Source organism: Nycticebus coucang, chromosome 18 (genome assembly GCF_027406575.1).
Source record: "Nycticebus coucang isolate mNycCou1 chromosome 18, mNycCou1.pri, whole genome shotgun sequence".
NCBI classification, from domain to species: domain Eukaryota; kingdom Metazoa; phylum Chordata; class Mammalia; order Primates; family Lorisidae; genus Nycticebus; species Nycticebus coucang.
Genome location: NC_069797.1, coordinates 24,992,438 through 25,062,740, shown reverse-complemented (window position 1 = coordinate 25,062,740; position 70,303 = coordinate 24,992,438). Strand labels below are relative to the sequence as shown.

The 70,303-nt window shown below is 46.8% G+C and overlaps 2 protein-coding genes across 10 annotated transcripts in view; one reads left to right on the top strand and one right to left on the bottom strand.

The window, feature by feature from the left end:
* The window catches only part of XAF1 (XIAP associated factor 1), a 12,142-nt gene extending 1,166 nt beyond the window's left edge, over window positions 1-10,976 (bottom strand). For 2 of the 8 annotated variants that reach the window (XM_053570207.1, XM_053570209.1), the window contains exons 1-6: window positions 10,818-10,959; window positions 9,168-9,336; window positions 8,615-8,740; window positions 8,054-8,249; window positions 6,488-6,573; window positions 1,204-1,548 (exon numbers count right to left, since the gene is read on the bottom strand). In XM_053570207.1, the coding sequence (XP_053426182.1) occupies window positions 1,204-1,548; window positions 6,488-6,573; window positions 8,054-8,249; window positions 8,615-8,740; window positions 9,168-9,336; window positions 10,818-10,885 (990 nt within the window). In that variant the 5' untranslated portion in view covers window positions 10,886-10,959. Of the gene's footprint in view, window positions 1-804; window positions 1,549-6,487; window positions 6,574-8,053; window positions 8,250-8,614; window positions 8,821-9,167; window positions 9,337-10,768 lie in introns of those variants that run through there. The other 6 variants (XR_008375634.1, XM_053570208.1, XM_053570212.1 and 3 more) reach the window with 6 other exon arrangements.
* A 16,525-nt stretch (window positions 10,977-27,501) lies between these two features.
* On the top strand, window positions 27,502-59,860 carry SLC13A5 (solute carrier family 13 member 5). Of its 2 annotated transcripts, none has more exons than XM_053569026.1 (12): window positions 27,502-27,816; window positions 34,361-34,489; window positions 34,783-34,919; window positions 37,476-37,663; window positions 38,565-38,733; window positions 40,216-40,338; window positions 44,333-44,545; window positions 45,440-45,540; window positions 46,960-47,078; window positions 49,407-49,568; window positions 52,288-52,425; window positions 54,140-59,859. In XM_053569026.1, the coding sequence occupies exons 1-12, from the start codon at window positions 27,715-27,717 to the stop codon at window positions 54,269-54,271; spliced, it is 1,713 nt and encodes a 570-aa protein (XP_053425001.1). In that variant the 5' UTR covers window positions 27,502-27,714; the 3' UTR covers window positions 54,272-59,859. The 2 variants fall into 2 exon arrangements, with proteins under 2 accessions (XP_053425001.1, XP_053425002.1); XM_053569027.1 differs by having other exon boundaries at window positions 27,799-27,816; window positions 34,369-34,489; window positions 54,140-59,860.
* The last annotated feature ends 10,443 nt before the right edge of the window (window positions 59,861-70,303 follow it).

The window sequence follows — 70,303 nt, the reverse complement described above, 5'->3', positions numbered from 1 at the left end:
AATTGTGGGAGGCAAGGGAAAATGGCACTAATGGCACCCTCAGCAAATATGAAATTAGCCCATTTTTGTAAAACTGTCTGCTTATGGGAATATACAAATGCATAAAGAAGTTAGAGAAAAGGAGTGTGCATCATATCGGTATATTACATGGAATAGGTAAATGGCAGAGTATAGGCAGATAATATGTGGGGGAAGAAATGATTCAAACCCTGTATATACTCATTCAGCTTTGAGGTCACAAAGACAAAGTTTTAAAAAGATGTCCCCCCCCCAAAAAAAAAAAAAGATGTCCCCAAGGCTGTGGAAATTGGTATCTCATAAAAAGGAAACAGGGCATGGTTAGCTTTGCCTTTGTACTTCCTTTTGTGGTATTATGTCTACTAGTTACAACAAAATCCTAGTACTTTTGTATTTTGGAAAATATCATACAGTTAATTTTTTTTTTTTTTTTTTAAGTTAGGGATCCAGTCTGGAGGTCAACATCATAAACTTCGCAGCAATACACACATGGATTCCAGGCTAGAGCCTGCTCTTGTTTAATTATATAGCTCTTGGGAAGCTATTCCTTCTGTGCAGTTAAGTGGAGATAAAATCCGTGCCTGTGGTTTGCAACGAAGATTAACCATTTGTAAAGAGCTTTGCATTGTAACTGGCACACAATGGTTTAACTACCTCTAATGCTATTTTTTATTATTACTAGAAAATAATCTAGGATGTAAAAACCAGGATATTCAGGGAGATGGCAAAAAACCCTGAGCTGTTTGATGTAAAACTTGGCCTACTGGAGGCAAGCCACCGACTAACCTGGGATCTTGACCAAGACACTTCTGATCTCTGGGCCCAGGTGCCATATCTACAGAGAGAGAGAGAAACAGAGAGAGAGAGAGAGAGAGAGAAAGAGAGACACAGACTGGGTACCCCCTGCTTCATTCATTTACTCAACGGTTTTGAAGCACTTGCTGTGTGTCAATCCCTGGGTTAGAAGGTGGAGATTCAGAGATGAGACATCTAGTTCTATCTATCTTCAAAGGTAACCCTATCTCTGGGAGGTAATACAGATAACTCGGTGCTAAGTACTAAGAGGGAGTGCATTTGGGCACACAGAGAAGAGGGGACATTTGCAAATATCCTGCAGGTACTAAATTTCTCTGCCACTGTTCAAGTGGTTCACAGGACAGACAGGACAGAAGAGAGGCCGGGTACCTGATGTTGATTGAGGGTGGGCAGGGGAAGTAGAATACCACACTGAGAGCATCTCCTCAGAATGTCATAGTCTGTCTCATCTTCTACAGAGGAGGTGGTCCTGGTCTTGAACTCAGACTTTGGAGGCAGACCCCCAGTTTTGTTTTTGCCACTTGATGCTTGCTTTGATGAACTTCCAGAAAGAAGAGGAAATCCGTTTATATTTTTTATCTTTGGACGGACAACTTCCTCTGCTGTGGAGGTTTGATTTTTAGCGGCCTGACTTGGGAGAGATGGAGGAGGAATTGTGAGCTCTCCAACTGGAAAATGTTTCTCAAACTCTGAGTTTGGAAAAATGGAATTTTCCTGCAAATAAAAAAATGACTTCAGCTTTAATGGTTGGAGAATACAGTAGACTAGGTAACACCAAAACCTCCCACTATAAACACTTAGAGATTCTGGATAAAATATGACAAACATTCCATTTAGGTTTCTAGCTGACTTTGCAGGAAAGAAAGAACACTTTTCATTCCAGGAATGAAGGCCTGAAATTGGTTGCTATGGTTTGAATGTGTTCCCTCCAAAATTCAGGTGTTGCCAATGCGATAGTATGAGAGGTAGGGCCTTTAGGAGGTGATTAGGCCATGAGGACTCTTGTTAGTGGAATTAAGGCCATTATAAAAGCTTGCCCTTCTGCCAAGCTAAAATATTATCAGGAAGGCCCTTATCAGACAACATGCTGGCAACATGCTTGGACTTCTCAGCTTCTAGAACTGTAAGAAATAAATGTCTATTCTTTATAATTATCCTGTTGGTGGCATTCTGTTATAGCAACACAAATGGGCTAAGATGCTATTTAAGCACATGAGCTAATACTTTGGTTATGGGAGCTGTGGGGTCAATCTTGTGACTAGGGGCTTGGATGAGAGAAATGGCCCATACACAGAGGTGGGAAATTGGAAGTAAGACTCCACTTTTCCTGCATAAAGCTGGGAACTTTAAGGCTAAATTACAATGGCTGAGAGAAAAGAACCAGCTAATTAGAACAGGCAAGTGACATGGAACCTTTTTCACTTGGGGCCGCAGTCAAAAATTAAAACCACAAGTCCATACCATTCTTGTGTTTGGGGTGTACATTTACATTAGCCTCACAGTTTAGGAAACCCCCAAGCAAAAGAATTAATATAAACATAGAGATATTTGGCAGAAAAAATGTACTACAAAATTCCTCTGGAGGTTACATAGCCTCAAAACAGGTCATAGGGGATTTTTTCAGCAAATAGAAATTCACATTCCAAAACTAAAAACACAAGGAAACAATCCACCTTGGGTTAGAGTTACAGACATAATCTGCAGCCTTCAAGAAGTTCAGATAGCAGAACTATAATATAGGAACTATAAAGTAAGTTAATTAAAGGTGGTTAAAGGAGAGAATAAACTCCCATGAAAAAATAATAGGCATATTTGAAAGAAATATAAGTTGAACTTCTAGAAATGAAAAATGCAGCTAAAATGAACCTCACTAGATAGGTTAAAAACAATAGATTTGAGGAAATTACTCAGAACACAGAAAAGTAAAGAGAGAAAATGTGAAAGGTTAAGGAGATACAAAACTGGAGTGAGAAGGCCTGATATATACCCATTATATTCCAGAGCAAAAGTTGGGAGAACATGAGACAGTTGGGGAATGCTGGGGATTCAAAGCTATAACAGATCCAAATTTCGAGAACTGATTAATGACATAAATCTTTGTATTCAGAAAGGATGAATCCTGAGCAGGAGAAAAAAAAAAAAAAAAACAACTACATGAGCATGTTGTTCTGAGCAGAATGAATACAAATAAATCTACTCATAGACACATTACAGATAAAAAGCAAATTCTTATTGGGCATCCAGCAGGAGGGCCTGGGACTCTGCATTCTGAATGGCTGCCAGGTGTCACTCATGCTGCTGAAACACAGACTACATTCAAGACAGCAAGAAGCTGTGTGGAGAAAACAATCCCTTTATCAACAGGTTGATCAAAAACCAAAATGTGGTTTGACCATAAAGGCCATAAAGAGAATAAAGTGCCTCGATGTGAGTGAACCTTGGAAACATCATGCTAAGTGAAAGAAGCCAGGTACAAAAGGCCACTTACTCTATGATCCCATTTATATGAAATGTGCAGAAGAGGAAAAGCCATAGGGATAGAAAGCAAATGAGTGGTTTCCAGGGCTAGGAAGAGGGAGGATTGGGTAGTGGTGTAGAGACCGGGCTGTAAGACTGGCAGGGCTTTCACAGCCTAAGGAACATTCAGAGAACGAACCTCTGTTTCTTCTTTGTTCCTAAAACAGCCATATTATTTTTTTCTTTATGCTTTCTTTGGTAAAAGTCATGTAGACTTTTGTCTAGTTAACTATGCAGAGATCTTTAAAATCTCTCTGTTTTTTCTCTTTGTCATATGCTAACAAAGTTAAGTAGTAACTACTAAGTTACATAGTTTTTGTTTTGTTAACTATACTGGGATCATCGTGATCTTTCCCTTCTTGCTTCTTGTCATATGTTAACGAAGTTGAGTAAAAACCATTAACAAGATGATTTGCCTTAGTTAAAGTCATTTATATTTTCCTATTGTACTGTAAGGCCAAAACTATGTCTTTTGTTTATGCTTCTTCTTCATTTTGTCTATGTGACTTTCCCCTGGACAACCCTGTAGAGATACTATAAAATAAAGCTGATTTTGTGCTTTGGTGCTGGCTTTATCCATCAGCTCAGTCAGTCCTCCTGGTCCCATCCTTTGTTTCCATGTCTTCTTTCATACTATATTTTCCTCATTCCCCACCAATACCACTCTGGTTCGCTCCCCTTCCCACTCTGGTTTGCAACGGGTGGCGCCCAAACAGGGACCAGAGTATGGAATGGTAGGTACACGCAAGTGAGGAAAGCCCCCTGAGGATGAAGAAGTGAAACTGTGCAGTTGGTAAGTAATTTTTGTGTGTATGGGGGTAGTTATCATCAGGAGTAACAAATTATGGGCAGTCAGGCTCTAAAGAGCGAGAACTCTTTACTCAAATACTCAAATCTATGCTAAAAACTAGGGGCTGTCAAGTTCATATTAATCAATTAGAATGCTTTCTCCAATTTGTTCAAGAAACTTGTCCTCGGTTTCCTGAGGAGGGCATAGTCAATGCAGCAACTTGGAATAAAGTAGGAAAAAAATTACATTCTCATTATACTACCCATGGTCTCTCTCAATTTCCCACTGATGCCTTTCCTCTTTGGGAACTAATTAAAAACAGTTTAGACCCCAATCCCTGTGAACAGGGACACCCCCGTTTCCAATCTGTGTCTCCTTCTGCTCTGGCAGAAATATTTCTATAACTAAAATTGAACATAGACTCTCTTCAAATTGTTTTAATTATAATTTATCTAATTATGTTAACCATATTAATCCATTCAATACTATTACTGTAATTAAACAGCCATCTTTTTTTATGTTACTCAGCCATGATATAACAAATCAGGCATGCAAACTTTAATTAAACTTAATAAGTATTTACACCATGACACTACTCATAATAATAGTAACCTTTATAAAGCAAACCCATCAAAAATTCAAACTCATCTGAATGTTTATGGTTCAACTTGCTAAAGCTATTTTTAATAAATTATAGTCTTTTAATCTTTTAAAAAATTTTGAGCATTTTATAATAACATTATATTAAAAACTTTAATATTGTTTTTATTATATCTTCCCAGTCTTCTACAGAGTCAGAGCCAAAAGATTCCTTCAATTAAAGGCAATCCATTCATAAGTCAAAGGAAAGGAGGAGATGTAGAGAGTGGGCTGTAAGACAGGCGGGGCCCTCACAGCCTGGGGAACATTCAGAGAATGAACCCCCAACTGCTTCTCCTCTGTTCTTAAAACAGCCATATCCCTTTCTTCATGCTCCCTTTGCCAAAAGTCACTAGCCCTTTCTTTGTCTAGTTAACTATGCCAAGATCCTTAACATCTCTTTGTTCTTTCTCCTTGTCATATGCTAACAAAGTTAAGTACTAACCACTAAGTCACATAGTTTTTCCTTTGTTTTGTTAACTATACTGGGATCATCATTATCTTTCCCTTCTTGCTTCTCGCCATATGTTAATGAAGTTGAGTAAAAACCATTAACAAGATGATTTGCCTTAGTTAAAGTCATTACATTTTCCTATTGTACTGTAAGACCAAAACTATACCCCCATTTTGTCTGTTACTTCCCCCTGGACAACCCTGTAGAGATACTATAAAATAAAGCTGATTTTGTGCTTTGGTGCTGGCTAGCCTTCAGCTCAGTCAGACTTCCTGGTCCTATCCTTTGCTTCTATGTCTTCTCTTGTGCTGTATTTTCCTCATTCCCCACAAATTCCACTCTGGTTTGCTCCTTTTCCTGCACTGGTTCGTGACATAGTGGCTACTCATGTGCATGGGATTTCATTTTGGAATGATGAAAATGTTCTGGGCCTAAATTGCTCAATGTTGTGAATGTACTAAATGTCACTCTAGTAATGATAAATTTTATCTCACATGTATCTTGCCACAGTAATAATAAAAAAAAAAAACCACAAAGAGCTGGATCATTGCTACAATCTCTTTAGTTTGATATTCTTTTTTTTTTTTGGTTGCAGTTTGGCAGGGGCTGGGTTTGAACCCGCCACCTTCGGTATATGGGGCCAGCGCCCTGCTTTTTTAGTTTGATATTCTTTAGTTCTAGGAATCAAACAGTTAAGAAGGTAAATAGCTCTCTGCACAAGGAAACGGAGATGAGTTCCTTGGAGAGAAGCCTTGGTAAGTTTCCCAGAGGGCTCGCAAATGAGTGCATTGGCACAACAATGCATTCTATGGAGGGAAGAGTCTGTGAATGTTCTCAAGCAAAATTGATCAATCCATCACATCACTGTATCTCTACAGAGTCCCCTTTTTGTGGCAAGCCCTGTATCAGAAAGATGGAACAAGTTGTTCAGTTTTGCCAGGGAACTCACAGCCTGGAGAAGAAGATGGAAAGACAGGCACTATGTTCAGATCTTGAAGGTTGTAGATGGTCCAAGGTGATCGGGGTTGTCAGGGAGGCCACTTGACAGGGTGGGTACAAATGAAGATCAATTATGCTAAATTAGTCTAATGCAAGTCACTAAAATCCCTTTTTGAGCAAAGCAAAAAATAAATATGGGAACCTCTAATATCCGTGCTATGTTAACATTGGGCCCAGCATCTGCCTTTCTTATTACATGTTTGAAATGTGGTCCAGCTATTGACACCATTAGAAAATTACTAATTGCTACTTACCATATGGTGGGAATGATTATTTTCTGGAATCGTTTGGTTGCAACAGTGATAGTAGATTTCCCTTTCAGAAGCTGAAATTCTTTCCCCTGAATAAGCATAAAAAGACCACTACAAATGATTGTCCTTGACAGTGGCTAGCTCCCCTCTCCCATAGCTGCTCATGAGCATGAACTGCCCCCAGGCCTGCCTGCCCTTGAATGTCCTGCACTGCCAGCATCCTTGACCACACAGACAACCTTTGGCTGAGTTGCCTACATCATGTCTTTCATGGCCACAGATGTGCACTCTGGGCTGCAGCGACCCTGATGGAGAGACACATTCTAAAAACAGGCCTGGTTTCTAAGAAGATGTAGGGGGCTATAACCACAGATGCCCATTCTAGCCAATCTGATTTCCCTTTCATTCCACCAGTTGCCAAGGTCTGTGGTTAGACCAGGTGTTGCTTGTATACATCTTTGTTGATGGTTTTGACATTGTGCTATGTTATGTTGACAAAGTTGTTGAAGAATGAATTGGTTGTGTTGAAGCCCAGGTATGCTAGAAAGAAGGAAGTGTTTAAGAATCTCATACTTCTGGGCAGCACCTGTGGCTCAGTGAGTAGGGCACCAGCCCCATATGCTGAGGGTGGCGGATTCAAACCCAGCCCTGGCCAAACTGCAACAAAAAAATAGCTGGGCATTGTGGTGGGCGCCTGTAGTCCCAGCTGCTTGGGAGGCTGAGGCAAGAGAATCGAGTAAGCCCAAGAGTTAGAGGTTGCTGTGAGCCGTGTGACGTCATGGCACTCTACCCGAGGGCGGTACAGTGAGACTCTGTCTCTACAAAAAAAAAAAAAAAACAGAATCTCATACTTCCCAGTTTTTCACTGGCTACTTTGACCTTGAGGACATTGTTTACCAAGAGAGAGTTACCATCCAAGGGGTTTTAGGCTCTCTCCCATGTTACCGCATTACCAAAACAACCAGTGAAGTCAAATAAAAGATTTGTCACATTGATGGCTGTGTCCTCAGTAAATACAGTCTCGTAAAGAGATAAATGGGCCAAGAGAACAGGTAATGGTACCACGGAGCCAACACATATATGGGCTAAAGGTTAGGAACCACAGCTAGCTCCCTTGCTGTCTCTTCCTGATGGTGGGAAAAGATTTTGATTTGGAAACTTGGGTGTCCTTTCTTATTTCTGCCTATAGGGAGCCCCTGTGTCATTCTGTGAGTCAGTTTTTCATCTGTAGAAGGATGCAGGTAGGTCTGCCAGGCTGGGCTTATGCTGGAAGAGCTCAAAGAAAGCCTCCCCTTTTCTAGTCTGCCCATGGCCTTCTCATCTGTGCAGCTGCCAGGCTCTATCCCCAGCCTCTTGGTCTTACTGTACCAGTCATTTGAAGACCACAGCAGACACACAAGCAGGCCACTTTAATGAATGACTTAGAACTAGATCAGCCAGGTGAATTGAGGCCTTCCTGACACATAACCTTGTCATCCGTCCTGCTGAGAGTTTCCATTCCTTGCACCCCATCCAGGAGAGGCTGTGGTCCCTGAAGCATCCCTCTTCTGCCCCAGCCTGTGTGCTCACCTTTCTTGAGCTGGGCCTGTTCATGCCAACAGACATCTTTGTGCTGGGCCAGCACTTGGAGTGTGATGAACTGGCCACAGTTGGGGCAGAGCTCTGTTCGATTGCCACACTGGAACTCGTGGACCTCCAGCTTGCTGAGCTGCATGGCCAGTTTGCAGAACTTACACTTAGAGGAGTGCTCCTGGCATTCCTTGGCCTGGGGGAGGCAGCAAGATGGATATGATCACCAGCTTCTTTGACTGCAGACAGATCAGGAACAAGCACCCATCTCCGTGGGGAACTGAAGCCAGTAGGAGAAAGTAGAAGGGAAGGGCCAGAGCAGGGGACTGCCATCAGGGAATCTGGGCTCTTTTGGACTCGTGGCCAAGCGAAAAAGCCCTTCCAACCAGCATCTGGGGGACAGGAGGACCTGTGTCCCTGTGGTGGGCTAGTTGTCTACCACTCTCCCAGCCTACTGGGGTGAGAAGAGAGTGGGCAGGTGGAAATCCCTCCTCCCCTGTCCCTCTTCCCCCACCCAGCTTGGCTAGCTTGGCTGTAAAGGAGAAAATATGTGATGTTCACCTCGTGAAATTCCATTGAGGGCTTCTGCACGCTCTGCTGATGCATATCACGCCCAAATATCTGGGGGTCATATGGGATCCTCATCCATCTTGGCTCACTTTGTCCCATGTCTGCGTCTGTGAAGTCCTAGAGGATAGGGACCAGGTGTGGCTGCCTAGGTCCCCCTCTGGTACCCATCCCAGCACTGGAAATGTTCTCCAGACCAGCTGGGGTCGAAATGGATGCCAAGTTTGAGGATGTCCACAAAGACAGAAGGGACCCAGGAGGGATGGTCATGAAAAATTTGACAAAAAAGTCAGCACAAACTGACTGCCTCCTAGAACCCTCCTTTCCACTTCTTTTCTTCACAAATCCCCAAAGAACATCCAACCTTTTCAGAAACAGGGACCTCTTGCCTTGACCAGACCCATAAGCTCATAGGGAAAGTATCGGAGATAGAAAAACTGGGGAGGGAGGTGACTCGGTTGAGTATGAGAATGACCAGGCTGTGCAGGGCTAAGTGACTTCCCCATGGCAGCCTCATGAGTCACTGCGGGGAGGACCAGACCCTCACCTGACTCCCAAACCTTATCCCTCCTGCCACCTCCTGCTGGTGGCAGGCCTTGCGATGCTCTTCCATCTTTGCCCTTGGGATGGCCTCCTCACACTCCGGGCAGAAGACGAGGAACCGCAGGCAGTGAGCCTCATGGAGGGCGAAGTGGAAAGAGGCCACATTTTTTTTGCTGCAGGATGGATGGGAGAAGAGAAATAGATTTGTTTTTTATGGTAGAAAACATGGAGCCACCTTTTACACCCAGGGCTAGGTTGTCAGAGGCCTTAAGCATTGAAAATGGGATGACAGTGACGCCACCCGCCCCATGTGCCCTCCCTGTGCTGATCCAAAATCAGAATAATGCAACCTCGTGCAGTCAGTATAAAGAGTCTTGGCAAAGGTTGTACACTGCCTGGGGATGAGTGGGAAGGAGCAGGAGGGAGGGATTCCAAAAAACACACAGAAACTTTTGGGGGTGGTGGATAGCTTCATTATCTTGATCATATGGCTGGTTTCAATTGTTCAACAGATGTCAAAATCACAAACTTTAAAATGGTGCAGTTTATTCTATGCCAAATATACCTCGGTCAAACCATTTAAAAAATGAAATAACAAGTATGAGATTCTTTCAAATCTTTTTTCTTGTTGTCTGATACCCCTGCTTGGCCTAGAACTGGTTAGTAATGCAGCTCCATCCTGCCCACACTTCCTGCAAGGGCAATGCCAACTTCTAGAATCTCTTCCTCCAAGGGCAAGGGGCCACCCACTTCTCCCCTGCCCCCAGGTTTACCTGTGTGAACCCACAGAGAGGCCCTAAATCTCTTCTTGGAGATCCTAGTGAACCAAGGCTTCCGAGCCTCCCACTTCCTGAGCAGGGGAACAATCCTCTTCACCAAGAAATTTGCCCTTTCATTCCCATTAGCTCTTGCTAGTGGAAGCTCAGCACAGAGGCCACTCAGGGCTACAGCAGTAAAAAGCTCAATGGACCTTTAGGAGAGTCAAATGCCCAAGTCCCTGGCCCATGAGACATGGCCAGACAGGGACAGTCAAAGCCTTACTATCCTTGGTCTGAGCAGGATCTTTGCGTCTGCCCCCGTCAGGTGGATGGTGGCTTCTCCCTCCCTCCCTCTGTTCTTTGCCCTCTGCCGGCCTGCCCTTTTCCTTCCTCTGCCCTTCTTCTTAGGCTGGTGAGGGACACGGGAGCAAGAAGAGTCTGGGTGGTGCAGAGTTCTCTGGGGAGGGCCCCTCCTTGCTACTGTGACAGGTAGGGGCTTTGAGAGGGAGGCTCTTCACCAGGCCAGGTCTCCTCAGGTAGTGTCACAGGCCCTTGCTCTGTTCCACAGCTCCCTGTCCAGATGGGGGTGGGGACAGTCCTGGAGAATTTTTGTGGGCCCCTTTCTTGTCAGAACCCCAAGTTAGAACCCAAGATCTGACATGTATGAGTAGCCCAGTAGGGACAACTGGGCTATTTGTCTTCAAGACTGCCCAGAAAGTCTAAAATTTGGCGGGGCTGGGTGGGGGGAGGGGCAAGGGAGTGCAGGGAAGTGAAGGTAATGCTGACCATGAACCCTAGGCCACCAGCTGTGTGAACCATTCTCTCTTCCCTTCAGAAACAGCCTTACCCTGTCCACCCCTCTAAGACTGGCCACTCGGGAGAAAGCGCCTTCCTACCAGTTTGGGCACACCTGGAGGGTGTCTTCCATCTCCTGGTCTCCTGCAGTCTTTCTGTTGAGTTTCATTTCCGTAAGGCAAGAAAACAAAACTGAAAGTATTTCAGTGGGCTGGCCCACAGCTTCCAGGAGGGAGGAGATTTTCAGATTTCTCAGCTAAAAATTGCTGCAAGCTTCCCCCGTTGGACACTCCTAGGCAGCCCCTCTGTAGCACTGCCAGGCCCTGCCATCTCCCTCAGCCTGTGCTGTCACCCTGTCCCTCACAACTTCCCAGAACCTGAGGGCTCTCAAAGCAACAGCAATGGCTATTTTCTTTTGATTTTCCAAGATAACTTATAATTACATAACTAATACATGAAAATGCTTTTTTTTTTAAAAAACAAATATACACTATTACAGATAAAGCAAGATTTCTTTTTGACTGCCATGCCTGTTCATTCTGGTCAGCACAAAAGCCCATCCTTGTTCCCACCACAACATGAACCAGGACTTGCATGAACCATTCTGCCACTCTTCTTTGGCTGGTTGCCAACCCTTCCCCAACCACAATCCCATTAAAAACAACAACAACAACAACAACAACAAAAAAAAAAAAACAGAAAAACAAAACTAGATTGAGAAACCCTCTGTTGTGGGCTTAGAATTCCTTTCCAGGACACTGTGGCTACCGGCTTGGCAGCTGTCAGGAGTTTCCGCCAGTCTCTTTGTGTCCGGCCTGTGGGTCAGGGCGGAGGGGAGCGAAGGTTGTCCCTGGGAGCCAATCCCTCAGACGTGATTTGGCTGGGCTGCCCCTGTCACCTTCACTGGGGCGAGGCGAGAGACCAGGAACTTTGGGTTGGATCAGGAAGCAGGAATAATAATATATCCCTTCATGCATTGTTTTAGAGAAACTGTGAGTGAAAACTGCATAAAATGAAAAAAAAGGAGAGACTATTAAAAGAAGATTGTTTTAATAGTTGACTTTGAGAAGAGATTTTGTGTAGGCTTTATTCTTTCAGGGGATCACTATGCTAAGGAGAATGATGTAACAATAGAAATATTTCATTGCCCAGACAGAAATTATATGGTGGAATAGCACACACTTCTCTGGTAGTGGTGCCTTTAGAAGGATGCTGTGGTCAGAGTGGGCCTGAGCTCTGGGAGATGTGATCACACTGATTGCAGTCTTCCCAAGTACAACGTGTTTGGGTGGGAGTTTGCTTTTCAGACCACATGCAATTGTATCAAATAACTAGTCTCTGGATGGACTTCAAGCCTGGGAATCTCTATGATTGTTCCGGGCTGACTCCAGGCCTGGTTGGGCAGCAAAGTCAGGGAATGGCCTGCTGGTTCCTGCTTCAGTGGCATGTGAAGGTAAGGAGCCTTGCCATTAAACTCATAGGCCAGAAACACCGACTCCATGGTATTCTGTCTGCATCTGTGGTGGCCGGTATCTTTACCCTCCTTTTCTTCTTCCAGGGGTCTGTTTTCATACATTCACAGTCTTTTTTCCAGTTAAAGGAGTTCCTCTCTCCCTTCCCTTGGTCCATGAGCATCTGATCAGCAATCACACCCCAAATGTCAAGGGTACTTCAGGGTCAATGTTAGGGGCCTTCACCTTCCCCCTAGTGATTTTTTAAAATCTCAATCATGGTATGTTCCCCTTGATTGCTGCCAAATCTCATGGGACATGGGATAAATGACCATGTGCATCAAATTTTTGTTACTTTTTGGGGAGAGGTTGGTAAAAGAGAAAAAATTCAGATCCTCAGGGTCTTTTCACGATCAGAAATTAGAGTGAATATAATGTGCAGTGTTAAATTGTGGTTATGAGCAGCTGTTCACTCTCATTTTAGAGAATAGTGTTTTAATGTTTTTAAATGAAAGGTTATATTCATGTTTTGAATGATAACATTCTCTTCCACTCCTTGTCTCTGTGAATGCTACCCTGTCCTTGACATCACATGGTCTTTCTTACAATGACTCAGAGCTCTGAGATCTTACTATGCCCGTCTCTTCCCAACTGTCCATTCATGGGGTCGTGTAGGTAGCTTGAAATTGGCTGTGATGGAAGTATTTGCACCATGGAAATTGGCAAATACTACAAATCAGGCCACCCGCACCTGATTCTCATCTCCAGAAAGTTGGTTGCTAAACATTTAGCAGCACACCATTGCTTTTCTGTCTCAGTAACATGGGCTATGTGCAGAAGCCCAGGGGTAGGTTACTGGACAAAGAGAGAGAGAGAGAAAGTTAAAGAAAAGTTTATTGTTTCTTAATTTTATCATGAAAAATGTGTAAAAAATTGAGAGGTTGAGGTGAGAGGATTGCTTGGGGCTAGGAGTTTGAGACCAGCCTGCTCAAATATAGTAAGACCCTGTCTCTAAAAAATAATTAAAAATTTAGCTGGGTGGAGTGGCCCATGCTTATCATCTTAGCTACTTGGGAGGCTGAGTCAGGAGGATCACTTGAGCCTGGGAGTTGGAGTGAGCTGTGATTGTGTCACTGTACTCCAGCCTGCCTGAGCAACAGAGTGAGACCTTGTCACAAAAACAACAACAAAGTAAAATAATAAACATTTATTTGGTGGAGAGGGAGGTTATGAGGGTTGGCTTTTGCATTGACATGTGAACTTATTTTCTCCAAAAAAGTATATCAAGGATGGAATATTAATTTGTTTGAGCAAATACATTAATATTGGTAAGAAAAACAATACAGTGCCATGCCAACTTGGCAGGATATTATTTTACAAAGCAGAGGGCATGGTCTGGGTTGGATTATTTCCCCTATCCAATTTTTTTTTTTTTTTGCAGTTTTTGGTTGGGGCTGGGTTTGAACCCACCACCTCTGGCATATGGGGCTGGCGCCCTACTCCTTTGAGCCACAGGCGCTGCCCTCCAATTATTTTTTATTACAAATGGTAGTAGGTAGGGTATAGTCTACCCTAGTCACTACTTAATTGTGTTTAAGTCCTTGAACTTGATTGCTAGACCTTGCAACAGGTACATACATAGGAATAACAATGAGAATTTTTACATAAATTTTTAATGGTACAGAGATGTGCTATGAAAGATTAAATACCCAAGAATTGCAAAGAAGTATATGGAAAAGAACAGGGATGGATAATTTGATTTACCATGTAGAAGAATGCACAATATAGATAACACTGTAAACAAATCAGAATAGTATTTGTTTAGAAATAGAATAGGTTAGAGGCACCAACTTGAGAGTGCAGAAATAAATCTCCATAAATGAGGATTTAATATATGATAAAGCCGAACTAAAAAATGAACAAGTGGGCTTGGTGCCTGTGACACAGTGGTTACAGCGCCAGCCACATACACTGAGGCTGGCAGGTTCAAACCTGGCCTGGGCCAGCTAAACAACAATGACAACCACAACAAAAAATAGCTGGGCGTTGTGGTGGGCACCTGTAGTCCCAGCTACTGGGAGACTGAGGCAAAAGAATCACTTAAGCCCAGGAGTTTGAAGTTGCTGTGAGCTGTGTGCCATAGCACTCTACTGAGGATGACATAGTGAGACTATGTCTCAAAAAAAAGCAAGAAAAGAAAAGAAAAAAAAAATGAACAAGTGATCTGAATACACGTTTCTCCAGAGAAGATAAAGAAATGGCCGATAAGCACATGAAAAGATGCTTCACATCCTTAGCTATCAGGGAAACGCAAACCCAAACAACAGTGAGATACCACTTCACCCTGCTAGGTACCTGAACTCAAAAGGACAGATCATAACAAGGGTGGGTGAGGATGTGGGGAAACCAAAACCCTTGTGTACAGCTTGGTGGGAACATGAAATTAAGCAGCTACTTTGGAAAACAATCTGGCAGGCTCGGTGCCTGTGGCTCAAGCGGCTAAGGCGCCAGCCACATACACCTGAGCCGGCGGGTCCGAATCCAGCCCTGGGCCCACCAAACAACAATGACGGCTGCAACCGAAAAATAGCCGGGCGTTGTGGCGGGCGCCTGTAGTCCCAGCTACTCGGGAGGCTGAGGCAAGAGAATCGCTTAAGCCCAGGAGTTGGAGGTTGCTGTGAGCTGTGTGATGCCACGGCACTCTACCCAGGGTGACAGGTTGAGGCTCTGTCTAAAAAAAATAAAAATAAAAATAAATAAATAAATAAAATAAAGGAAAACAATCTGGCAGCACCTCAAAGGGTTAAACATAGAGCTACCACGTGTCCCAGGAATTTCACACATAGGTACATACCCAAGAAAGATGAAGCCACCACTCAAAAACTAGTGCTTGAATGTTCACAGAGCGTTATTCATAATAGCCAAAAGTGCAAACAGCCCTAATGTCCATCAGCTATGAATGGATACATAAAAATGCAGATCTCTATAGTATAATGAAGTATTTGGCAATGAAAAGAAATTAAGTACTGATAGATTCTACAACATGGATGAACTGAGAAAACAGTATGCTTAGTGGAAGAAGCTGGCCATAAAACACCACACGTTCTGTGTTGCCATTTATAGGAAAAGTCCAGAAGAGGCAAATCCTTAGAGACAGAAAGTAGATTAGTGGTTGCTAGGGTGAGTGGGGAGAGGAGACTCTCTAATGGGCACAGTGTTTCTTTTGGGGTGATAAAAATGTTCTGAAATTGATTACGGAGATGCTTGCACAATTCAGTGATAAAACTAAAACCTACTAATTGTACATTTTGGGCGAATTGTACGAGATGTGAATTATATCTCAAAAAAGCTGATATATAAGGCAGCGCCTGTAGCTCAATGGAGTAGGGCACTGACCCCATATACCAGATGTGGCAGGTTCAAACCCAGCCCTGGGCAAAAACTGCAAAAAAAAAAAAAGAGCTGATATATAAAAAAATATGATATTTGCATATAAGATACATAAATATAAACTCAAGACGATACATATTCCATAAAGTGTGTATATAATTATTATATAGAAGTATGTAATTATATATACATACTCATACATTTATATTTTAAATTTTACACTGTATTTTGATATTTACCTATTTTATATGTTGTTTGATAATTTTTTAGTTTATGTACAATATAATTATATAAATATGTACAGAGGGTGTCAAAAAATATACACATTTTAAGAAAGGAAAAAACTGGGGTGGCACCTGTGGCTCAAAGGAGTAGGGCGCTGACCCCATATACCGGAGGTGGCAGGTTCAAACCCAGCCCTGGCTAAAAACTGCAAAAAAAAAGGAAAAACGAAAACACCGTATTAAAAGTGTAATACTCAGCTAGGTATGGTGGCTCACACCTATAATCCTAGCACTCTGGGAGGCTGAGGTGGGAGGATCACTTGAGTTTAGGAATTTGAGACTAGCCTGAGCAAAAGTGAGACCCAGTCTCTACTAAAAACAGAAAAACTAGCTGGGTGTTCTGGTGGGTACCTGTAGTCCCAGTTACTTGGGAGGCTGAGGCAAGAGGATTGCCTGAGCTCAGGAGCTTGAGGTTGCTGTGATGACTCCATGGCACTCTACCCAGGGTGACAGAGTGAGACTTTATTTATAAAATAAATAAAATTAAAAAAAATAAAATCATAATACTCAAATCACATTTGACTTCTGCAATTATAAGAGATACAAGATACAGGATAATGTTATTGGTATATATTGAGTATTACTATTTTAATATAGTTTTCTTTCTTTCTTAAAATGAATATACTTTTTTGCACCCTCTGTATATAAATAAAACAGAGGTGGTTAGATATTGAAAATTGGAACTCAACATCCATTCCACCCTCCTCCTGGTGTGGTTCCCCTTGTGGCTGGGTTTTCAGATGCAATTCTCATTTGATAATCAGATATATTGCAAAAAGTGTAAGAAAGATGGGGTTGAGCTCATACCTGTAATCCTAGCACTCTGGGAGGCTGAGGTAGGAGGGTCATATGAGCCCAGGAGATTGAGACTGCAGTGAGCTATGATGATGTCCAGCCTGGGTGACAGACCAGGACCCAGTCTTGAAAGGGAAAAAGGGTGATTCCAGATTCTATCCAACCCTTCATGGCTTCCATACCCTTCCTATTTCTATTTCTTATTTCTTTTTATTTTTTACTTACCATTGCCTCTTCCCTCCTCCACCTCCTCCCCACACATAAAAATGTGCATGCCTCTCTGGTTATAGAAGCAAATAAATAGAAATTCTTCTTTGATGCTCTGACTTTTCAAGTACATCTCACTCCCCCCCCCTTATGATCAAACTTCTGAAAAGTGCAGTCTAACTTGTTGTTTCTGCTTCACTCCGCTTCTCCCCATATCCTGCTGCAGTCTGGCTCTCTTCTTCACCAGTGCCCTGAACTCCACTTCCTCTAAATGATCTTGTTCCCCAGGGCTGGGCACACCTGTGATCCCAGAACTCTGGGAGGCGTAGGTGGATGGATTGCCTGAGCTCACAGATTCGAGGCCAGCCTGAGCCAGAGGGAGACCTCGTCTCTAAAAAAAAAAAGGAAAAAATAGCAGGGGCGTTATGGCGGGTGCCTGTAGTCCCAACTACTTGGGAGGCTGAGGCTGAGGCAAGAGAATCACTTAAGCCCAAGAGTTTGCTGTGAGCTGTAACGCCACGGCACTCTACCCTACCAAGGACGACAAAAGTGAGACTGTGTCTCAAAAAAAAAAAAGACCTTGTTCCCCAGCCCTCATGCACTTGACAGAACTACAGACCCCTCCCTCCTGAATCCCTTCCGATTCTTGATTGTCATTGGTTGCTTTTGATTTTGCTTTCTTCCTTCTTCCGGGGGGTGCACCTTTTTTGACCTTGCTGTCAGCATCCTTTCCTCTTTCCACCTGCTGAATGTTGCTGTTTCCCAGGGCTCTGCCAGGCAGCCCCTCCTCTTTTCATGGTGTGTCTTTGGGGTGTCATCACTAGATGACTTTCAACCCTCCATTTCCAGCAGGGCCACTGTCCTGAACTCTAGATTAAATTAACTATCTGACTTCTGGACAGCAGGCAGACTCCAGCCCCACTAGTTAAACGTGAAACTTTACCAGCTTGCCCTCTACACCCCCACCTACCCCAGCCCCCTCATATATCTCCATCTTAGTAAATGACACCACCAGCCACTAGCACCCCCAATTCAGAAACCTGAAAGTCACATTGGCTTGTCTCTCTCCTCCACCTTCATTTATTCAATAGGTGTTTGCTGAATGTGTACTATGTGTGAGGCACAATTCCAGATGATGGGTGCCATGACATTGAACAAAACAATTTCTGCTCTAATACAGCTTATGCTGTATTAGGGGAGAGAAGTCTCTAACAAAAATAAAGTTATGCTCTATCAGGTGGTGCTAAGAGTTATAAAAATAGAGCCTGGAAAGTGGTTGTGAATTATTCTTGGGGATGCTGTTTGTGTAGTGTGGGCAGAAAAGCTTTTCTCATAGCTGGAATTATTCTGAGATCTGTAAGAAGTCAGGGAGCCAACCACATGCGTATCTGTGGGAAAAGCATTCCTGAAGGAAGGAACAGTGTTTGCAAAGCACCTGAGGGAGCAGCAGGTGTGGTGTGCTCTGGGAGGAGCAGCTGGAGTGGAGCATGGAGGTGTGCAGAGGGCCCTGATGGTGTACCCCTGACTTTATGGTGAGTCAGGTGAAAAATTAGCAGATGGTTGTGAACAGAGAAGTGGCACAATCCAATTTATGTTTTTAAAGGTTATTTCTGGGCACTGTGCTGAGTATACACTGAAGAGAAATAAGTGTAGACGCAGGGAGAAATCCAGGGACCAGGGGCTGGATCAGGGTGGTCCCCGTGGAGGTGACGAGAATACTTGTGTTTTGGATATATTTAGAAGCTAGAGCCCAGAAGATTGCTGATGGGTGGAAGTCTGGGTGTAAAAGAAAGTCAAGAATAACTCCAAGCTTTGGGGCCTGAGCAATTGGAAAAACAGACTTGCTATTTACTAAGGTGGGAAAGACCGCAGAGGAGTGGTTTGTGTTGGGAAGGGGATTCTGGAATTATTTTGGACATTTTATTTTTAAATTTTATTTTTTATTACAGGTTAATATGAGGGTACAAACGATTAGGTTACATTTTTTTGTGTTGCTAAGGTAAAGTTCAAGTTGTAGTTGAGCCCTTCATGCAGGGCTGTGCTATATACCCTTACATTGTGCACATTAGGTAAGATTTAGCCAATCCCTCTCCTTCTATTGGTTTTTCTATTGGTTTCATATTAGTGTTGAGTACATTGGATACATGCTTTTCTATTGTGATACATCACTAAAGAAGAATTTGCTTCATTGAACTCTATCCAGGTAAATACAAAAGATGTAAAGTCTCCATCTTTTATATGTCTGAATAGTACTCCATGGTATATATATCCACAGTTCGTTAATCCATTCATGGACTAATGGGCAGTTGGGTTGATGCCACATCTTGGCCACTGTGAATTGAGGTGCAATCAACATTCTAGTGCAAATGTGCTATGGTAAATGGTTTTTTCCTTCTGTGTAGATACCTACTCTGTTTCCCCGAAAATAAGACATCCTCCGAAAAGACCTACTTACAGGAAAGATAAGACGTCCCCTGAAAATAAGACCTAGCGCATCCTTGGGAGCACACCTTAAAATAAGACCTTGTCTTATTTTCGGGGAAACAGGGTAGTAATAGGATTACAAGATCAAATGGAAGGTCTACTTTTAGCTATTTGAGGATGTTTTGGACATTTTAAGTGTGAGGTGTCCATTAGAAATTCAAGTAGATGGCAGTATCCATCGAGGCTGGCAGGTTCAAACCCGGCCTGGGCCTGCTAAACAACAATGACAACTGCAACAACAAAAAATAGCCAGTCATCATGATGAGCACCTGTAGTCCAGCTACTCAGGAGGCTGAGGCAAGAGAATCACTTGAGCCCAAGAGTTTGAGGTTACTGTGAGCTGTGATGATACAGCACTCTACTGAGGGCAACAGAGTGAGATTCTGTCTCAAAAAAAAAAAAAGAAAAGAAAAGAAAAAGAAATTCAAGTAGAGCTATCCGGTCGGCTGTTGGATATGCAAATGTGGGGTTCAGGAGAGAGGCTGGGACTGGCCTGGAGACATACATCTGGGAGCTTTCTACAGGTGATGGTATATAAAGCCAGCAACTAGACAAAATCAGGGAGGTATTGTTTGTATAACAATGATATGCAAAATGTGCCATAAAAATAGACACATTTTATGGATATAAAGGTATCCCCCACACAAATATTTTCATCTTTTCTATCAATGGATGTATCTAGAGAAAAATGGACTTAAGGACTACATGACATTCAGCAAGGAGGGAACTGAGTAATCAGAGCAAAGGGGAAAATGCGAGACCTCACTCAGCCCAGAGGAATCCGGTTTCAGGTTTGCTGGTCAAGGCTGCTAATACTATTTAGTAACACAAAACTTTGGACCCAGCATCAGTTTGGAAAAGAGATCAAAGTTTAACGTTTTAATTCAGATGTCATTTATATACAGTGATAAAAAAAAACAAAACTTGCCTGATTTCAAAAAACAATGTACAGTCTTTTTATCCTTGGGCTACTTACTCTCTCACTTAATCACTCTTCCACCCCACCCCCCAAAATAGATTGTTTTAGAGGGGACAAATTTGCAGTAAGTGGGACATTTGCTCTTCTTATTTTGTCTGAAATATTTTTCCTTTGTCTTATGCCTTGACCCTCATTAATACTTTTCTGGTGTTAAATGTATGTGGGCCTCTTTTAAAATGTTACCAACATTTATTGTTCAATATTTAAAATGTTTTAAAGAAATAAAGCATAACAGGATAAACATCACTGAATCATACCCAGTTAAAAATAATAAAACATTTCTGGCTGAGTGAGGTATATAAACGTAGCACTGGGGGAGGCTAAGGCAGGAGGAGTGAGGGCCCATCTCTACTAAAAATAGAAAAACTCACCAGGCATTGTGGCCATCACCGATAGTCCCAGCTACTTGGGAGGCCGAGGCAGGAGGATCGCTTGAGCCCAGGAGTTTGAGGTTGCTGTGAACTAGGCTGAGGCAGCAGCACTCTAGTCTGGGCAACAGAGTGAGACCCTGTTTAAAAATGATAATAATAATAATAATAATAACCCTTTTCAGATATAGTCCAAACACCTCTCTCTAATCACACGCCTCTTCCATAGGTTAAAATTAAATCTGGGAGGGCCGGGAGTGGTGGTTTATGCTTGTAATCCTAGCACTCTGGGAGGCAGAGGCGGGCAGATTGCCTGAGCTCAGGAGTTTGAGACCAGCCTGAGCAAGAGTGAGACCCTGCCTCTAAAAATAGTTGGGCGTTGTAGTGGGTGCCTATTGTTCCAGCCAGTGGGGAGGCTGAAGCAAGAGGATCACTTGAGCTCAGCAGTTTGAGGTTGCTGTGAGCTGTGACACTACAGCACTTTACAAAGACAAAGTGAGACTCTGTCTCAAAAAAAAAAAAAATCAAATCTGGTGTTTATTTATCCCTATGTTCTTTGGATATTTATACCTTCTGCATATTTTTATTATATTGCATATTTTAAATTTCAAAAATATTATCACACTGTATTATTTTGTAACTTGCTTTTTACCAGATATTAAAAGCTTTTACCAACTATTTATAAGCTTCATTACATGTTTACCTATAACTCCTTCACTTTTACTGCTAGAAAAAATTTGGCATAAAACTGCTCCACTTCATTTTATTCATTCTCCTGCTATTGGATCTTCTGATTTTTTTTGCTCTTCCCAACACTATTACTATAAACTTTGGTCCATATGTCTCCTTGTACATATGTGCAAGAAAAGATATTTTCCCTAGGACAGTGATCTTTGGGCTTCCTTGATCATATTCCCCCTAAGATTATTTTACAAAAACTATGTACCCCTTTCTACATTTTAAAATTGGCATCTAAAAATTTTTATTCTAAGTTTAAGTATTAATTTGAAACACATGCAATTGCCATAGTTGTAGGCTGAATATCAATAATATCAATAGTTGAATATTGATCATTTTATGTGATTCATACTAAATGGTTACAAAGAATGTCATGTCTGATTATTGTAAATAATATCATTTAAATATGAAAAGAATACTTTGCTTTTCAAAATGTATCCATGGAATCTAAATACTATAGTCATTTGATACTTGCCATTTTCCACTTAAAAAATTTACTCTTCCCTTACCAAAATTTTATGACTTAATTGTTATTTTTTCTCATTTATCTTATATTTCTATTCTACTTAACTCATAAAACCTCTGTTAATGTATTTTTTAATTTGAAGTCTTCTATTGTTTTCCCAGTCATATTTTTCTGCATTGAAACTGTATATATAAATTGAAATATCAGTGTTTTGAAGTTTCTTAGGACAGTAAGGCTCTAAATGTTAACATTTTCTCCTGCTGTGGCATAACAACTATTATTAGTATATATTTGGCCAAAGCAACATAAATAGAACATAGATTTTGATAAATCATTCTTACATATAAATAGTAAAATTTGATTATAAAGACAACTCAGCAACATTAACAGTGAATTAACTGTTAATTAACATTATTTAACAGTTCATTAACATTAACTTTATGTTTTTAATTAATCATGGATGAATGTTACTTATTACTGGGAAGAAGCAGGATTCAGCATCGATTCTATTCCAATTTTCTGTTATAGATGTAAAATCTGAGCAATTCTGTTTATATAAATGAATAGTTAGGAATAGAAGATTGTTTTTTGAGACAGAGTCCCAAGATTGTTTTTTGAGACAGAGTCACAAGCTATTACCCTGGGTAGAGTGCTATGGCATCACAGCTCACAGCAACCTCAAACTCTTGGGCTTAAGTGATTCTCTTGCCTAAGCCTCCAAGTAGCTGGGACTACAGGTGCCTGCCACAATGCCTGGCTATTTTTTGGTTGCAGTTGCCATTGTTATTTTAGCTGGCCCTGGCTGGGTTTGAAACCTACCAGCCTCGGTGTATGTGGCCGGCGCCCTACCTTCTGAGCTATGGGAGCCACCAGGAAGAGAAGATTTTTTAGAGTAGCATCTCTCAATTCTATGATTTTTTTTCCAGTTTATGATACCAAAAGTCACCTCATGCTCTATCATAAAGTATTGCTTTTAATGTATCACTTTACAGCTTAATTAAGTTCTCACCCAATTTTGTTAACAGCAAAGAATTGGCCATCACCTGACTTGGAGAAGTGTTTATTGCTCAGTCTTTAGAGTCATTTTCTTATTTAACTTTTGGGAAGGATCCTATCAGTCCGTTCAGGCTGCTATAACAAAATGCCATAAACTGGGTGTCTGGTAAACAATGGAAAATTTTTTTCTCACAGTTCTAGAGTCTGTAAAGTCCAAGATCAAGACAAATTCAGTGTCTGGTGAGGACCTGCTTTTTAGTTCCTAAATGGCACGGTGTAGTTGTGCCCTCACATGGGGGAAGAGGCAAATTGTATTAGCTCTCTGGGATCTCTTTTATAAGGGCGAAAATCCCATTCTTAGGGGTGCCACCTACATGACCTAATCACTCAAAGAACCCACCTTTTTTTTTTTAAACCTTTCTTTTTTTTTTTTTTATTGTTGGGGATTCATTGAGGGTACAATAAGCCAGGTTACACTGATTGCAATTAAATAACCCACCTTTTAAGAACCATTGCCTTGGGAATTGTGATCTTAACATATACATTTCTTTTGGAGGAGAGGACACAAACAATCAGACTATTGCATACACCAAAAAAGACTTCATTAAGATTTTCAATGATAATTTAAATGTGTATTTCACTGAGAGGCATCTTTTAAGACTGAGCATGCTCCAAAATACTTGGGGAAATGAAAATATTGTTAATTTCAACATAGCTTGGCCAATAGAATAGAAAATGATTTTCTGTTTTTGTGCTTTAAATATACTTTTGTCAAAAACCTTGGAGCTACAAATTTAGATCTTGTATGAAACCTAATTGGCAAGCTTAGTCTTTTTTGTCAAATTAATCATCCAAAACAGACTTTCTGTTAAAAAAAAAAGTCTGATTTCATTCTCCAATTTGAATAGATGTGTTTATTTCATCCTTGTGACAACCATCCCTGAACTCATATAATTCATATGAGTTGATATCATTTCCAAACATATCACTCTGAAAAAATGCAAGTATCTTGCCCTGGACTTAATAATATTCATCCTGCTTGGTAGATTGTATTATTTGTTCACAATGATTAATTCCTTCCCCTTTTCCATCTCTCCTTGCCTCCCCACCCCATAGACTTTGGATTTGGCCATGGAACTTCCTCTGGCTATTAGAGGGTAAGTGAGGTGAAGCATGCTGTACCAATGTGTACCTGAACAGAAGCTTTTTTAATTTTAATTTTTATTATTAAATCATAGCTGTGTACATTAATGCGATCATGGAGCACCATACACTGGTTTTATATACCATTTGACACATTTTCATCACACGGTTAACATAGCCTTCCTGGCATTTTCTTAGTTATTGTGTTAAGACATTTATATTCTACATTTACTAAGTTTCACATGTACCCTTGTAAGATGCACCGCAGGTGTAATCCCACCAATCACCCTCCCTCCACCCATCCTCCCCCTCCCTTCCCTCCCTCTCCCCTTCCCCATATTCTTAGGTTATAACTGGGTTATAGCTTTCATGTGAAAGCCATAAATTAGTTTCATGGTAGGGCTGAGCTTTTAGAGGTATTGCAAGTTCCCAGTGGTGCTCTTGGCTCCTGCTCTCTGCCATGAGAACAATATATCCTCAATAGCATCTGCTTTCTCAGTCTGGGTGAAGCAGACCCCTAGTCCCAAAGGAGAAGAGCATGGAGCTTCCCACTGTATGCCTACCCTCTCCCCGCAGCCTGTAGCATAGACTCCCAACTGACCTGCACTCACATGTTTGTTGTAGTAGGTCAAACCTAGGGAAAACTGATTGATACCCTCTTAATGGTAACATTTAGCACCTGCCTTTTTAGCAACCAAAGCTTGTTTGCAAATAATACAGTGTTCCCAAGGTAGAATGTGGAAATGACCGATAAGACTGCTTTTGTAACCAGATACTGGAGCAGCTCCATTCATCCACATAGTACTCATGCACCATGGCCAAGTGCAAATAAACTCAAATGAAAGTATCCAAAGTCTAAGAAAATCTAGGCACCAGCTGCATTCCTTTGCATGCCACTATTTCTTGGTTACAAATATCAGCCGTAAGGTATGACTTGGTAAGGATTGGATTCATCATTCTAACTCTAAAACATATTTTTTATTTACTATAATTAAAAAAGTTTTTTATTTTAAATTGTTCGACTCACAAGGAATTATAAAAACAAGTACAGAGAGTGACACACCAATTTTTAGAACTTTTGTACCAAAAAGTAGACTCCTACTACCTCAGTTTTAAGCTTAAAATTATGTTAAATGCTTCAGGTGGAGCTAAAATTTGCATCATATAATTATGTAGCATATGTCATTCTAAATATTTCAGTAGCTTGCACTTGTGAGCTGTGAGCTACCTCCTAGGACTTGGGAGGCTAAGGTGGGAGTGTTGTTTGAGGCCAGGAATTTGATACCAGCCTGGGCAACATAGTGAGACCCGATCTATACAAAAAACAAAAAATTAGTTGGGTGTGGTAAGGTGGACCTTTAGTCCTAGGTACCCCAGAGGCTGAGGCAGGAGGATCCCTTGAGCCCAGGAGTTCCAGGTGGCAGTCAGCTATGTTCATGCAACTGCACTGCAGCCTAGGCAACAGAGACCCTGTTTCCAAAACCAAATACACAAACACACACAAAACTAATTGATTAATTTATTAAAAATCATGATCAAATGTCTTCTATATGTATGAAGTCAGACAAATAAGTTCACAAACTCATCCTCAAAAAAGTGCTACATACCTCATTGCTGAGTATCACTGGCTGACCTTGGGAAGCTATGAATTGACATCAATGCCTGGTCTACCCTTTGAAGCAATTTTGGAACTCTTTCTCTGGAATAGCCATCAGAGCTGTTGTTGTATGAGATCTGATAATTACATTCTCTAACTCAACCTAGAAAATGTACTACATACCTCATTGCTGAATATCACTACGGTTACCAGATAGCCAAAGATGGTACTTCAAAGATGACTGCCGTAGTGATGTTCAACAATGGGGTATGTACAATATTGTCTAGGTTGAGTTTGTGAACTTAATTGTCCAACCTTGTATTTAGTATACTTGAGGGAAAAATGTCTGTATTGCTATAAGCTAATTAATCCAGCTGGTGAGAGTAGGCATTTATAGTTCCTGAGATCTCTCTTGTCTATAAAGATTTCCTTATAAACCTGGGTCTATTTCTAGGCTCTATTCTATGGTTCTGTTTTTCTATCCTCATGCCAATGTTAATAATTACATCAAGTAGTATAATTTTGTCATTCTTGAAGTCTGATAGCAATTTCCCTCCATCTTTTAAAAGAGGTTTCTTAACTATTCATTCTTGATTCACTTGTTATTTTGCCTGAATTTTAGGTTTATCAAATAAAAATCCTGTGGGAATTGTTATTTGTCAATTAACAAATGAAATAACGTTTTATACCAATCCGAAGGCATTGAAAAAGGGAATAATATTTTAAACTAAATAACATCAATAAATACATAGGTACAGATTGTGCTAAGCGCCTTGTGGAAAGAGGGGCAAGCCCCCGACGGTATAAAAGAGAATTACTGAAGAGGGAGGGCAGACGGGAGGCAACTGAGGAGGGGTTCAGGGGAATGTGTGTCCTTGGACGTCGCTCACAGGAAGAATCATGAACTTGATTCAGGGCCTGAGACACATTCAGTCGGCGGGAGGTTGGAGGCAGGGAAATCTGGGACTGGCACCACGGAGGGTGGAAGGCAGAGGGTGCCAATCACTTAAGGAGCAGGCTGTGGTTAAACCACAGCATGGGTCAGACTCCCCAAAGGAAGCTGCAGAATGAGAGGACGACAGGCAGAGAAGGGTCGATTGAAGAAGGTGGTAAAGGTGGTGGTGCCTTTGGGTCCTTGAGTCTCCAAACTTGGCTCAGCGGAGAACACGCTACTACGTGCTGGTTGGCTGGCACGCTAAATGAATGGCGAGGGCAGGGGACTAAATGAACGACTCTCTCAGCGTAACTTTGGTTATGCCCCTTCCTCTCCAGACCGCCGTCTCCGTAAAATGGCAGTAACGACGTGGGTCCGGTGCGCCGCGGCGGCTGCTAGTGCTCCATGACGCCGCCCCGCACCGCGCTCACTGTGGCAGGCGCTGCGCCCGCGAGCTGCGCGGTGTCCGCTGGAGGGCGAAAGCCGTCCGGCTGCGGAGCACAGTGGCCTCCCCTCTCCTTGGGTGGGAGAGAGCGGGCGGGGAAAAGGGGTCCTGTGCCTAGAATGGGGCGAATGCGGCGAGCAAGCCGTGGAGACCAGCGGAAGAGAGGACTCCGTCGTGCTGGGGGCGCTGGACGACCGGTTCAAGACAGGTGTGGCAGGGGAGGGAGTAAAAGGGTGAATAGGAGACAGAATCCTGGGAGATAGATCTGAGAGACCCAGGGGTCTGGGGTCGCTTTCATCTGGGACCCCTAGAGCCCGGGAAATAGTAGGTCCGGACGTGGGACGGGTCTGCACGCCGACGTTGGCAGAATGAATCAACAAACCCCAAACGGAAAACAGCGCGCCTGGCAGCCTCGGGGTGCGCCTCTGTCCACCGAAGCGCAGGCAAAGCTTGGAGAGTCGGGAGGTGTCAGGGCCCAGGCTACCCCTAGAAGGCCCGTCCAAAGCGCTGGAGTCCGGAGACACCTCCCGCGGCCACCGGGTGGCAGAGTGGGGGCAGGCGTCCCCACCGACCCAGAGGGGTGGCCCCGCCTCGGGGCCGCGCGGAGGCCCCACCGTGGGGGGCGGAGTTGTCGCCACCCCCCCTTCCAATCCCGGGTGCTGCCCCTTCTTAAGCCCGCGGAGCCTCTAGCTGCCCCTCACTCGACTCTCCCTCCCGCACGATGGCCTCGGCGCTGAGCTATGTCTCCAAGTTCAAGTCCTTCGTGATCTTGTTCGTCACCCCGCTCTTGCTGCTGCCACTCATCATTCTGATGCCCGCCAAGGTCAGTTGCATCTCCAGGCAGCCCCGCGGACCCCGGGCGCTCGTTGCCTACTAACCGGCACCGAACTCGGGAGCACTGTGCTGGAACGCACGGATTCCCTGGCGGGCACAGCTCTCTGGGGACGCGCGCTCTCGGGAACACGAGGTGCCAGATGGGAGGTGCCTCGCGAAGCATCCCAGGGGCATGACGACCCCGTGGCGCCCGTCCCTGGGGTTCACAGATCCCAGGGCGCAAGAGCTGTCTGGGCAAGCGCAGAAACCTTAGTAGTGAGCACACAGACCCCAGCCATAGGCTCAGCCCTGGCTCAGAATTTCCCCCAGTGAATAACTGCGTTTCTCCCCCAAATGTCACCGCCTGGGTGCTTGCCTTTTCCTCCCTTGTCTCCGTCCCTCCTGTCTTCAAGCTATAGGTGGCTTCTGACGTCAGTCAGGGACCTACATTTAAAGATCATCACGCAAGTGGATCCTGAGTGCTGTCTTTGCCACTCTCTGGCCCTCCTTTGGCTCCCAGTTTCCCTATTTAAGATCCACATGTTCTTTCCAGCCCCGAAACACTTTCAGCTCCAGGTTGAAAGGCAGGCTGGAGTTGGACAGCTTTGCCTGATGTCTGCTGTGGCTATGACCGGAGGCGGGAGGCGGGACACATTCCCAGAGCTCACGCCTTGGGTGGCACAGCCTGAGGTTGCAGGGAAGCTTCATCCCATGCCCTGGCCTCCTAATACTCCTGGGAGGGAGAGAGAGAATGAATAGCCTCAGCTGCAGGCTGGGGGCAGGGCCAGGCGCCCTGGCCAAGGCTCCACTGGGCTGTGCACAGCCAGTTTGGCAGAGGACCCGGGGCTTTGAAGCCTTTTGTGGCTGCTGGCTGCTCCTTCCTCATTCCTTCTTTTAGCCTTTCACTCTAGGCCCTAACAGGGAACCTCACGCTCTCCCCTCTCCTCTCCAGGCAGGTTTGGGAACAGAGGAGCTCTTCAGGGGATTCTCTGGTGGCAGCTCTGGAGGAGGGAAGGGGTGTGCTGGGGTGACAAGAAGCCAACCTGCAAGAGGACTGGACTTGGACCACTTGCTCGTGCTTGTGACTTTAGCCGACTCTCTGTGTTCTCTGGGCCTTGGTGTTCTCATCTGTAGAATGGCGCAAGGTGGTTTGATTCTGACACTTTAAGATTTGGTATAAAAAGGGACTATGTTGGTTTCTAGGTAGGAGAGGAGAATCTGGGTGGGCTGAGCACAGGCCCTGGAGGGGTCGAGGACAGCAGATTCAACTGTGGTGTCTTTCAGTTGTCACAAGCAGCCATATTTCCTCTGTAGAAAGAGTCTGTGGGAGGGAGCCAGGCAGGAGAGCTGTGATTTTAGTTCAGCTAGCAGCAAGTGATGTTCCTGGGAATAATTACAGTACCTTTGCTGACCTTCCTGCTTCAGGAGACTCTGCTCCCACCCTGATACACACACACTTACTCCCATACAGGTGGGCCCTGACTCAGGATGCGTGTGCGTGTGTGTGAGCTGCCCTGGGAGTCAGGTTCAGGAGAGGGAAGAGCAGAGTCTTTCCAAAGGCTGCCTTCACAAGCTTTCCTTCCCACCAGACACTGTGGTCTTCTGGTCTCCCTTTGTGCCTCTGTTTTGGTCACCTCTGAGGAGCTTCCTGCCCACAACCCTCCACAGCTACCCCACTGTGCGAGAAAATCCAGAGGGGCATTGTCCCCATCAGGCAGTGGCACCCAGGGCACTCGGCCTTCTGCCCATGCCCTAGTCTCTCTCCTCACCTCTGTCTTCTTTTTTCCCCTCTCTCCACTTTCGCTCTTTCCTGGCCTCATCTCCATTCCACTTTTTCTACCCTTTCTTTCTGGGTCCTGAAAAAAAAAATCATTAAAAGAAATGATGAATTTACTGTATAATTTATTTAAAAATGTTAGAAAATTCTTTTTTAAAACAAGATTGCAAAGTTTAAAGTAAAAATAAAAATACCTTCCAATCTCATAGCATTAATATTTTGATGGACATTTTTCCAGAAACCAGTCAATTAATCTCTTGGCTCTCTCTCTCTCCCCCCTCCACCTCTCTCTTTCACACACACACACACACACACACAGTGTGTTTTGCTATAGTTTTCCATTAAACAAAACATGTTGGGGACACCCTTCCTTGTTAATCATTATATAAATGGTTTTTAGTTGTGAACTTATTTGCATGTACATTTTGTTTGGGCACATACATTTACTGAGCCCATTATATGCTGTGCCCTGTGTGGGGCACTGATGTTTGGAATCCCATCGCCCCCTTTGATCTCAGCTTTCATCACTTCTCTGGCTACTCTCAGCTACAGGGAAGTGCTCTGAAGTATGCAGCAGAAACAGGTCCCTCTCCTACAGGACAACCCCTTCTCATTCTTCCTGGTTACCAGCCCCTCCCCAGACTTTTCTAACATCCTCCTTCCTGCTCTGCCCTCTGCACTGACGCTGTGGGAGATTTCTAGACTAGGGAGGGCCAAGGGTGTTGACTGGTGTTATTCACAACGAGCACTTCCTGGGCTTCCTAATGGAGGCACAGAGGTGAGGGGCAGTTAGCCTTGTAGCTTCTCTTTTCTAATGGCTATGTCTGACCCGTCCAGGAGCATGCAGTGATAATTGGTTAGCTAGGGTGCCACCTACTACTTCTTCTTCTTTTTTTGGGTCGGGAGAGGGAGACAGAGTCTCACTTTATCAACCTGGTTAGCTCACAGCAACCTCAAACTCTTGGGCTTAAGTGATCCTCTTGCCTCAGCCTCCTAAGTAGCTGGGACTATAGGTGCCTGCCACAATGCCTGCCTATTTTTAGAGATGGCCTCTCACTCTTGCTCAGGGTGGTCCTGAAGTCCTGAGCTCAAGCAATCCACCTGCCTCGGCCTCCCAGAGTGCTGGGATGACAGGAGTGAGCCACCGCACCCGGGCCCACCTATTGCTTTGGAGTTTAGAGAATAAATAAGTACCAGTACCAAGGACTTCGTGTGCCGTATGTTAAGAATGGGTACTCTTCTACCCTTAATTTATACATGAGAATGTGATACCAGAAGGGAGAGGGGCCAGGATTGGGAGTAAGAGCAATAATTTATTACTAACATTGTTTGGAATGGCTATTACGTGATGATAATAAGAAGCAAACTGATTCTTAGCTAGAATTATTGTTTTAAAACTCTCTATGATACACCTCTTATTGTCAGCCCTTGGAGGGGATCCTTCCCGCTGCCTGCCCATGTGGCACACCCTTGACACCAAAGCTTCGAGAAGTTAGTGACCGCTGAGGGGCCAGACAGTGGCAGACTGTGGACACCAATCAGGTCTACCTGGTGTCTAAGCCTGGGCTTCTAACCATCCCTTTGGTTTAGTGGCTCTTAACCAGCACAGATCCTTTCTTCCCCCCACCCCCCAGCAGCGGACCTTTGGCAAAGTCTGGAGACACTTTAGCTGTCACATCTGGAGGCAGTCCTACTGCCACCTCACTGTGTGGGACCAAGGATGCCGCTAAACTGTGTACAATGCCCACGGCCCCCATAACGGAGAATCCTTTAACACAAAATGTCCGCAGGTTAGCTGGAGGAGCCCTGCTTTAGACAGTAGGGAGGTCCCTGGGCTGCTCATGAGATGCGGAAGCAAGACTTATGTTTTGTGACGGTTAACACAAGCCAGACAAAGAATTGCTAAGTCTCCGTCTGCGATGTTGAGTGCTGTTTAACACGTGCTCTTTCGGGTGATGATAAACAGTATGTACGCACATCTCTCTTCAGCAGCGTGGTTGCAGCTCGACTGGGATGAAGCTATTCATTTGTTTAATGGGCATTTGCTGAGATCCCCTACGTGTCAGGTCTGTGCTGCACGCTGAGGACAGGGTGCATCTGCAAGGCAGCAGGTCCTCAAATCATGTGGTTTCATTCAACATCATTTCATTGTAGCATTGATGACAGAAGTGGATCTCCGGCCACCGCCTGTGTGGAGTTTGCATGCTTTCCCCACTGCTTGGGTTTTCTCTGGGCACTCTGGTTTCCTTTGGGTACTCTGTTTTCCTCTCTCATCCCAGAGGTGTCCATTGCCTTGGCTGTGTGGTCCGAATGTGACTGTGTGAGTGAGTCCTGTGATGGAATGGGGTCCTGGCTGGAATGGGTGCCCACCTGTGCCCTAAACCGCCAGCATAGTCTCTGGCCACTCGAGTCCCTGAACTGAAATAAGTGGGTAAATAACTATCTTGCTTGTTTTTATTAGACTTTCTTAAGTGTGTGCAGAGATCACTTTATTTTAATGTTTAATATTGGAAGTGTTTGGGCTTGTTTACAAGTTTGATGATGTTTTTGTCACCAGAAATATGCCATAGGAACTTAACTCTTACGGATAGCGATCCATCCATGGTCAGATTAGTTTTGTGACACCACATGTCACTTACAAGTCAGTTCGCAAGCACCTACCCACAACACTGAGTGAGGACTTGCTGTACTGCGTGTGCCCTCAGGCCTCACAGTTTGGTGATGGTGCAGCGGTGATGGGGAGACAGTTAAGGAAACAGTGCCAATCTGGTGTGCTAATTGCTGGGGTGATCAGGGGAAAGGCACAAAGCAGACATGGAGGGGCCTGGGGAAGGCGTCCAAGAGGGAATGACGAGTCCTCCCCCCAGGCCCAGGGAGCAGGTAAGAGAAGGAGGCTGTGAGCAGGATATCTGCTTGTGCTACCCCAAGTGCTTTGGGGTGGCTGGGACTTGGCTGTGAGTGGGCCAGGAGGTGCGGCTGCAGGGGTCCGCAGGGCCTGGTCCCTTACGGAGAGTCTTATGAGTCCTGCTGTGGCATTTGGGTTTTGTCCTGAAGGCAATGGAAGGCTTTTAAACAAGCAGCTGATGTGATCGGATTTACCAAAGAGAGAGGAGAGTGTGAGTTGATGTCAACAGGAAGACCAAATGAGAAGGGAGTTGCTGTGATCCAGGCAGGAGAAGACGTGACCTGAGCGGAGGCAGTGGCCATGGAGGATAAAGGAGGGGAGAGGGAAGGATGCCTGAAAATAAGAGGATAGAAGCCATAGGTCTTCTCAGTGACCAATTTAATTGGAGGGGACTAGAAGGAAGGACAGGACAGAGTCTGGGTAATTGATAAGGATTATAACAAGAACTCCAAGGAAACACAAAACCGCCTAGGGACATGGGTCCTTTTATCCACATTTTACGAGGTGATGGGACTGAGCGCCAAAGAGATTGAATCACTTACTGGAAGTCCTATGGTGAGTGAGGGGCCAGGACAGCAAGTGGAGGACCCAGCCCTGCCTCACCCCAAAGGCAAGATCCTGAAGACTTAAGTGGGTAAAGGCTGGGAAAGGACAATTCATACAAACACAAATGCAAATAGTACAGCTTGAGACTTGTGTAATTAGAGAAACTTGTGAAAACACCCAGCACCATCTTCTCAATTGTAATTTAAAAAACAAACAAACCAACCTTGAAAACACTCAGTGCAGGGCAGATTTTCTGGATGAGCTGATACTATGTATACATGTCCATTCCTGGAAGCAGAAAAGGCTGCAGCAGCCCTTTGAGAAAGGAATTCGGAGGAAGTATCAGGCTTTCAAGGAAGTACTTCGGAAAGCCCCTCCTAAGGTCTGCTTTAAAAATAGGTGAATCAAATAAAGTAGGGCCATCAGGGCATCCTTTTGAGGGTAGAAAAGAAACCACATTTACTCAGCTGCAGGAATTCCAGCAAAGGAGAAGTGGAATGATCCATCAAACGTATTTTTTTTGTGTGAGGCAGAGTCTCATTATCTCGCCCTTGGTGGAATGCTGTGGCATCACAGCTCAGAGCAAACTTAAACTCTTGGACTTTTGCGATTCTTTTGCCTCAGTCTCCCGAGGGAGACTAGAGGTGCCCACCACAACGCCAGCTATTTTTTTTTTTTGGTTGTAGTTGTCATTGTTGTTTAGCAGGCCTGGGCTGGGTTTGAACCTGCCAGCCCCTGGTGTATGTGGCTGGCGCCCTAACCACTGAGCTACAGGCGCCGAGCTTATTTACAGTTTTAAAAGTGATCAATATGAAGATTACATGGAAAATGTCAATTGTGGAAAGCTGAGAAAAAGTAGTAGTATTGAAAGCGAACGTGGAGAGAATTGCACTTAATTTGCAAAACAGAAGAGTCTACTCACTCTGTAAAGTGATCTTAATTCTTAGAGCATGTCCTTCCTCCCCCTCCTCCTCCTCCTCATTTCCCTTCTTCTTTTCCCTTTTCCTCCTTGTCCTCCTATTCGTGTTCTTTTCTTTTGAGGGGTGGCTAAGGTAAGGTTTGGAAAGTTGAAGGAACTTTGCCTGGAACCACCTGGTGGGGAGGCGGGGCGGGGCTGGGGTCTTTGATGATAGATCCTTCACCCTCCTCACCGTCCTGACCCTGGAGAGCCGTGCTGAATGGGGCAGGGAACAGGATGACTCTGAGGGGCTTCCCTCTGATGCCACTACTCTCCTCGGACAGTGCAAGCCAGCAGCTGTCCAGGGTGCTCTGGGGATGGGGAGAGCAGGACGGCTACATGCCAAGGCCTCAGGACTGTCTCTTTAGTTTGTCAGGTGTGCCTACGTCATCATCCTCATGGCCATTTACTGGTGCACAGAAGTCATCCCTCTGGCTGTCACCTCCCTCATGCCTGTCTTGCTTTTCCCACTCTTCCAGATCCTGGACTCCAAGGAGGTGAGCATCCCCAGGGAGCATCCTGGTGACTTCCTAGTTTTCCCCTTACCTCATTCTCCAAGTCCTTCTGAGCTCCCTAGGCCTGGGGTAACCAGATAAGCCTCATTTGTAGAATCTCCCTGGCAAGGAATCACAGCCACTGAATCCTGCATCCTCCCCTGCCCCAGTTCCCAAGCTGTCCCTGAAGCTGGCATCTAGCTTGCTGGCCTGTCTCTGGGGACTTGGGTGGCCCTGTGCCCAAGCTGTGTGTGGCTGGGGGGCAGCCCTGACACAGCTTCCATGCCACCCTCCAGGTATGTGTCCAGTACATGAAGGACACCAATATGCTGTTCCTGGGTGGCCTCATGGTGGCTGTGGCTGTGGAGCATTGGAATCTGCACAAGAGGATCGCCCTGCGGACGCTCCTCTGGGTGGGGGCCAAGCCTGCACAGTAATGACACCTTCTCTCTCTTGCCACATGGTTCTACGTGGGCCCCAAGGCTGGGAAGGGGAGGGCGACACAGGCCAGGCTGCCTGCTGGTAAGGGCGGGACATGGGCACACTTGGGCTTGACAGGCTGGTCTCCAGGTGGGGCATGTTACAGTCTTCCCTGGGAAGGTCAGATGAGTGAGGGGTGGTGATAGCATGTGAGGAACAGCAGTAGGTAAGGGATCTCTGAACCCAGAGGGGACAGGTGAGTAATAGTCCTTGTAGGTTTGGAAGGTTTCCTGGGGGAAGGGATCCTTAGGGAGCAAGTTGGATGGAGGCTGGATCAAGCCATACCTGACAGGGGATTGTGAGGAAAGCAGGCCAGAGGTGGCATAACTATCCAGTTTAGAAGCAAAAAGGTTCTTTCCCCACTGCTGAGAAGTCTCTTTTCCCTGAAAAGAAGGTTCTCAACCCATCTTCCCCCACACAACTCATTATCTCAGTTTCTCACCCCTTCTCCAAGACCTCTTCCACCACTCAGCACACCAACCATTCCTGCCAGCCCGTGGAATTGATAGAATCATAATTACAATTCTAATGGGTACATTGACTGTCTCCAACCCTAGTCACGATCCTGGGAGCTTATTTATCACCTCATTTAATTCTCATTGAAACTCTGAGAGCTGGCTATTATTCATACCACCCGCATTCTATAGATCAGGAATTTGAGGCAGAGAGAAATGATTCATTGATGGTCACATGGGGATTGGACCCAGCTTCTCTGATAAGGCCCATGTCCCCTCTAATCAGGAATTCAGGGTGCATCTTTCATTTGAGACAATGTACTCCCTAAATCATGGCATGTCCCCAGCCTATCCCTTGAAAGGCAGCAGAAAATTCACAGTAAATTCCCCTGAGATGTCTATGTGTCAGAGACCATGCCTGGGGCTCCCTGGGTGCTTCTTGCTTCCCTAGGCAGAGGACATTGTGGCTCTGTGATTTCTGTTACCCTTGATGGCATTGGTCCCCTCTAGTGACTGGTTTAAAAGGTCAAATCAAAAGCTGTTGTATTTTTTGGAACTTGGCCTCCTGGCCTCAAGCAATCCTCCCACTTCAGCCCCACGAGGTGCTGGGATTATAGGCATGGCTACCACACTGGTCATGCCGTTGTATTTTCTAGAAATGTGAGGTCTCAGGAAGGTGGACCTTAGAGCCCTCAGAATTCCTGTTCCTGGCCCCTTTGAGGGGTCAACTTTTCTCCATCAGCAGGTGGGAAACCATCACGGTGGGCTTCGTTCTGGCATGTGCTGAAGGCTTTTGCTTAGCAAGCCAAGGAGTAAGCACGTGCTTCTCCACTCCTTTCTGTTGCCTGGCTACTCCTCTGAGTTTGGCTTCTAATCGTCCATGGGCACTGCTGTTCTGGGGTGACCTGGATATGGCCCCTTTGGTGCCTTAAAACATCAGGTAGACGCTATGGTCCTCCTAAGACAACTCACATCCATCAAACGCTCAGCCTCCTTGTAACCTGGGTTCTGGCCTTTGTTTCTACGAGTCCATGGGTCAACTTTTAGGAACACCAGCCTGAGCCCTGGTGCAGTGCAGCCACTGGGTCTCTTCTTCAGGCTCCCACATGCTGGCAAATTAGTATCTCCAAGGAGAGGCCTGACTGCAGAGGGGTGTGCTGCAGACAGCGCCTGTGCCACTTCTGTCCCTGGCCTTGTCCAGCTGGTGTGTGTGGAGCCCTGGAAAAGAGTCAGGCCCTGCTCTGTTCTCTCCTAAGGAGAGAGAAGCCATGGAAACAGGGGCCTTGAACCCAGCATAGTGACCCATATAGTAGGAGAATGGAGGAGGGCATGGCCAGCCCCTCCTGGTGTGCACTGTGAGGGAGGCCCCAGATGAGGGACATGCCTAAACAGGCATTGAAGGACCAGGAGGAGTTTTCCAGGTAGATGGCCGAGAAGGGAACAGGGCTTAGAAGCAATGGGAATGTATTTCCTGAACACCTTTTGATTTTGTCCACTGCAAAGTGGAGGGGGCAAAGTATGTATGTGGAGAGAAGGGGAGGCCTGGGCAGGGGTTGACAGTGAGCCAGGAGGAAGGTCACAGGTTCCCAAGCTCCCTCCCTGGCTGGCCATACCCCTGTAGTCTTACTGGGCATAGATCTTCTGAACTTTTGAGCTGGATCTTCCAGCCAGAAGTGGGAAGCCAGAGCTAGCTGCACATGGGGATACTCCAGCACACCCCTGATCATAAGTGGGCAAGCTGCACCTTGAGTTGGCACCATCTGGATACCGGTGCTTCCCTGATAGATGGGAGCTCCTTAGAACCATGACGTGGTCTGGGGCCTCTTGGTGACCCCAGTAGTCATCAGAGTGGACATCAGCAATGTGTGTGGGAAAGAGAAGGAAGGAAGCAGGAAGGGAGAGGAGGCACCCAGATTGTAAACCCATTAAAATACCCAGATCTGAATTGGCATGTGCGTTTTTGCATCTGTGGGGGTGGGCCTAGCCCCTGCTGCCTCCCTGGGGCACAGGGCTGGGGTGGGGATTCTCCGGCTTCCTTCCCTGCCCCTCTGCAGGCTGATGTTGGCCTTTATGGGCGTCACGGCCTTCCTGTCCATGTGGATCAGCAACACGGCCACCACAGCCATGATGGTGCCCATCGTGGAGGCCATGCTGCAGCAGATGGAAGCCACCAGCACAGCCACTGAGGCCAGCCTGGGGGCACTTGAGCTGGCGGACAAAGACAAGGCCAGCGAGTTGCCAGGTGAGCCCCCACCTGGGTGCTGCCAGAGCCACAACAGCAGACCTCCCCTTGGTGACCACTTCCTCCTTCCTTTCTGCTTCCTGGACCCATCCTTTAAACATGAACAGGGGAAAAAATTAGGTAATACTGTTTTAAAAAATTTTAGGACAGGGATTATTGTATAAAGTTTAGATCCTTTAGTAGAGTTTAGAGCAAAGTCCTGCCCTTGGTTTCCAGTCTCACAAGTCAGTGTGTTCATTTGATTACTCATTTGGGCATCCTAAGCACCTGCTGGGGGCTTGTTACTCCTGCTTGTCCTCAGGAAGGTCTTTTCTGACCACCAGCAGATCAAACCTCTCAGCTCTCTGCTCTCATGGGTCCTGGGGTTGGTGGCCTGTTTCCTGGCTAGGTGTGAGATCGAGGAAGGCAAGATAGAATCTGCCTTGTTCCTACTGTCCCAAGGGCCCAGCACAGAAGACTCAGGGCCTGGCCTGATTGCCAGACCAGACTGTTACGGAGCTCAGTGGGGCAGCAGAAATAGACCCCTCCCACAAACCATCAGATTTGGGGGTGCCATGAGCCAGACTGGGGGAACTCAGAAAAGGGAGGGAACTTGTGAGGAGGTGGACACCTCCCAGGTGGAGGGACCAGCTTGAGCAGCAGCAGGGAGGTAGGAGAGAGGCCTCTCGTCTTCAGTTGCATTGGCAAAGCATCAAGGAGCCTTGGGGAAGCCATGGGAAGTGACTGTGGGAGGCAGAGAGGCCCAGACTTTGGGTTGGAGGCTGAGGAGTGCATGAGAAGGGATCTGGAGGGGCTGGGATGGCCTAATCCTCAGGTTAGCAGCAGGTAAGAAGCTGGGGCTGGGGCTAGGCAGGCGGCCCCCACTACTGCCTCAGCTAATAACAGCACTGTGGCACTGCAGGGAACCAAGTGATTTTTGAAGGCCCCGTCCTGGGGCAGCAGGAAGACCATGACAGGAAGAGGATGTGCAAGGCCATGAACCTGTGTGTGTGCTATGCCGCTAGCATCGGGGGCACCGCCACCTTGACTGGAACGGGACCCAATGTGGTACTCTTGGGCCAGATGAACGAGTGAGTTACTGACCACACCTGGGGACAACAGAGTGGGCCCTAGGACTAGAGGGGCCTATTCCACCCCTCCCTCTTTCTCGGCTAGTCCCTGGAGCTGGGGGGCAGCAAGGCCTGGTCTGGGAGCTTGGGAGGAGTAGGAAGATGTGCCCCTGTCCAGCCTCTGTGTCCTGGCATCTCCATATCTGCTCAGAAACCTCAAATGGGATGGGAAGCTGACACCAAGGCAGCTAATGCTGGCTTTCCGCCCTGGTGCGAGTCCCACCTTTCTGCCCTGGGCTCAGAGGAGGAATATGGGTTGAACTCTGACGTAATGTCTTAGAAGATGACAATATAGTTCCAGATGCTGGGTCCTTGGTTAAAACTTGTAGAAAATAGACTTCTCTAAAATACACACCCCACTTGGGCTCACCAACTTTGGTGATAGTCCCAGGACACTGGGGTCTGCAGAGAGGCCACCCACTGCCTCAGCTTTTCATTCACTACAGCCCCACTTACTGCCCTTTCATTGCCCAGATGGACCCTAGGGGTGCTTTAGAACTTTTGAGCCTTGGCCACAAAGGGACAGAGGCCATGAGGACCCCATTTCTGTGCTTGGGGTGAAGGGCATGGGATTCTAAGAAGGGAGAGAAGCCTGGGTCTGGCCTCTAGGGTATGTGTGGTCTGCTGAGGGTGGCAGGAGCCTGGAGAGTTCCAGGCAAGTCTGGTAAATAAATGCATAACTGAGGTGTGTACAAATTGCAGGGGGAAGGAATGAAAATAAGCTGGTGCCCTCCCCCCCTCCCAAGAGCCCTGGCCAGAGGTGGGGAGCGCGGCTGGCACAGGAGCTGGGAGGCGGAAAGGACGGGCCTGGAGCTCGGCCTGGCAGACGCTTGAAGTTCAAAAATCAGATCATTTTGATCCTGGAAGTGCTTTCTATAATGATATCCTTACAGTTCTCTCATAGCTTTCTTTGGGAAAAGCAGCCTATCTGCGCTGAGCGGAGAAAATTCTGTGTCTGCTTTGATAGCTTTGAGCTAAAGGGGGTGACCCCTAGGACTGGCGGAGGCCCAGGGTTGGGAGGAGTGACCCTCCAGTAGCCCCTAGCCTGGGAAGCTTTTGAGATTTGCTAAGCTTTGCTAAGGGGACTCTTTCCTTGCAGAAACCCGCAGGATGAGTGCTCTGAGCATTCTCCTGAAGCTGTCAGCCACACTATGTGCATGTGTGTGTACACAGGTGTACTTTTCTGGAGGGAGGGTCCATAACTTCCATGAGATTCTTAGCAGAAAGGTGGGTTGGCCATCCTTCAGCTTTGTTCTATGCTGCAACCATGTTCTGAGGCCCCCACTTGACTGGGGGATAATGCCTGGCTGGACCTGGGAGGACGTGGCCCCCATGTGACCCACCTCTCGGGGCCTCCTGCTGCCCAGCCCCACTTGCAGGCCGGGGCCGGCCCTCACAGCTCAGCGTCTGGGCCGAGGTGTGGACCAATGTCCCTCCTTTCAGATTGTTTCCCGACAGTAAAGACCTCGTGAACTTCGCCTCTTGGTTTGGATTCGCCTTCCCCAACATGCTGATAATGCTGCTGCTCACTTGGCTGTGGCTTCAATGTATTTACCTGAGATTCAAGTAAGTCCCAGCTGCTCATGCAACAGAGAGTCTAATTATGCCACGAGCTTGCAGACAAACCCTCAGACTCAGTAGGCGAGTCTAAAGAGTTCTTTGTCTCGCCCCAACCATTTCTCCAGCCCCACCTCCCTCTAGTCTGCCCTCCTGCTCCGACCTCCCACTATGCCTCTGCCATGCTGTCCCCTCTTCCTGAAATACCATTTCCTGCCTTCTGGCCTTCCTAGCACCTCAGCCTTCCAGGCCAGTGCAAATGCTGCCTTCTCGACTTTCCCCTTCCTCATTCCATGCCTCTGTGCCGCCCCTGGACACATCACAGCCCCATCCCGTGGCACCTGCACTCCTGTTCCAATGCTGCCCCTTCCCTGACTGTGAGTGCCTCCAGGGCCTCTCCGACACCTGGCACAGCTTCCAGCCCAGGGAGGAAGAGCCAGGTGGGTTAAAGCAGTTAAAGAGAACCTTGTCCCCATGTGCCAGATCCACACTTCTGGACAAACTTCCACTTGTCCACACAGGTTCATTAGGCCAGGTCACAGTAAACATCCTGAAACATCCATCGATCCAAACCTAGACCATTACTAAATGCCTGTGATGTTCCCAGCAGCATGTGGATCCTGGAAAGTTTATCTTCCTATTCCCAGCACACTGACAAGTGCACTGAGAGTCACCCTTAGCGGCAACCAGACTTTGGTCAGAAACCATGACGTGCGCTGACAAATACCTTTAAAGAGATTTTAAAAGACACATTTATCTGTGGTGTAAAGGTGATCATGTCACCCTGGAGTAGAATGTACTTAGCTCTGAGCTAAGTAGCTATGGTCTGCCTCCATTCACAGGGAGCTCAAGCCAAGTAAAAACAGGGGGGTATGTGACCAGAGGGAAGAGACTGCAGATCTGAGATGCAAAAGGGCCCATGGAAACCTGTGATTTAATGGAGGAAATGGAGCATTTTCTAAGTTTTCTTCTTGAAGGAGTAATTGTTTTGAAAACTGTTTAAAAATTGCAATACTCACTCCAGATAGTCATAATAATGATAATAGTATTAGACATCAGCTACGCCCCACCCCACCCTGCCTGTGTACAGGCCCTTGTGAAGGGGAAGCTGCTCACATGGCTGTTTATATACACAGCAGCCCTCTTTGCCCTGCTTCTCAAATCTGCACTAGGACTAAAGTCTTGTTTGCTCATATCCATCCAGCAGGCCAATCAGGAGATGGCCCTGCACCTGCTGTAGGTAGGCATCTGTGCCTCCTTGTGGGGCAATAGAAATAGCAGTGACTGACTTTTCCTGAGTGCTTATTAATGTGTCAGTCACTCTTTTAAGAACTCTACATAAATGAACTTCATTAATCTCCACAACAACTTGTGAGGTAGGTACTATTATTATGATTCCCAACTTGCAGAGAAAGCCATTGAGGTATGGAGAGGTTACATGGGTCAGTATAGGGGTGTGTAACTTGGAAGAAGTGGAACTGAGATTTGCTCCCAGGCAGTTTGGCTTCCACTATGTTACCCTCCCTCTTGAAGAGGCCAAGGGTTGCTGCTTGGGCAGCCTCCCAGTTTGGCATGACCAGGTTTCAGGAGCACCAGTGGGAGCCTGAAGATCACCCTGGACCCTTATAGCCTGCTGAGCAGGAGGAGGGAGCCGGCCTGGCACCAAGGCCACAAGGGAACCCTCAGCCTTCTGTCTGGCTGGGGGCAGATATTAGGCCCCTGGGAACTCGCAGCTAAGAACCTGAAGCCGCAGTTCATACACCTGGCATGGCCTCCATCAGCTCTCCTTGACTGGCAGGGAGCCTGGATGATACCTGCTGAGTTGGGGCTTTGGAGCCTGCTCGTATCAGGAGTGCATGGCTACAGTCCGGTGTCACAACTTCCTGTCAGGAGTGACTCACAAGAGCCTTGTTTTGGTTCCAGATCTAGAAGGTACAGGACAGCTTTTACGTTTAGTTTGAATGATGGGAACCGTGCTCTGGCCTAGGCCACATGCTGGCACATACCAGGATCTGATGGTCCCTGCCTACCTCCAAGGCCACCTGAGGCCAGGGAGCACCTGTCTTACCTGCAGAATTCACCTCTACTGTCACACCTTGCTCAGTTGAGTTCTTCATCTGGATGATTATGGAGAGCAATGCCAAGGTGTTGGCCTCTAGCCTGATGGACAACTGAGTTTATAGGTAGACTCCTAGGCTTTATCTCCCAAGGGGGCATATACCCCTCTCCCCTTGACTGCCAACAACTATGGAGGATATTATTACTGGCTTATAATTGACTGTTCCAACCCATCTAACCCTGTGCAGTAGGGATGAGGGGTGTTCTGAACCCCTGCCACGGCAGAGGCATTTGGGGACTCAAGGATCCTACCCCTCTCTTCGGCTCTGTAGTATATTCAGTCCAAGTTGACCAGGGTGCATCATGGTGAAGGTCATTCTGCAGCAGAAGGACATTGTGGGCCCCACCCCTGTCCCACGGCTCTCACAGGTCAAGTGGATCCATAGGCCTGCATTTCCTGCCAGCCTGGCAGTCGCCAATGAAACTAACCCAGAGATGAGGGTGAAAGGCTTAGTGCAAGAGGGTTCTGAAGGCTTGGTGGCACTACTGTCAGGGAGCAGCATCTGACAATTGTATATTTAATGCAGCTCCAGAGTCTGCAGTCCCTGTGGTATATGGGAGGCATCACCAGTACCAGATGCCAGCTGGGGCTCCTTGTCGCCTCCTGCTGGGAAGCTAGGAATACCAGGTTTCCCTTATCCTGGAAACCTGAAGCCCCTGGCCAAGCTCCCGCAATTCTAGGACAACAGGTGGCAGCAGATCTGTGCTGGGTAGAGCACAGACTTTACCAAGCCAATGCCATGAAGGCAAAAAAGCCCCCTCCCACATTAGCAGAGTTGTCCCCATGACAGATGATCTTAGGGTCACATAGCCTTGCCCCTTGTCCAGCATGGAGATCCTGGGCAGCTGTGCAGACCTGGGATCACGTCTCTTCTACCCCTTTTCTAACCCCTGAACATTCCAGGAGTCCTGACATCCTCGTGTTCCCATGCTCTAGGCTGTGCCACCATCAACAGCATGGCTCTCACACTCTCAAAAGCAGTTAACACCCAGCCCTGGCTCCAGGAATTAGTACCTATCCCATCACCCCATGCCCTCCTTTATCTTAGGGCCCCAGAAAGCACTGTCACAAAAAGGGTTCTCTGGGGACAGTGCTCTTGGCCTGCCCAGCCCTTCAGAATAATATTAGCTGGAACTAGAATGCATGCCGGGGCTGGGTCCTACACAACAGTGGCCCCCATTACCCCTCTCCACGGCCAAGCTACCCTCTATGCCTCTGAGAACATCCCTCCTCCTTGCCTCCTCATGCCAGCCCCACCCTAGAGGAGGCCCTGCAGGCACCCTGGGCATTGGGCATTGGGCATTGTCCCGAGGAGACCCATTCAGGAGCAGAGCCTGGGCTGGCTTCCTTCCTGCTCCAGCCATGCCTGTTGTCAGCCCTAGGCTCGCCTAACCCTAACCTTCACCCTATACCTCCAACGCCAGGGAACACACGGAGTTGTTCCTGCTTATGGGCAGGGACCTGTCCTCATTCCCTGTGTCCTCCTGAGCCTGGCATCCCAGCACCATCCAAAGCAGTGCCAAGCTGAGTGGGGGGGAGAAAGACTTGGAGAACATGAGAGGGAGCTCTGGTCCCACTTGACTATGCTCCAGACCTGCTTATGGCCTTCCCTCGGGTGATGCCGGAGCAGCTGATCTCCAGGTGACTGGGCAGCTGCGGAGACCCTTTGGCTTCTCAACAGAGACTTTTCCCTACTATATCCTGGGAGGTGGGGTAGGCAGATTAGAGAAGAGGAGGAGGAAAGAGGGCAGAAGGGACTTGCTCCAGGCCCCACAGCGGGCGAGAGGCAGCACCACGTGTCTTTCTGTTACATTCTGCTGTACAGCACTCAGGCTCTGTCTCACCAGCACCTGAGCCAACTAACCTGCCCTTTGCATTCTCTAGTTTTAAAAAAGTCTGGGGCTGCTGGCTGGAGAGGGGGAATGAGAAGGCTGCCTACAAGATGCTGCAGGAGGAGTACAGGAAGCTGGGGCCCTTCTCCTTTGCGGAGGTCAACGTCCTGATCTGCTTTGTCCTGTTGGTCGTCCTGTGGTTCTCTCGCGACCCTGGCTTCATGCCTGGCTGGCTGTCTGTCGCCTGGATAGAGGGTGAGACAAAGTAAGTCTTTTGTCCAGTAGAACGCTCTGGCTTAGAATACTGTGCCTAAACACTGCTGTTCTCAGCCATGGATGTTGACAGGAATGTCCAGGGCTGGGCACCTGTGCTTGACCCAGGGACTTCTGTGCTGAAGTTGGGTTTCAGACAGCACTCTGTTGGTTTCATGACTCTTTTTTTTTTTTCTGACAGGTCTTCATGGTAAGACTGCAGGTGTGTTTTTGTGGTGCCTTCTCCTCCCCTAATAGGCCGAGCAGAGAATATTTGGCCAGGCAGGGGTGGCTTGGAGCCTGGCTTCCCATTCTCTGCTCTGCCATATTTCCTTTCTTACCTTTCTTTGGGTTCAGTCAAGTTCCTCCTAAGACACACATCTGGGGGTCCAGAAGCCTCTTAGACAGAAATTTGGCAAAAAAGGGTATATGTAGTTTCTCTCCCAGCTAAGAGATTGTCAGAATGGAAGTAAGGTCAAGAAACAGGTGTTTTCTAGAAAAGGTAAAAGATGTGGGTGGGGAGATGCTGCCTGTGACTGGCTATTCCATTTATTCCATTTTAAAAGTCTGCACCAAAATCCTTGTGGTCACCTTACTGAACCCAGAATTCTGGAGAATCTGGCCGGGAGAAGGGCAGGAAGGTGAAGCAATGCAGGCTGAGAGGGGGACGTAGGCTGCTTGTGGCTCACCCAAAGTTGGTGGTCAAGAGTGTGGATGTCTTGGTTTCCAGTCAGGGCACCACTCTTGATCTGCTTTGGAGGGCTCTAGTTTTCATACCCACTTGAGCTTGTTCCTTCAGGTAGGAGCATTTAGACATCGATCTGCCAGAGTTAGGACAGGTTTATCGAATGGCTGTCTCCACAGTAGTGGAGCTCAGCTGAAGTCCTGCATGCTTTTCCCCACCCAGGTATGCCACCGACGCCACTGTGGCCATCTTTGTGGCCACTTTGCTATTCATTCTGCCTTCACAGAAGCCCAAGTTCAACTTCTGCAGCCAGACCGAGGAAGGTAGGGCTTCTCCCAGTCATCAGGATTGGGGCTCTGGAAGTAAAGACCCTCCATGGGATTCCCTGGGCCCAGGAGGGAGAAAAATCCCCTCTTATTGAAGAGGGTTGGCTACAACAAAACAGCCTGGACGATAACGGTCTTCACACCAATGGTGGTATTATTATATTTAGTGCAGAATCTCTTCTCTTTAACTTTTTAAACTTTGATGTCTTATTTATATTACAGTAAGAACAGAAAATGTTTCAAAATCTCCCATAATGCCATCAATCTCTTTTTATTGTTTCTTTTTTAGTATGCATATATATTATATGGTTATAATCAAAGCACACATGGTTTGGATCTATTTCTTTGTCGTTTTGGGGTTTTGTTTTTGCTTGAGATTACACTATAAGCAATCCCTACTATTGCTACAGCCTTCAAATATGTTTTATCTAATAATGGCATTATATTGCATTGAGGAACTATCACCATTTTCCTGTTACGGAACATTGTGGCTGTTTTCATTGTTATAAATTAATATTTTCTTGTACATAGCTTTTCTTTTGTGGGCATGTCTTCTTCTAGAAGTAATATTATTGCTGGGGTAAAAGAATATAAATAGGCTCAGCGCCTGTAGCTCAAGCAGCTAAGGCGCCAGCCACATATACCAGAGCTGGCGGGTTCGAACCCAGCCTGGGCCTGCCAAACAATGACAACTACAACCAAAAAATAGCCAGGGGTTGTGGTGGGTGCCTGTAGTCCCAGCTACTTGGGAGGCTGAGGCAAGAGAATCGTTTAAGCCCAGGAGTTGGAGGTTGCCGTGAGCTGTGATACCATGGTGCTCTACCCAGGGCGACAGCTTGAGGCTCTGTCTCAAAAAAAAAAAAAAAGAATATAAATGTCTCAATAGTTCTTAAAATATATGACTGAATTGCTTTCCAAAAGGTTGTACCAATTTATAATGCTATCAGTGGCTTGTGTAATAGTTTTATCATATCCTCCCCAGCAACTTTTATAATAATTATTGTAAATTTTAGCTAATTCACATGTATGAGATGGTACCTCACTGGCCATATTGGGTTTGTTCCACCTCAGTTATATCTCTCTCTTTTTTCTTTTTTCTTATCTTCTTTTTTGAGACAGAGTCTCCCTCTGTGCCCTGGGTAGAGTGCTGTGGTGTCATAGCTCATAACAACCTCAAACTCTTGGGCTCTAGGGATCATCTCACCTCAGCCTCCTGAGTAGTAGGGACTACAAGCGCCCATCACAACACCTGTCTTGTTCTTGTTCAGGCTGGTCTCCAACTCTTGAGTTCAAGCAATCCATTGCTTCTGCCTCCCAGAGTGCTAGGATTACAGGTGTGAGCCACTGCGTCCAACCTATCTCTTTTGTTTTCTAATGCTGCTCTGGTGTGTGTGTGTGTTTATTTTTTCTTCTCAGAAAGGAAAACTCCATTTTATCCCCCTGCACTGCTGAATTGGAAGGTGACCCAGGAGAAAGTGCCCTGGGGCATTGTGCTGCTATTAGGGGGTGGATTTGCTGTGGCTAAAGGATGTGAGGTAATCTCTCCAGCCATAGGCTGCCTGGGGCCCCCTTCTTCCACCAAGGGGGTGACCAACGACCTCCATCCCTGGGCCTGTCTCTTCCATATAACCACATATTCCTTGAGGACAAGTGATTCTGTCTTGTCATCTAGGAGCCCAGTACCATGAGTAGGGTTCTCTCTTTCAGGGAAGAGAGAAAGTACTCTGAGTGATTGTAGAAACAAGTGACTAAGTGATCCTGGTTAGCCAAGAGAGGCAGAGGACACTGTGAGGACTCATTTGGGGTTTGGAAATAATGGTCTCTGTTTTGATTTATTCCAGGAAAATCTATCTCTCAGTTTATTTTTGCTACTACCTTTGGTCTGCTACTTCCCGAACTCTTTGTTTACATGTTCCAAATCTTTCTTTAGCGAAGTATGTAGCAACAGAGGAGAGAGGAACATTTTGGAAAACATCCAAAAATAGAACTCTCTCTACTGCCTTTGGGGAAGAAATGAGCCAGAAGGAGGGTGCTGTTGTTTTCTGACCATCCATCCATCCACGCACCCCACTCAGGAATATAATAGTTACACTTATTGCTGTTACCTCAATGTCTAGGACAGAGCCTGGTGCATAGTGGGTGCAAAATACTTTTTGAATGAATAAATCCATACATCTAGCCACCTATCTATCCATTCGTCTGTCCATCTATTTATATCTCCATCCATCCATTTATCCATCCACCCATCCACCCATCCATCTACCCATTCATTCTTCCATCCATCTATTTATCTCTCCGGCCATCTATTCATCTCTCCATCCATCCACCTGCTCATCCATCCATCTATTCAACTTTGCATCCATCCATCCATCCATCCATCCATCCATCCATCCATCCATCCATCCATCCATCTTTCCATCCATGCATGTATGCATCCATCCATCCATCCATCTATTCATCTCTCCAACCATTCATCCATCTCTCCAACCATTCATCCATCCATCCATCCATCCACCCACCCATCCATCCATCTATTCAACTCTGCATCCATCCATCTATCCATCTTTCCATCCATGCATGCATCCATCCATCCTTCCATCTATCCATCCATCCACCCATCCATCCATCTATTCATCTCTCCAACCATTCATCCATCCATTTATCCATCCATCTACTCATCCATCTAACATTTCTATTATGTCCCTAGTATTAGGCCAGGCATGGAGATTACAGAGGAAACTGAGACATGGTCCCTGTTCTTGAGGACTTCACAGATTAGGGAGGGGCATATATATGGAGGGACATTTCAGGAAATGACTCAAGCAAGGAAAAAAGCAGGAGGCAGCTAGCTTAGGAACAGGAGAATATGAGGCTGGTGAGGCTAGCAGAAACCATTTATTTGTGTGGGGGCCTTGAATTCATGATAGGGAGTGTGGATTCAATTGTGAAAGCAATGGAGAGACAATGAAGGGCTGAGGCCAGGGGGTGACTTGCAGGTGTGCATATGAGAAAAATCACTCTGATATCTGGAAAGGATTTTGGTGGGGATTGGAGGAGAATCATTTGAGGCTCTGTGGTCTTTACCTAACTCAGTCTCATAAGCTTGGACTCAAAAAACCATTCTCTCCTTGACATTGCTCTCTTCCTTTGGCCTATAAGACACCAGTTTCTCCTGCTTTTCTTCTAACTTTGACAGTTCCTGCTCAGCTTCTGTTGCTGACTTTTCCCTGGTTCTCCCATAAATAGGACTGTTCTTCAAGGCTCTGTCCTTGGCCTCTTCACTGCTTCTTCTTTATTTTCTTCCTGGACAATCTTCTCTTAGCTCCAAGCCCTAAATCTAAATCTCCAATTTCTGGCCCAAATCTCCTGAGCTTCAAAAATTGTGAGGCCCGAGAAGAGATGAATGTGAGATGTTTTGGGTGACTTGGTGGCTGACTGGGTATAAGGAACGAGGGGACAGAGCCCTGCAGAATAACCTCCCAGTCTTCTGGTTTCTCAAACTGGGGAGCCCAGAGAGAGAAGCAGATTTTGGGCTAAAAAGGATGAATTCCAGTTGGGGCATGTTGAGTCTACCGTGCTCATGGACATCCGGGTGGAAATATCTGGAAATCCTATGGATGTTTAAATCTCCAATTTCTGGAGATTCGCCTATCTGGAGATTTCCTTCTAGATAGGAAACCAGCTATGCTGGGAAAAGAGATTTCAAAGACAGGATGGAGATTATACTGATGGGGAAGAATGAGGCGACCTAAGGAGTGAGCACAGAAACAAAGAGAGTCAGTGGAGGCAGGGCCAGCTCCCTTGGCCCTGGAAGAGCTGTGAGCCAGGAGCCCTGACATGACTGCCTTCCTGGCGCTTCCCAGGCCTCGGGGCTGTCCGAGTGGATGGGGAAGCAGATGGAGCCCTTGCACTCAGTGTCTCCCACAGTCATCACCCTCATCTCATCCTTGCTTGTTGCCGTGTTCACTGAGTGCACAAGCAACGTGGCCACCACCACCCTGTTCCTGCCCATCTTTGCCTCCATGGTAAGTAACCCTGACTGGACATCATTTTATAGGGAACTGCCAATACATGACCATGTTCTGGGTCCCTAGAGAGGTGATGAAATTGGGGACAGGGCCCAGCCAGGCTTTGTGGCCTGGGTCTGGCTCTGCCATCAATCTGTGTACCTGGGCCGACCCACTCTTGAGGCCCTGGCTGCCTTGCCAGTTCCTCTTTGTGTCCCTCATGGACCGGGGATTCCAAGTAGTTCATAAATCTAATTGGATTATTTTTCAAGTCAAAGGGATGGGACTTGAGCCAAGGAAGGATGGCCAGTGTCACGGCCTTTGGGTACACAGTGCAGATATGCTGGATTGAGGCACAAGAGGAGCATCAGGGCTGGAACCCACCATAGAGAGGCCTTGGGAGAGATGGGGCTTGGGAATGGGTGGGTGAAGAGAGGGCATTCTGGGAACACCAAGCGGCCTAAGAATAGGCAGTGAAGCCCACAGGTGAGGACCCCAGAGCTTTGCTTGATGAGGCCAGGGTAAGGGATCAGTGGTGGTGAGGCCCGAGAGGTGGCTGGTCCTGGAGGGGCTGCAGAGGAACAAGCTAATGCATCCTGTTCTGCAGGTGTGTTTTTTGAGTTGGGATTGAGAAGAAAGCAGGGCTTATAGGAAAATCAGTGGCGATTGTTTCTTTGCAAAGCAGCGCCTCAGGGTGGGAAGCAAAGAGCCATAGGCTTGTAGTCAGAAGACCTGGAATTCAAGTTGGGGGATCCCTGAACTTGTTTCTGAAGTTCCTCCCTCCTAGAGTTGCTCAGAGGGCTATGAAAATCCTCTGCAAAATGAGCACAGGAGGGCCCATAGTTATTCTGGAGTTGGGAGACAGATTTACAAAAGGCCTGAATACAGGACTGAAGCTGGTAAATTTCCATTGACTGCCTGCATGTTCACGTGTATAAAAAGCAAACCTAAGTGGTTTTTTCCTTCCATTCCAACCCAAGATGAAAGTGTCAAAAATAGCAAGGTGGCTTGTCCCCTCCCCTAAGCAGGCTTCCCAGACCGACGCTGAGGATGAGGAGCACCCTCTGGTGCTGAGCTTGTGGTGGGGATGCCTCCTCTACCTTCTCTTTCCCGGCAAAGGCCCTGGCTTTGTCATCTTCAGCACTAATGGGCAGTACCAGGGGGCTCAGGCGGCAAATGGAGACCTCAACCTGAGGGGTGACCAAGCCCTTTGAAAACAAGCTTTTCTAGAACCAGAAGCCCCAAATACAATGTCTCCCAGCTACCCCCAAGGCCCTCACACACCCGCCTCAGCACCCACCCACAAGAAAGGGAAAGGTGGTGGTCATGTAGGTGAGTGGCACAGGAGCACAGGGTGCACACACCATATGGTACCCAAAGCCAGGAGCAGCCTGGGCCCCTCCTGGGACCTCTCGGTGACTCCCAGAGTGAGTATAACTTGGTGCAACCTTTTCACGGGGCTGTTTACCAAGAAAACAGAATCTTAAACCTGGCTCATACCCTCTGACTCAGCAATTTCACATCTGGGAACGTAGCTTAGAAAATAATCAGATCCGTACAAGCAAATAGTATTGTGATCTATGACAGGATTGTTTATTATAAAAATATATCCATCATAATAGGGGTCTGGTGAAATAAGTGATTGTATATCCATATAATACATTAAACTGTTAAAAATCACAGTTTTGAAGAGTAATATGATAGGAACATGCTCATGGTATAATTTTTTTTAAGTTGAAAATGTAATATACGTCTATTAAGAAGTGTACTGACCCTAATCCTCTAGCCTTCTCCCTAGAGATGACATCTGTTATTGATTAGGTGTCTTCCTGGGTATATTACACACACACACATAGGCTCATATTCTTTTTAAAGAGACGGCATCATTTTTATGATCATGTTATACATTTTAATTAAAAAAAAATTTAACAATAGGTCTTGGAGATTTTTCCATATTAGCAGATGACACCCACCCGATTCTTCACAGCTACGTGCTAGTCCATTGTCAGTATATATCACGCTGTATGTAACCTACCTATGGGTAACCACTGAGTCTGCTTCCTGTGTTCTGCTGTTACTCTGTTGCAGAGAACATATTTTCACAAGTATCCGCTGCTGTCTGCATGACAAATAATTAATTTTGATAGATTTTATAAATTTTATCACCTATTCATTTAAAAAAAAATTTCACAAACACCTACTCTCTGCGAGGTGCCCTTAGATGTGGCTGACTTTAAAAACGTAGAATAAAGAAAGTAGATACCAAATTCCACATGCAAAATGATCCCAAGTATGTATGAAACCACGTACATCCACACATGTCTAGGAAAGTAAGTGAGAAGATGTGCTTCCTGCCCTCCAGGTCATCTCATTCTAGAGGACAAACAACCCAAGTGCACGGGACACTATGAAATTGAGTACAGTATATTGAGACGTGCTCAGCATGGTTTCTGGCACAAAGTAGGTGCTCAAGAAATGTATGTTGAATGAATTGAGGCGATTTAGAAATGAATGAATTGAGGCGATTTAGCCCAGGGTGGATGGGCTCTGAGCTCAGCCTTCAGGGTTCAGTAGAGTCATCAGCCAGAGAGATGTGGCAAAAGGTAACAGAGCCAGCAAGACAAAGGCACAGAGGTCCAAACTTCCCTGGTTCGCCCAGGGAATGCTTGTCAGAATTACGGCCCCAGGAGCTTTTAGGTTCTGTATTGTGATGTTACAGTGCTGTGTTTTCCCCTAGTCTCGTTCCATTGGCCTCAACCCGCTGTATGTCATGCTGCCCTGTACCCTGAGTGCATCCTTTGCCTTCATGTTGCCTGTGGCCACCCCACCAAATGCCATCGTGTTCGCCTATGGACACCTCAAGGTTCCTGACATGGTAACATGGCTGGTTTTATTTGCTCCTGTCAGACGTCGTGCTGTTGTTTGTCATACAGGATGCCCCATTTATGAACATGTCAGTTTCCAAATGTCATAGGATTTGTAATATCACAGAATGTCCAGATCTGTAGACATTATTTACATTGTTACATTGTTTTTCTTTGAGACAGAGTCTCACCATGTCGCCCTTGGTAAAGTGCTGTAGCATCATAGCTCACGGCAACCTCAAACTCTTGGGCCTAAGTCATTCGCTTGCTTCAGCCTCCTGAGTAGCTGGGATTGCAGGCACTCGCCATGATGCCTGGCTATTTTGTTGTTGTTGTTGTTGTCATTGTTGTTTAGCAGGCCCAAGCCAGGTTTGAACCTGCCAGCCTTGGTGCATGTGGCCAGCGCCCTAACCAATGAGCTATTTACATTTAGGCGCTGAGCCGACATTATTTACATTTATGATGCAGCTTTTCTTCTTTTTTGAAATGATCTCAAACTTTATAGATGGTTCTTTTCCCAAGGTGGGTTATGAAATCTCCCACTGGAGAAGTCTGTGCAGGAACCCAGGGAGCCCTTGCTGTGCACGTAGAAGGGGTGGGGATCGGGGACCCACATGACTAAGGCCAGACTTCACAAACTAACAAAAATCCATGAAGACAGTCAGGTGAGTAGGCTTCAACTTGGGGAAAAAAATGCTAATGACAGTCAAAGAGATTTGTAGAGACTTCAGAAGAGGAAGAAGCAAGGAAGGGTAGAGACAGACCACTGCTTAGGAGTAGATAATGTCTTGGAAATGAATGTAGCCAAAGAAGATTTAGGCTGGGACGTGGTGGCTCACCCTGTAATCCTAGCACTTTGGGAGGGCAAGGCAGGTGGATTTCCTGAGCTTAGGAGTTTGAGACCAGCCTGAGAAAAAGCGAGACCCCATCTCTACTAAAAATAGAAAAATTAGTCAGGCGTTGTGGTGGGTGCATGCAGTGCAGCCAAAGCACTCTTCATGCCTGGCTTAGCTTTATCACCTGGGATGGGAGAAGAAGGGCAGCTTTGCAGTTCTGGGAGCGGGAAGGGACATATCTGTGAACTCCAGAAGCAAAACTGAAGGTCACTACCTTGGACCAATCAGATGCTGGTTAACTCAGAGCCTGTGCTGGGTATCTTCAGGACTCCATGGAGCATTTTCTCAAAGAGGGTGGATCCCAGAAACCAAGGACTGCAAACCTGACTTCAATCCCCAGTAAAAACCTAGAGCACGGTATTAAAGCCGTGGTTAGTGAGCATTAGGACAGAAGGCAGAGCAGGCATCAGAGCGAGCCAGGGGAGGTTCCCAGGGAAGCTGGCACATCCTTGGGACATGGTGAGCTGTGGGGGTGAGCACTAGGCCTAGAGTCACACCCTGGGCTCCTCCACTACTTCCCTGAGTGCCCGACGCTGTTGCCTCACATGACTCCTGGAAGATCATTTTCTAAATGTTAAAATGGGCATAGAGAAGCCATCTGACCTGCCTCCTTCGCAGTCATGCTCTGAGCACTGGTGAAGCCTAGTGGACAGGAAATGGCTTCGTCTGGGGTTGGTGGAGCACAGAGCTTGACTCAGGGACACTGATTCCCAGAAAACTGGCCCTTTGTCTCCTCTCTGAGACTAGTTCCCAGCATCCATTTGCCCTTGTCCTGGCAGCCCGGCTATCAGACTTGAGGGCACTGACTCTGACCATGTTTTTCTTCCAGGTGAAAACAGGATTCATGATGAACATAATTGGAGTCTTCTGTGTGTTTCTGGCAGTCAACACCTGGGGACGGATCATATTTGACTTGGATCATTTCCCTGACTGGGCTAACGTGACACACACTGAGACTTAGGAAGAGCCACAAGACCACGCACACGGCCCCGCCCTCCTGAGGACTACCGAACCTTCTGGCACACCTTGCACAGAGTTTTGGGGCTCACACCCCAAAGTGACCCAATGATGCCTACACCTCACCAAGACCCAGCCAGCAGGCCACCTCTTCCTCGAGGCCCAGATGCAGAGATGGGGACGGGCGGCTGGAGGGCAGGCTTGGGAAGTAAAGGAGCCTACAAGAGGCTGCTGGTGCCTGTCTTTCTCCAAGCCCTTCCGTCTTTTCTGGGACGGCGGGCAGCAGAGGGGCAGGGATGCAGGCCCATGTACCCACTCAGCCTCGAGCAGCCATCATTTTGGCCCACACTGGGCTCTGGTTTTCACTTGCTTAGTTCCAAGTAGTTTAAATGGGAAGCAGAGCCCCAGGTTGGAAGCTAAGAGAACAAGCGACAACTGCCTGTGCCTCTTCTGGCTCACCTTGAGCCGCCTAAGATCATATCTGTCACTCTGAGGGGGACACCCCAGCCAGGGGCAGAATGCCTGGTCTTGGGCAGCTCCTACCACTGATTGTGGGAATCAGAGCCTCCTGCAGACTCTCAGAACTCTTCATGCGGCCACCACCAAAAGATGAGGGACTTTGGCTTGCTAACTTCCAGAGAGCACCAGGTTTCCCTCCCAAAGCACATCACTGGCTGGCCTGCTCCCTTCCTCCCCTCGTTCCATTTTAATTGACCATTTGGACTCCTGTCCCAGCTCTCCAGGGAGCTTCCTGCAACTCCTAGGTTCCCTGTCTCCTGGACCAACGTTGGCTGAGAGGCCCTGGCTGGGATCCTCCATATCCCCCTTTTGTCCTGGGCAGGTCAGTGTGGCTCTTCCATGAGATGCTGTCCCTGCCCTCCCGCATGGCTAGGTCACACTCCGAGTAAGGGCAGTGATGGTGCTTTGGGGGCCACAGTGGGGTTTCTAGGTCCTCCCTTACCTGCAGGCTCAGGGTAGACAGCTGCTGATGTCCCAGGGCTGAGTCACTTCAGAGTCTGTCAGGCCAGAGGACTGAAAAGACTCCTTTTGTGACCGGCCTTCACAGCTCGGCCTAGAGGCAACAGACACTACTGAGGATGAGCAGTGCTGGGTGATCCCTGAGCAGACAGCCCCTGTCGGTGAGCAGCCACCCGAGCTTCCTGCAGCAAAGCCCCAGAGTTGGGCAACGACTCCAGAGCAGTTGTGGGAACCCCCCGAAGCCCATGTGAGAGAGACATGAGAAACAACCAGCCTCTCTCCCCCGACCCCCTTCTCCTTCCTTCTGGGGCTGCTCTGGAAGAGAGGCAGTGGCAGACAGGTGAGGCCCTTGGGTGGCATTTTTCAGGGCAGGAAGAAGTATGGGAACCTAAGGAAACTCCACTGAGGACCAAGTGTCCATCTGGTTCCTTGGACAGAATAATTCCTGACCACACCGTGGAGGTCTTGCTGTCATTAAATGCTCTGTCTTCCATGGAAAGTTCCGCTGTGCCGACTCATCTCTGGTTTTCTCCCATGTGTGGGGTGTTTTGTGGGTAGGTAAATGAATAATTACCCTTCTCCTCGGTGCCAGGCCTTCCTGCACCTGGTGAATCCACTGGTTATCTCATTCGATCTTTGCAACAACCCTGTAAGACAGCAGACGTTATTATCCTTGTTGGTCTTCCAAGAAGACTGAAGCTCGGAGAGGCCGAGTAAAGTGTCCTAAGTCACACAGTCAGTCCCAACCTAGATCTTCTGACTCCTGCCCACTGCTCCTTTGTCTAGACCAATGGTTCTCAACCTTCCTAATGCCGCGAGCCTTTAATACAGTTCCTATGGGTCGCCGCCCACAGGTTGAGAACTACTGGTCTGGACATTAAGAGCCTTGGCTTTATAGGGCTTGTAGGGAAAGGTGAATGGCTGAGAGCAAGTCCACAATAAGACCTGCTTGCTCAGGGAAGGTCACCAAACCTGGGTCCTTTTCTGTTGCCTCCTCTGAGATGGGGTCAGGGCCAAGCTGAATCGAACCGGGTGGGCCCTTCCCTAAGAAGCAAAGTGTTTTGATGGGGATGGCAGTAAGGAGAAACTGAAGGCTCCCTTCTTGCACACCTCTCCATCACTGCCTTCCACACCAGAATGAGGGCTCGGACTGCTGGCACTGTGGCTGATCCAAGGCAGGCCACAATAAGCGTGACTGGTAAATTAATGATCGATCAGTGTGGTCAATTAGGGGCATGCTTAGTGGTAGTGAGCAAGGTCAGCAAAGGTCATCTGAGGTGGGCACTGAAGGATGACTGGGATGGCCAAGTGTGATGGGCAAGGCATTGGTGGGCAAGGCTTTGGTGGGGCGGGTGGAGGACTCTACCAGACATTATCTGGTTTAGGGCTGTCAAAAAACTGGGTGCGGGAGGGCAGAACTCCCAGCTGAGGAGGTGACCAAAAGCTGTTTCTGAACATCTCCTAGCTTAGCTGGGGCTGCACTAACATTTATGGCCTGGGCCGATTAGGAATGCTTTTGAGTGCAAATAAGAGACAACTCAGTGAACAGTGGCTTAAACTTTAAGGTCATTTAATGTTTACTTAACAGGAAGCCTGGAGGCAGGTGTTGTTGGCCTTGGTTCAGCAGCTCATTTTGGCCACCAAGGACTTGAGCTCCATAGTTCTGCCTGTCATCTGCAGGGTATCACTCTCAGGCTATCTACAGTCTTGAAGAAAGGGCTATTGAGGTGGGGCCATGATGGTGCCGAACTGCATTTTTCCCTTTTATTAGGAAAATAAAAGCTTCCTCAGATGTGCCATACAGACTTCCCTTAATGTCTTATTGGTCAGAACTGAGTCACACGCCCATCCTTAGACCAATCATTGGCAAAGGGGAAGAATATGTGTACCATGAGACCAATTAAGACTCATCTCTTAGGGTTGGGGAACCAGCCAATGTTTTTTGGAATTAGGAGATTTCCACCCAGTAAAAAATGTGAGTTCTGGCAGGAAAAAGGCAGGGGAGCTGTTGGGTAGATGATGACAAGTATGTGGTATAGTCACTCCAGGTGACTTGAGTGGCTCCCTTTCCACGGAATTCAGTAGAAGCATGTTGCTAGATAAGAAGAGAGTACATGGTTATTTGGTCAGGAGCTTCAGCAAAGCCTCCACTTCCTAAAGGATAGGCCTCGTCTACAGGGCCCAGTGGATTGGGAGGCTGGAGCCTGAGCCAGGGATCAGTCTCAGTCCTGACATCTAACACCGAACAGGTCATTCTACCCCCTGCACCTCAGTTCCCATCAGGAAAGGGCTAGACTCGAGGTTCTCTAAGGGCCTCTCCCAGGGTCATGGGTTCTCTCACCCCAGCTGACCCTCCCTCTGCTCGGGCCAGATGCAGCCCCCACCACCTCCCCCAGCCGTCTCAGCTTGCAGTCTATCCCATGGGTCCACTCCCTGCTCCCACTGGGGACTAGCCACTTCCTGAAGGCCGTCCCACTCATATTTTGCCTCTTGCATTTTATAAAGGCTTTTTACCCCAGACCTTTGAGTACTCTTTTCTTAGTGCCTAGACTAATTCTTGAGGCCCAAGGTTAGCTGAATACACAAGTCTGCACTTTTGACTCTTTTGCCAGGGACTTATGACTCCACAAAGATTCTCTGCATTCCAAAGGTCAAGCCCCAGGATCCCTACCCCGTGGTCCCTGAATTAGGAGGCATATGTCTCCTTCTCCCCAGTGAACAGCTTCCATCCTTCTTCCCCATCTGGCAGGGACACTGACTGTGGCACCTACCTGGGACAGGGGAAGTCTTCTCTCCTCCTCGTCATCTCTTGCACACTAACAAAAATAATGGATAATGAGATTTTTGCTCTGGACTCCAAGCAGGATATCAATTCACCAGCACAGAGTCCAATACTTGAAATGAATAAGGATATTCCTGGGTAAGACCCTTGATGGCATATTCTTTTTCTTTTTGCAGACAGTTTCACTTTGTCACCCTTGGTAGAGTGCCGTGGCATCTCAACCTCAAACTCAACTCTTGGGCTTAAGCGATTCTCTTGCTTTAGCCTCCCAAGTAGCTGGGACTACAGGTACCCGCCATAATGCCCAGCTATTTTTAGAGACGATGTCTCGCTCTGGCTCAGGCTGGTCTTGAACCTGGGAGCTCAGACAATCCACCTCCTCAGTTTCCCAAGTGAATGGCATATTCCTTTTTTTGAGACAGTCTCACTATGTCGTCCTAGGTAGAATACAATGGTGTCACAGGCTCATAGCAACCTCAAACTCTTGGGCTTAAGTGATTCTCTTGCCTAAGCCTTCCAAGTAGCTGGGACTATAGGTGCCCGCCACAATACCTGGCTCTTTTTTGTTGCAGTTGTCATTGTTGTTTAGCAGGCCTGGGCCAGGTTCGAACCTTCCAGCCTCAGTGTATGTGGTCAGGGCCCTAACCACTGAGCTATGGGCACCACGCCTGAACAGCATATTCTTGTTTGTGGAAAAAAAGACCAAATCTGAACTGTCAGATTACAAACTATACCTGACTACTCTATTCTTAGCCCAGTTACTCTCTCTCCCTAGTCCCACAATCTCTGAAAAGCCTTGGGTTCCAACCTACCCAGGAAGTTTTATTGTTTTTTGAGAGACAGAGTCTCACTCTGCCACCCTGGGTAGAGTGCCGCAAAGTCAACTTAGCTCACAGCAACCTCAGTTTCTTTCAAAAGATCTTCTTGCCTCAGCCTCCCGAGCAACTGGGACTACAGGCATCTGCCACGATGCCCAGCTAGTTCTTCTATTTTTAGTAGAGACAGAGTCTTGCTCTTGCTCAGGCTGGCCTCGAACTCTTGAGCTCAAGCAATCCACCTGCCTCAGCCTTCCAGAGTGCTAGGATTATCGTTGTGAGCCACCATGCCTGGCTAACCAGGAAAATTTTAAAAAACCTCTTCACACTTAAAAAAACAACAACAAAAACACAGTTTCAAGGTAAATCTTTCACTTCATGGGATGGGCTTTTATATCCTATAACTAGAAGTTTTTGTCATTTCAGGCTGAATCTTTGTAATCAGATAATCAGTTTATTTCACTTGGTGTCCTGCACCAGGATGTGGTTACGTGCACTTTCTTTCTCCGGGAACGTCTTCCAGGAGCTTCCCTGATCTGCTTGTCCAAACACCCCCCTCTGGCAGAGCCAGAGGCCACCCATGGGTGGCAGTTGTGTCCCTGCTTCCAGGTTTCAAGGGTAGAGAAGTACTAAAATTCAATCTCACAACACCCTGTTATCCAATCAAGAAATGTTAACTAGTTTTTATAGTAAGAAATCAATATGAACACGGTAAAAAGAATTCCAACAGCATAAAACATCATGAGTCATGTACCTCCTGCCTCAGACTTTTGAGTTTCTAAGACCTCCCCCGCTGAGAAAGGCATCACCCACTGTCAGCAGTTTCTTACATATCCATCTAGAAATATCACACAGACACAAAAAATTATGTCATAGACATCTATCCCCTTTACTTCATACCCATGGGACCATACCATACATGTTTTCTGTGCTTGTTTCTACCCACCCACACACACACACACACCTTGCTTAACAGGTTATTTGGAGATAATTCTATTTTAGGATGTATTAAGTTTAGCTAGGTTTTTTTTCCTCCTTGATAATTAATTTTAAGTTGAGGTAAAATTAAATTTAGCTAATTGTACAGATCTTAAGTGTACAATTCAATGATTTTGACAAATGTAGACACCATGTAAACAACACCCCAATTTCCATCACCCTCCTGGCAAAAGTTCTCTCCGCTCCTTCTAGTAATCTGAACTTCCTTTGGGCAACCATGTCGATTTCTGCGTCCACAGATGGGTTTTGTCTGTTGAACTTCATGTAGATAGAATCATATAGTATGTACGCTTGGGCCTGATGTTTAAAAAATACTTTTGAAATTATTTCCTGTTGTGCACATCTGTTCATTCCTGTTATTATTATGGCTCAGCAGTGTTCCGTTGCATGAATATACCACAATTTGCCTGTTTTCCTGTTGGTAGACATTTGGGCTGTTCCAACTTGGAGCTATAACAAAAGTGTTATACACATTTCTGTACAAGTCTCGTCTGTGGGCAAGTTTTCGTTTCTCTTGGATTTGTGCCTAAGGGTAAGCCTCAGTCTTTTAAAAAGCTGCATAGTATTCCATTTTAAGTATGTACCACAGAATAAACAGGTTTCCTATTGATGGGTATTTGGGTGTTTCTGGTGTATTGCTAATGCTGTCGCAGATATATTTGTACATACAACGTTGTGTACCTAATGTGAGAATACTTTCCTGGAATGTCACGCTCCATCAAAGGATATATATTTAAATGTGGGATAGATATTGCCAAATTGCTTTCTGAGAGGCTGTACCAAAATACATTTTCAAGAACCATGCGTGAGATTTGCTCTCACAGACCCTTAGCAACTCCGCGTATAATCACACTTCTCAATCTTTGCTGACCTGATAGTTGAAAAATGTGATCTCATGACTTTCAATTGCATTTATTTAAATTGTAACATTGAACATTTTTCTCCCATTTATTAATCCATGCGTGTATCTTTTTCTCCCTGTCTTTTACCCATTTATCCAAGAGTTTTTTTTTTTTTTAAGGCTTTTGGTTATTCATTTGTAAGAACTCTTCATATACTAAGAACTTAGTCATTTGTCCATGGGAATTTTTGTAACACATATTAAGATCTGCTGCGTCTAGCTACTTTCTGTTTATTCTTCCCTCTCATTTTCCCCCTGTAGCTATTCTTACATATTTTTCCATAAGAATTTCTGAATTAGCTTTTTTGGTTCCAAAAAAATCTGCTGGGCACGTACCTCCCTGGCTGTCTTTCCTATTACTCTTCCCCTTGCTCACTGCATGGTTTCTTGACCTCAGCGCTGCTGGCGTTCCAGATGGAATAATTCTTTGTTGGGAGGGGCTTTCTGTGCCCTGGAGGATACTGAGCAGCAACCTGGTTTCTTCTTACTAGATACCCATAGCAACTCTATCCCCTCTAGTCACGATGATGAAGAACGCTTCCAGACATTGCCAGAGGGCCCCTGGAGGGCAAAACTGCCAGAGGTGGAGAAGCGCTGACCGGCTCTGGTGCAGTGCACTGTCCTCCCTGCCCAGGGCAGGCAAGGCCTCCTCCTGCTGCCTTCCGTCTTTGCCCAGATGTTGCTTCTCAGCCTATTTGAAATACGCTTCCCCATCTGCCCCACACTCCCTATACCGTCCTTGGCATTTCTCTATTGCACATTTCATTTTCTGACAAGTTAGGCAATTTACTTGTTCTTTTTTCTCTTTTTTACATTGATGCCTCGATCGTGTGGAATTGTTGTTGCTTCAGAACAGCAGAGTCTTTCAAAATCTTTTTTTTTCCAGAACATCAAGGGATACATATGTTTTTGTTACATGAAGTGCTTCTGTACAGTTTGAGTCAAAGGTGTCAGTGTGCACCTGCCCTGGGTAGTGTGCCTTGTGCCCAGGAGGTGTGAATTTACCCTTCCCCTCCTGCCTCCTCCTACCTGTTTGCTTTCTGTCCGGTTTGCTCCTGAATGTTAACTGGATAGTGATTGATTAGTTACAGTTTAATAGTGACTATGTGGTGTTTGCTTTTCCATTCTTGCAAAACTTCATTTAGAAAAATGGTCTCCAGTTCCATCCAGGTTGTTACGAAAGGTATTATTAGAAAACCGAAGTAGAAAAGTAAAGTAAATTAACAATTTACATCTTTCTTTCTTTGTTTCTTTGCTTGTCTCTTCCCTGTCTGTAAGAATGTAAGCTCCAGGAGGGCAGAGATTTTTCTATTTTGTTCACACCTATATGCTCCGCCCCCTCAATGCCTTGAACACATCTGGCAAGAACATTACACAATTGTGCATAATAAATATTGGATGAATGAATGTATCAGAATGGATCCGTAGATTAAGGCTGGCGAGAAATAGTATCTTTATAATATCATCCTACAAGGCGGTGCCTGTGGCTCAAAGGAATAGGGTGCCAGCCCCATATACTGGGTTCAAACCTGGCCCCAGCCAAAAACTGCAAAAAACAAAACAAACAAACAAACAAAATCATCCTACACAAGAAAATGGTGTAGGATAACTAAAGTTTTCTTTCATATCCTCCTGTAAAATTTTGCGGTGGCTCGTGCCTGCAATCCCAGCACTCTGGGAGGCAGAGGTCGATGGATTGCTTGAGCTCAGGAGTTTGAGACCAGCCTGAGCTACAAACAAACAAACAAAAAAAAAAAAAATTGTGGTACCTACAGTACCAGCTACTCAGAAGGCTGAGGCAGGAGAAGGGTTGCTTGAGCCCAAGAATTTGAGGTTGCTGTGAGTTATAATGCCACTGCACTCAACCCAAGGTGACAGTGTGAGATTCTGTCTCAAAAAAAAAATTTTTTTTTTAAATTTTCTTATAAATAAAAAATTTAGACTGGGTGCAATGGCTCATGCCTGTAATCCTAGTACCTTTGGGAGGCCAAAGCGGGTGGATTACTTGAGCTCAGGAGTTCAAGACCAGCCTGAGTAAAAGAGGGACACTGTTTCTACTAAAAATAAGGGGAAAAAACTAGCTGGGCATTATGGCACATGCCTGTAGTCCCAGCTACTCAAGAGGCTGAGGCAAGAGGATTGCTCAAGCCCAAGAGTTTGAGGTTGCTGTGAGCTATGATGCCATAGCACTCTACACAGGACATAGAATGAGACTCTGTCTCAAAACCAACCAACCAAACAAAACTCCCAACTTAATGGGGGTGGGAATGGGTGCCACCAGGGGCCCAAGCCCCAGAGACTCCCCCAGAGTGACTGAGGCCTGCATTGGTGTCTGGAAGTCGCTCACCATTTCTCTTCCTTGCCATCCAGCCCTGAGTTCTTCACTCACAGCCTCTTGGGGGAACCTGTGTCTTAGCTGACAGTGTTTCCTGAGGGCCGACCTCTATCCTTCTCCTCGAGGAGGCTCCAGCCAAGGGACATTGAAGAGACACTGCTCAGGATGACCCTGAATGGGTCTTCCCAGAGACCCCAGGGCAGCTGCCCCAGAGGGTCAGCCTCTGGGAAGAAGCTCCTCAGCACACCTCTGGTTCCTGGCTGTAAGAGGGATGATGTCACTTCTGTGTTCTCCTTTGGGGCAGAGTTGACCTGACCTTTCTTGGCCAGTACCCTCCAGGAGTGGGAGACCTGTGGTCTTCTGATTTCAACACTGTTCTTTTTTAAACACCAAAGGAGGCAAGAAAAGCTTCATTTTTCTCTGCTCCTTCCCTTTTAATAAAAAAAAATTTACTCTGTAAAATTTGGATTCAGTCAAAAGGCCTCACTTAAGGACCTAGAAAGCCATTTGTGGCCTTCAGTCTGCAGGTCCCCCGTCCCTGCATGGGAGGGGCTGTGCCAGGTGACCACTTACACCGGTGTTTTCCCGAGAAAACACAGTGGGCTAGGATGTTGGAGAAGAGACCTTTCCTTGGTAGTCTCTGAGAGGACAGAGAAGGGCCTTCCTTCCCTTCTTCTGTTTCATGACTCTTCCAGATGGACCATTCCTGTCCAGGCCTGAAGTGTGTAAGTGGCCAGGAGGCCTGCAGGTAGGGCCGAGCTCCAGACGCTCTCCCCGGTTGTGGTTCCTTGTGTAAGATGGGCACAGATGCTTCCACGGCCTGAGAGCCCTCTTGTGTCAGCCGTGGTGCCTGTCCCTGGGGTTTCTCTTCTACAGTGCCTGAGGATGCCTACCAGGACCACAAGAGTCCCTGGGCCCACCCCAAGGTAGCCCTGACTATACCCAGGCCTCTTCTGGGTGGACGGACCTGGTGCCAGCCAGGGTAGGATTAAGACCTTTAGAAGTAGTAAGTACCAGAAAGATTTATGGGGTCCCCTTCCTCTTGGGTAAGTCAATGTAAAACAAGGATATGTTTATGAGGCAAGACCAACGCCACTGGCTGTTGGTGTGTAAGGTGCTATGCAGTGTCCTTCCTGCCCCACCCCTGGCCAGGGCCCCATACTGACTCTGAGACCTGCTCTGTGGAGCCCCCAACATCCCTGCTCTGAGCTTGTGGGCTGGCCCCGCAGCCTACAGGGAGCTGGCAGCAGGCTGCTGCCCACTGTTGGGCTGCGGCAGTGTCCCGTGGTTCACCACTTCACATTTATAGCTACAGCGCTTTTCAGTTTACTGTCCCTGCGGTGGGAGGACTGGCTCTCTGGAAACCGCAGCTGTGGTTTGTTGGGTGGCAGCCTGAGTGCTGAGCTGGGAGGGAGGCTCAGAAGTTTCCCAGGGTGGTAAGGCCCAGCCCCCAGCCTCGGGCATGCCCTGGTCTCTTCCCACAACTTGACTGAGGCTGGAGGGGGCTGCCAGCATATTGAGGGTCTTGTAGCACCCCTGCACCAATCTAGTGTTCCTAAAGGAGCAGGAACCTTGCCAGAGAGTGGGGACTCTGCAGGCCCCAGTGGGGATGGATGGAGGTGGTGAGGGTGAGCTGTGAGAGAAGAAGTAGGAGCCAGGTGACAAAGGCCTCTTGGCCCTGTGGTGCCATAGCCAGGGCTGTTTTCAGAGCCACCAGGAGCTCCCTGCTGCCAGGAGCCAAGGAGGGCCATTCTGGCCACTCAGAGCCCCAGGGCTGTGTTACCAGAGCTTTGATGTTTGCAGAGGAAGCATCAAGACAACTCCTGAACTACCAAAGCTGCTGCTCTCAAATCTGAATTTCTTTCTCTGCTGGGTTTCACAGACAGTCCCACAGAGTGGGTGGCTGGTCTGCACCTTGCCTGCCTTAGGAAGTGAGGTCCTCTCAGCAAGACTTCCCTATGGCTGGAGGGTTAGGGAAGGTAGGTGAGTTGTCTAAATGCTGGCAGCTGTGGAGAAGCCAAGACCAGGCTGGTGACCATGATACAAAGCTTTCCCTTGCACCATGGGTCCCTGTGCAACATCTGAGCTAGGGAGTGGGGCCCTGCTGGTTGTCAGAGACCTCGAAGAAGCAGGGCCTGGCTCCTTTCGTGCACCAGCCATGAATCTGCCATGCTCTGGGTCAGGTAAGGGACAAGGCCAGTCACAGGCCTAGTCCCTGCCTGCCCCTCACCCTCCTGTAGGGCCCTGGCTCTGGCCTGCTCCTTACTAACCCCAGGGTCAGGGAGGGACGAAGGGAGGCAGTCTTAGTGAGGCAGGAGACAGGCCCCTGGGACGTCTGGAGCCTACACCCTGCAATCCAGGGAAACCCCAGAGAGCAAACAGGGGAAGGGAGGTGGGGCAGGTAGGGCCATGATTACTGGGTGGGGTATAGAAGGCACCGGTGAGAAGGCAGGGCCCACCTTGGGGAGGTGAGGTGGGAAGGCTGCTACCTAAAAATGGAGTTGATTTTCATATAAATAGAACACCTATTGGGTGTGTTTCTTTTTTTTTAAAGTTAGGATTTATTTCAGTATTCCCTTCCTTAGCAAACATCTGTGGTATGCCAGCCTGTGATGGTTTCAGCCCAGTGACATGGGCAGCTGGCTGGTTCAAGTCATGGCGCCCTTAATCTGGGTCTGAAGTGAGAGAGAAAGAGAGGGAGAGATTGCAACTGCAAAGAGCAATTCAGTTCTACATTTACTGACCCAAGCAAGACATCTAGTCTGCTGAGAGATGGGGTCACAGAGAAGAATTAGGCTCTGTTGCCGCCCTTGAGGACATACCTGAGTACACGGAATTAAATGTGTGTGAATCAAGAAAGCATAGTTTATTCTAAGCATAGTTTTGAAGACAAATAGTACTTTTTCAGATCCTCCATTTTTCTTGCAACAGTTACTGAGCACCTACTAAGTGCTATAGAAAACTAATAACAAACACAGGACACGGGCCCGGCCCTTGAGAAGTTGAGCAGGAGATAGTCATGGGAATGGTGACAGTACAATGTGTTAAGGGTTAAATTAGAAGTGTGTGTCAGGTGCATTGGGGCTGGAGGGGGGGACATGAGAGTGGGAGCTGGCTTGTCCTATGGCGTGGTTGGGTTGAGGGGAAGAGTCACACCAGCAGACAGGTGCTGGGATTGGGCTTCCTGAGGCCTGAGTGCTCAGCAAGTTGCCCACAGGTGTGGGACCACCGAGGGGCGGTGGAGGAACAGCCTGCAGCTGGAGGTTTCAGGCCAGTTGCCTATGAATGAGCTGTGTGTCTGGGGGTGCCTGGAAAGCTTGGTTCCAGCGCTCACTCCTTCACATATGAGCTGGGTGCCCCTGAGACTCTCTGAGTTCCACTTCCTCACATCTCAAGTGCAAACTGAGATAACACTAATCACACCTACTTGGAAGGGTGATGTGGGGAGTAAATGAGACGGTGTGTGTTGTGGATGAACGGAGGCCGTCCTACCTCCCCCGCAGGGCTATGAGGAGGCAGGGCTGAGCCTGGGCCATAAGGGAGAGGGCAGTTGGCTCCTGACTCTCACTGGTGCTCCAGGTCCATGAGCAGATCCCACACCTACCCTGTCTGGTGTGTTGTTGTGGGATTGAGGGGTGGCGTTCTCTGGTGGACCCAGGACTGGGAACAGGGGCAGCCCACTGGAAGGGAAACCTTGATTGGCACAGGAGCTAACTGTGTAAACCCGGCTCCTTCATGCTCCTTCAATTTCTGTTTCTTCCTGCTCTTTTCCTGAACTTAGGCTTTGGGCAATACCAGCTTGTCTGTGACAACTGTACCATATAGCCAGAGTGTGGCCCATCAGGGACCTCAGTCAGGGTCTGGCGGGAGATCAGCATTCGAGAATCTTCCAGTTGCCCACGCTCTGAGACAGGTCTGCCCAAGGTCTCCTCCAAGGATGGTGCTCAGACCTGGGGCAGGCCTCACCTACAGCAAAGTGGTAGCATCCTAACTGCTCACAGGGCACCAGTGGTCTTCTCAGAAACCTAGTGATGACTTGACATTCATGTCGACTGCCCTGGGAGGGGCTCCAACAAGACAGGCCTTGAGAAAGGCCTGTTACCTGCCAGTGCTCGGCACCTAAAATAGAATCTTGAAGAGCAGCGAAGCCTGTAATTCAATGTGTCCCAGCAGTGGGTCGGTGTGGGGATAACTATGATCTGACTGGTCTTGGCTATAATTATGGAGTCAGAATAAAAAATTACAGGCATTGTGTGTGCTAGTTTTAAATATAACGTAATCCATACCGTCCTCTCTCTTATTTGCTAGATTTGAGGTGGAGTCTCTGGCAGTTGGCACAGGTTTGGCCTGACGTGTAACAGATAAAAATGGCCCTTTCCCAGTGAAGAGGGCACGGTGGGAGGCCTCCCCAGCCCCCTAACGTTCCCAACTGCTTACTGCCCACAACCACATCCACACACAAGTGTGCGTCTGTGCAAGTCATCTTAGCTGATCACAGTATGGGTATGTCATGTTTCCCCAGCTGGCCTTCCTGCCTCCAGTCCACCAGAAACATCTTTGTAAAATTTGGCCTTGATGCTTAAGAACCCATTAAGGGCTCCTCTTTGTCTATAGGTGCATCTGAATGCCAAGTTCCTTGGTGACTTAGATCCATACTACCTGTTAGCATCATATCTGGGAACAGCAGCTACAGAGTAGAGATGAAGTACAACGGCCCTGGGGTCTAATTGCATGGGATCAAACTCAGGCTCCACCTCCTCTTGGCTGAGTATGAGTCTGGGCAGGTTACTTATTCTGCGTGCTTTAGTTCCTCCACCTGTAGAGAATGACAGCACCTTTCACTATTGACATGGGCTTGCTGTGGAGTCAGAATGAGATAACACATTCCTAGAGAGAGCCTAGGCACTTTTTCCTCTCCAAGTCTCAGCTGCCCTGTCAGTAAAAGGATGCAATAGACTTACTGACTTTCAAATTAGTAAATGTTTCTTTAGATGATATTTCTGATGTCGTTGATAGAGTGCGAGGTAAGCACACGTTAGTTTGCTCAAAAGCAAACTAAAAATAAAAATACTAATGCAAACTCTTAAAACATGCCTATATCGGGTGGCGCCTGTGGCTCAGTCGGTAAGGCGCCGGCCCCATATACAGAGGGTGACGGGTTCAAACCCAGCCCCGGCCAAACTGCAACCGAAAAATAGCCGGGCGTTGTGGCGGGCACCTGTAGTCCCAGCTACTCGGGAGGCTGAGGCAAGAGAATCGCTTAAGCCCGGGAGTTGGAGGTTGCTGTGAGCTGTGTGAGGGCACGGCACTCTACCGAGGGCCATAAAGTGAGACTCTGTCTCTACAAAAAAAAAAAAAAAAAAAAAAAAAAATGCCTATATCCTTCAAGTAGGAATCTAAGCTAAGGTAAAAACCAAATTGTGGACAAATATTTATGTGTACAGATGTTTACTTTAGTATCTTTTTATACTCTTAAGGAACTGAAAACAAGAATGCCCAATATTTAAGTAATTAAGGCACAGACATTCAAAAGACCATTGTGCAGTCATTAAAAGGGTTTTTAAAGAATATTTCATTATGTTGAAAATGCTTATAATCTAACGTAAGTAAAGCAGGTATAAAATCATACGTAATGTATGATCTTGTGGAAATAAAAATACATATGGGCACAGAAAAAAGCTGGATGGAAATATAACAGCAACGATCTTTGATGAATTAATAGGAGGATTGCCATTCTTTTCTTTACGGTTTTCTGTATTTTCCAAATCTAGAAATAGGCACGTGTTACTTGCGTAGTCATAGCTTTATAAAAACCTGAATGTTAAAATGGTAAACAGAATGAGAGAATGTTAAAATGGTAAACAGAACTTGATGTCCGAGTTCTGCCTTGGTTTTATCATTCTATGGTGCTAGTGCTGGGAAGCTGTTTGCCTCAGTTGAGAGGTGACTATAGATACCCGACTCTCCAGACCCACCCGCCTCCATGACAAGCAGCAACAGGGTGAGTGCAGGGCCTGGAGTCAGCAATTCGCCGAGCACGGGGCGGAGGAGGGGGGTTCCCCCAAGTGCATCTGCACAGACTTCCCTTGAGGTCAGCTGCCTTTCAGAAAAGATTCCCATGTGCTGAAGAATCTTTAGTGGCACTGGAAATGGGGCAGTGTGAGAGCCCTGCTCTGGCCCTATTATACCATGGGGTGTTGGTGGCCCTGTGTCTACCTGGGGCCAGTTGGATTTTCTACCGAGAGGTGGGTTTTTTCTGCCATTTTAGGTAAGGGGCTTGTTGGAGCAGGCAGGCTGAGCTGCTGTCACCTTTGTGGGCCCCTCTACTGTCCATGCATCTGGTCTTGCAGTCCTGTCTGTCAAGAAGTCCTAAGGGTGGGGTATCTGCAACACTTCATTGGAGGGAGTCACTGAGGGATGGTCTGGTCACTTATAGCTCCTTCTGGGGTGTAAGAATTACTGGATCTGACTTAACAGGTCAGCCCTGGTGAGGCCACCTGCAGATGTGAAAAGGGGCCTTGATGAGGCCCTGGTGGAGGGAGAGGGACCATCTGAGTTCAGAGAGGTAGCTCCTCAGGGAGGGAGCCCTTGGAGGCTAGAGCCTGGAGTCTGGTGCCCAGAACCCTGTGCCAAGTCTAGCCTGCAGCTTGTGAGGGTATGGCTAGGACCTCCATGAACCAGCTACATGCCTGGCCAGTTAAAGACTAGAGAAAGAGCATTTGGAAGCTGAAAGACTGAGGCAAACAGGCTTAGAGAGACAACAAGAGAGACAACAAGATAGACAAGAATGGCAGTCAGGGAGAGGCAGGCAGAGGGGTGGAGACACAGCCTGAGAAATAGTCAGTGCCTGAGAGGCGTCCAGGAGGCCATTGGCAGAGGGGCTAAGTACATCAGCACCTACAATAGGCTGGTCTTCACAATAAGAAGGGAAATGCAAATTAGAGTAACCCTGATGTACCATTCATTTTACACCTACTAAATTAGCAAACATTAACAAAATTATAATGTCTCATGCTGTTGAGGCCATGGTAAAATCAGTTTAAATACACTGCTAGTGACAGTGTAAATTAGCACAGCCTTTCAGGGAGGAAATTGGGTAACACAGCTCCAGAGTTGTAAAAATGTTCACACAGTCTTACTTGGTAATTCCACCCCTGGGAATGTGTTGCAAGGAAATAATTCAACAGAACAATAAGCGGTTTGTACCTAAAGATGATGAGTGCAGT

What these genes read in the sequence shown, in the direction of transcription:
- SLC13A5 (XM_053569026.1), top strand. Translation starts at nt 27,715, where the DNA reads ATGGCCTCGGCGCTGAGCTATGTCTCCAAGTTCAAGTCCTTCGTGATC. An exon ending in CTCTTGGGCCAGATGAACGA is followed by an intron (nt 38,734 to 40,215) that starts GTGAGTTACTGA and finishes CCCTCCTTTCAG; the next exon opens with ATTGTTTCCCGACAGTAAAG. An exon ending in TGGATAGAGGGTGAGACAAA is followed by an intron (nt 44,546 to 45,439) that starts GTAAGTCTTTTG and finishes TTCCCCACCCAG; the next exon opens with GTATGCCACCGACGCCACTG.